Source organism: Molothrus aeneus, chromosome W (genome assembly GCF_037042795.1).
Source record: "Molothrus aeneus isolate 106 chromosome W, BPBGC_Maene_1.0, whole genome shotgun sequence".
In the NCBI taxonomy this organism is placed as follows: domain Eukaryota; kingdom Metazoa; phylum Chordata; class Aves; order Passeriformes; family Icteridae; genus Molothrus; species Molothrus aeneus.
The window spans coordinates 10,476,867-10,548,955 of NC_089679.1; positions in this window are offsets into that span (position 1 = coordinate 10,476,867).

Sequence of the window (72,089 nt, forward strand, 5' to 3'; positions counted from 1 at the left end):
AACGAACTTCTTCCCGCCTCAAAGGCGCTGTTAGGATTTGGAGGAAGAAGTTGATGATGACCAGACAGAATCCTGTATTTGAATGGAATTTATGCATCATGTATGAAGTGTATGAATATGCAACAGGCTATTGTTTTTAAGGGTTAATCCTTTGTTAACGGGTGTCCTTTTTTGGGCTCGTGCTGCCCAGAAAAAGGTACCCGGATGTCCGTAACTCTTTGTCTTTATTGTCTCATATTGTCCTAATTCAGTTTGTCCAAATTATTATTACTCTAATTGTATTACTATTTTTATAGCCATTTTATTACTATTAAACTTTTAAAATTTTGAAAACAAGTGATTGGCATTTTTAACAATACTTTCTCCCCTCATCAGGGTGGGGCATGCCTTTATCCAAGGAGACTATCTTGGGCTGTGTTTTTGCTGATGAAAGGTGTAACTCATTTTAAGCTGCTTTATATAACTGAGGTATGCATAGTGCTTGAGTATTAGAGTGAGGCATAAATACTACATGAGGGGAAAAAAAAGACTATCAGATGTATTGTATTTCTAGGGAGCTTGACTTGTTACTACAAATGAGCATGGCAATGCTAACTTAAGTTGAGCAATGTAAGATGGGACAAGGGCTTGGGGGATGGGGTCCAAAGTGGCAATGCTTGTGCCATTGCTTCCTCACAAGGAGTAGGCCATGCCAACCAGCACAGTGACAGATATTCCTTGGCTGCCTCTCAGGATGAGAATCATAGGGCTAACCACATCAAGGGTGTGTATGGCTGTGGTGAGCCCTCTTGCACCTCTTCTCAGGAACCTGCATGCTTGATTACCTCTCTGAAGTGCCTGTATACAAACACACGCAGCATGGGGAATAAACAGGAAGAATTGGAAATCTCTGTGTGGTCTCAGGGCCATGATCTCATTGCAATTACTGAGACATGGTGGGATAACTCACATGACTGCAGTGTTGTTATGGATGGCTATGTATCGTTTAGAAAAGACAGGTCAGTGAGGCAAGGTGGTGGAGTTGCTCTTTATGTGAGAGAGCAACTGGAATGTATCAAGTTCTACCCAGGGGCAGATGAATCAGTTGAGAGTTTATGGGTGAGAGTTAAGGGACAGGCTGATATGGGTGGCACTGTTGTGGGTGTTTACTATAGACCTCCTGATCAGGAGGAGGAAGTTGATAAGGCTTTCTATGGACAGCTGGAAATAGCCTCATGGTCACAGGCTCCAGTTCTCCTGGGTGTCCTCAACCACCCTGATATTTGTTGGAGAGACAACACAGTTTGGCACACACAGTCCAGGAAGTTCCTGCAGATTATTGATGAAAACTTTTTAAGGCAAGTGATGGAAGAGCCAATGAGGAGAGGTGTGGTGCTGGACCTTGTGCTAACAAACCAGGAAGGACTGGCTGAAGATGTGAAGGTTGGGGGCAGCCTTGGCTGTAGTGACCATGAGATGGTAGAACTCAGGATCCTGCATGGAGGAAGCATAGCAGTAAGCAGGACTAGAACTCTGAACTTCTGGAAAGCTATTTTTGACCTCTTCAAAGACCTACTTAAACGGTATCCCATGGGTTAGGGCCCTAGAAGAGAAGGGGGTCCAAGAGAGCTGGTCAATATTCAAGCATCACTTCCACCAAGCTCAAGACCAGTGTATCCCCATGAACAAGAAATCAGGCAAAGGGGGCGGGAGACCTGCATGGATGAACAGGAAGCTTCTAGCAAATCTCAAATGGAAGAAAGAAATTTATGGGATGTGGAAAAGGGCCTGACCACATGGGAGAACTATAGGAATGTCATCAGAATATGCAAGGATGTGATAAGGCCAAGGCCCACTTGGAATAGAATCTGGCTAGGTATATCAAGGACAACAAGAAGGGCTTCTGCAAGTACATCAGCAGCAAAAGGAAGATTAGGGAAAATGTGGGGCCACTGCTAAATCAGATGGGTGTCCTAGTTATGGAAGACACAGAGAAGGTGTCTTCACTGCTGAGGCTGGCCCTCAGGAATCCCAGACCTTGGAGGTTAGAGAGGAAGGATGGAGAAAGGAAGACTTCCCCTTGGTCCTAGAGGGTTGTGTTAGAGATCAGCTAGGCAGAGTTAACACCCATTAATTCATGGGTCCTGATGGAATGCACCCATGGGTGCTGAGGGAGATGGCAGATGTTGCTAAGCCACTTTGAAAAATCATGGAGAATGGGAGAGGTGCCTGGTGACTGGAGAAAGGCCAGTGTTACTCTCATCTTCAAAAAAAGGGCAAGAAGGAGGACTTGGGAAACTAACAGCCCGTCAGCCTCACCTCCATCCCTGGAAAAGTGATGGAACAGGTTATTCTTGAGGTCCTCACCAAGCATGTAAAAGTAAAGGTCATTGAGAGTAGTCAGCATGGATTCACCAAGGGGAAATCATGCTTGACCAATCCAATAGCCTTCTATGATGGTTTGATGAGGGGAGAGCAGTGGATATTGTCTACCTGGACTTCAGCAAGGCTTTTGACACTATCTCCTATAACATTCTCATTGGTGAGCTCAGGAAATGTGGATTAGATTGAATGGACAGTGAGGTGGATCAAGAACTGGCTGAATGGCAGAGCTCAGAGGGTCATGATCAGAGGAGTAGAATCCAGTTGGAGACCCATAGTCAGTGGCATTCCCCAGGGATCAATACTGGGTCCAGCCTTATTCAACTCTTTTATCAATGACTTGGACAAAGGGATAGAATGTACCCTTAGCCAGTTTTCTGATGATAAGAAACTGTGGGGGAGTGGCTGATACACCTGAAGGCTGTGCTGCCATTCAGCAGGACCTTGATAGGCTGGAGAGTGGGGCAAAGAGAAACCTAATGTGGTTCAACAAGGGCAAGTGTATGTTCCTGCACCTGGGGAGGAATGACCCCAAGTACCAGTACAGATTGGGGGCTGACCTGCTAGAGAACAGCTCTGTGAAGGACCTGGGAGTCTTGGTGGATGACAAGTTGAGCATGAGCTGGCAGTGTGCCCTTGTGGCCAGGAGGGCCAAGTATCCTGGGGTGTATTGGGAAGAGTGTGGCCAGCAGGTCAAGGGAGGTGATCCTCCCCCTCTACTTGGCCCTAGTGAGGCCACATCTGGAGTATTGTGTTCAGTTTTGGGCTCCTCAGTACAAGAAAGACAAGGAGCTACAGGAGAGGGTCCAGCAGAGGCCACAAAGATGATTAGGGTCTGGAGCATCTCTCCATTGGCTCATTGGCTGATGTAGTTGCCAAGGTCATGTCAGTCAGGTGTGACAGACCAAAATGCAACCAAGTAAAAAAGTTTCTAGACAGGTGAAGATAAGCAAACAACCAGAGTTTATTCAGCTAAACCAAATCACTGTGTCCCTGATTATCAATGCAAGGCACCCTTGAGGTGGGAGTAATGTGCTCTGACTCCATGATTTCAGAAGGCTGAACAATTGCTTTATTAAACTAGGTTATATTATACTAATACTATATTAAAAATATACTAAAGAGATACTAAAGAAAAACCCATGACTGTCTCCAAACAGTCACGACACAGCTTTGACCCTATTGGCTAATCAATCCAAACAACCATCACCAGTGTCCAATTAACAAATCACTCTCAGTAAACAATCTTCATAACACATTCCACATGTGCCAAACAACAGGAGCAGCAAGTAGAGATAAGAATTGTTTTCTCTTCTCTAAGCTTCTCACTGCCTTCCCCAGGAAAAATCCTGGAAGAGAGAATTATGTCTCTCTCTGTTCAGGGAATGTGAATACCACACCTGATAACCTGTGACTGATATCTTAAACAAGCTGTTTTCTGGCTAGACAAGGGAAAAGGTGTGTAAGAAGATCCTGTGGAGGTGGGGTAGTCCTTTTTATCATGCCGATTTCCTCCCTCCCAATAAGGCTGACAGTGTAAAACTCTCCCCTCCCCAGTGGGAGGTATTAGGACATTCATTCATAGGCCTAAAGGTATTCATCCCTTCTGATAAGGCATAACTGGCTCAACTACACAGGCATGAGAAACAGCAGTCATGTTTTAGAAGAGGTCACAAACCATCAAAGACCCCCAAAGCACCCCCAGACTCATTTCTTGAGCCTTCTACCAGAGGACTGTACATGATCCACAGTGTTGCATCAGACAGCATAAAACTTCCCCCCCAGGGGAAGTACCTGGGCATTCTCACATAAACCTTAATGTATATTAGCCCATTAAAATCTACGTTTCGTGTGCCCCCACCCCTGATGGATCAAGACTGCGACCATCACTTTAACCAATGAACATAGAAATTACAACAATCACGTCTTGCATCTGGATCCGTGGGTGGTGATATCTTTCCTCTCCACTGTCTAATCTTTCTTTCTTTTTCTTTCTTTCTTTCTTTCTTTCTTTCTTTCTTTCTTTCTTTCTTTCTTTCTTTCTTTCTTTCTTTCTTTCTTTCTTTCTTTCTTTCTTTCTCTTTCTTTTCCATATATATTTTCTTAAGTGATATTTTTATACTTTTATATTCCTATAGATAACCAAAACAGCTACATACCTCTCTTTCACTGCAATTAAATTGAATTATAATAAACAATATACACACACACTTGTCATTCAGTGTCATTTCACTCTAATCCACCCCAAGGGACTGATTAACAAGAATCAGTTACTCTGCCTCAGGGGCAGGTTATAACATCATGTGAAGTTCCCAGTGACTGAAAAAAGGGAAACATTGCACCAATTTTTAAAAAGAGTAGAAAGAAGGACCCTGGAAACTATCATTCTGTCAGCCTCACCTCTGTGCCTGGGAAGATCATGGAACAGATAGATCCTCCTAGAAGATATGCTAAGGCACATGGAGGACAGGGAGGTGATTCGAGGCAGCCAGTATGGCTTCACCAAGGGAAAGTCCTGCCTGACCAACCTGGTGTCCTTCTATGATGAAGTGGCTCAATCAGTGGACAAGGGAAGGTCTACAGATGTCATTTATTTGGACTTCTGTAAAGTCTTTGACATGGTCCTCTACAACGTCCTTCTCTCTAAATTGGAGAGAGATGGATTTGATGGGTGGATGAGGAACTGGTTGGATGGTCACACCTGGAGGGTAGTAGTCAATGGCTTACTGTCCAGATGGAGATTGGTGACAGGTGGTGTCCCTCAGGAGTCCATACTGGGACCAGTACTGTTTAATATCTTCATCAGTGACATAAAAAGTGAGATCAAATGCACCCTCAGAAAGTTTGCAGATGACACCAAGGTGAGTGGTGCAGTTGACATGTCTGAGGGATAGGATGCCATCCAGAGGGACCTAGACGAGCTTGAGAAGTAGGCCCATGGGAACCTCATGAGGCACAGCAAGGCCAAGTGCAAGGTCCTGCACCTGGATCAGAGCAACCGCCAGTATCAATATAGGCTGAGGGACAAGGATTGAGAGCAGCCCTGCTGAGAAGGACTTGGGGGGGGTACTGGTGGATGAAAAGCTGAACATGAGCTGGCAGTGTGTGCTTGCAGCCCTGAAGTACTGTAAAGACATGGACCTGTTGGAGCGGGTCCAGAGGAGGGCCACAAAACAATCAGAGGACTAGGACACCTCTCTTATGAAGAAAGGCATAGAGAGTTGGGGTTGTTCAACCTGGAGAAGAGAAGGCTCTGGAGAGATCTTGTGGATTTTTTAGTACTTAAATTGGGCCTACAAGAAAAATGTGGTCAAACTTTTTAACAGGGCCTGTTGTGATTGGACAAGGGGTGATGGTTTTAAAATAAAAGGGGGTTGATTTAGATTAGGTATAAGGAAGAATTTTTTTACAATTAAAGTGGCAAAACTGGATCAGGTTTTCTAGAGAGGTGGTAGTTGCCCCATCCCTGGAAACATTCGAGGTCACCTTGGATGGGGACCTGAGTAACCTAATCTAGTTGAAGATATCCCTGCTCATTGCATGGAGGGTTGGACTAGATGACCTTTTAAAGGTCCCTTCCAATCCATACTGTTCTATGATTTCACCCCTGGGGAAATGTATTCCAGTTGTACTGGATGACCGTCCAAGTGAAAGCAAACTGTAACCTGCACTCTGATGCCAAAGGAATTGAAAAAAGCACATTGGCAATGCCAATTGCATCATACCACCTGGCTGACTTCTTCTCCAGTTCATATTGGAGTTCTAGCATCTCCAGCAGCACTCAGTGGTGGTGTGACTGTTCAGGCCATGATAGTCTACTGTTAACCTCCATCCTCTGTCAGACTTTTGCACTGACAATATGGGAATCTTAAAATGTAAGTCTTGCTGATCACTTCTTGGCTCTCCAGTTGATGAATCAGCTCATGAATGGGAGCCAGGGACTCACAGTTTGTGCAATATTGCCACCGGTGCACCATCCCAGTAGCAATTGGCATCTGCTGGTCTTCAGTTCATAGCAGTCCCATAACAAAGATCTTCTGACAGGCCAGGCAGGGTGGATAGCTCTGTACCCCTCTGGATCCTTGAAATACCCTCTCCTGAGGTAGTTGATGCCAAGGATACAAAGGGCCTCGGGGCCAGTAACAGTAGGGTGCTTTTGCCACTTGTCCCATGTTAAGCTCCTCTCAGCCTCCAATACAGACAATTGTTGCCATCTCTCTGTTACCAAAAATTGGTAAAAATAAAAACACCAATGTAGCATTAAGAAGGAGGCATTCTTTATTAGGCTGAATGCATGAATGGATATCTCCTCTGAAATATCGGGCATTCTGAGTACAGAAAAAGCTTTTTTTATATACTATATTTTACACACATATTCATAGGTTTTCCCAGAAGAAACATACATATGATAATAATTTCCCAAAGCCATTAGCATATGTTCCCTCCCATCAGTGTATATGTTGTTCTGCCCAAGGGGGTCTCGTTAGTGGTCCCTAGTGGTCGATGACTCCAAAATCATACCTGACTGCCTGGTGAACTGGTAAAGTTGGCATAACTAGGCTGATTGCTTTCCAGTTCTTCCTACAGAATAAGCATTGTGCGGTTCCATAGGCCAGTGTTTTTTGAAGAATAAGCATTGTATTAGCCCATCAGGTGCACATGCTTCTTCATCTGGCAACATTCCTCCCCCTTTGAGGCTTGTGAAGCTAGTCTTCCCTTCAAGCCTTTATAAGCCTCACTTTGCTTATTTATTAACATCACATAAGTTCTTCATGTTGCATTAGCAATCAGGTTTTTTACATAGCTTAAAACAAGTATCAAAATCGCAATTATTAGTACAATTACAATTATGCTCTGCAAAAACTCAACCAGTCAAAGAAAATCCAAGTTCTTTCAATGTTTTATTTCACCATCCATTTTCTAATCATCTTCTTAATTCTCTGCTAGATGCAGCAACTGATTTTATTCTCTCTGATTATTCAATTTAGCAGTCACGTTTGGGACGTGTGCACAAGTATTGTATAAATTCAAGCAACCAGGGTCATTTTAGTTGTGACTTGCAGGTCTTCATTTATTTCAACAAATCCTAATTGAATTGCATTAGCTAAAGTTTCCATTTGTCCATGTGCCCATTGTAAGGAAAAACTTCCTTGTATTCTTGTCCAATTTGCATAGGTGTTATTTCCTTCCCACGTGTTCCCATATTTTTGTTAAATTACTGATTAAGACTCCCTGTAGAACTGGATTTTCTGCTGAGATTGGTATTGGTAAGCAAGCTATTACAGAACTCCAGAACTCTAAGAAAAAAAAAAGTAATCCAGATTCCTCCCATGAGAAATAAAATAGAAACCAGTCTTGTTTTCTTCATATTTTCATGCATAAAGGATTATTGACCAGTTCCCAATGATATGTGATTGCTGGTTTTATCCATGAGTGATGAACCCAGTGCTTGATTCTTCCTACCCTGAGTACAGTGTAGGTTACCATGAGGACTTGATAAGGTTCCTTCCACTTCTTCTGGATTAGTCCAAATTTCTGGGTTCTGATTCACACTGTATCTCCTGGTTGAAAAGGATGTACAGGCAAGTCTAGTCCCAATGATCTGTTGATAATGATGTACTTTTTACGACTTAAGAGTTAGTCCCAGTGTTATTAAATATTAATGTCAGCAAAATTTTTGAGACTTCCCTTGCCTTGTTGGTGTGACATGGGAAAGCTTCTGGCCATCCAGAAAAAGTATCTACCAATACCAAAATGTACCAGTCCCTATTCTACCTGGGCAATCCTGCAAAATCAATTTGCCAAAAATTGCCTGGTGAAGTCCTCTGTTTTACTAGCCCTGGAGGTGGGCTTCTTCCTTTCTTGGAATTATTTTGCAAACAAATCATATATTTTTCAACAAGTGATCTATTAATTTCTGTCATCTTTGGGCTTACTAAATTTCTTTGTAAGCTAATCACCATATTCTCTATTTCCTAATGTGTTTCCTGATGTTTTAGTTCTGTTATCTTATGCATTAATTGTGGAGGTACAATTACCTGCCCACATGACGTTACCAACCACCTGCTGGGATTTTCTGTAACTTCTAATGATGGGGCTAACTGCCTGTCCTGATTACTATTGATTTGAAGAAAAAAAACCTCTACAACTCATAAAAGTTGTGAAGTAGGTATGTATCTTTATTTAGCCCCAGCCGCATGCAAGATCAAAGAGCATGGGCACTCTCTGAGAGTCTAGACCCTCTTTTGTCGTCTAACCTGTTGCATATGCAATAAGTTTCACAATAGGTCTATGCATATTCATTTACTAGCCTCGCTTCGCATTACAATTAGTTCTTATCATTCTTTGTGCAGAGAGCTCCCTGGTTGTCTGTTCATCTTCCCGGTATCTTGGTAGCTTCAGTTTTGGTTTGTTTCTTCTTTCAAGGTCCAAGGGCCCCCTCTTATCTCCCTTTAGCTTGGAAGGTCACATTCTTTTCACCTTGTTTGTGACAGTTTTGCGAGCTACAGGCTTTTTTCGGGCACAGCAAGTTAACAGACTAAACAAAGTTAACACATTTCATCTATTCTAGCAAGCTACAGCCTAAACAATTCAAAACAGCACACTTCATCTAAATCAGAAATTGATTTCTACTCTAAGTTAATTTCTAACCTTATGTCTCACTATGATTTAGATTTTTTTCCAAAACATTCAACTTTTTGCTAGGTATAAGTGCAAGGATACTCTGTTCAGCAACCTCTTTAGCTATTTTGTCAGCTAATTGATTCCCTGTATTAACTGGGGAGTCTCCAAACTGATGGGCTTTACAATGACATCACAGCCACTTTTTTCCAGCTTTTTCACACCCTGTAGTAGTTGACTAATTTCTTCTTTGTATTTAATAGGAGACCTCTGTGCCATTCCCTTTCCTTCCATATGGCTCCACGTGTGTGTATTATTCCAAAAACATATTTTAAAACAGTCCATATGTTCACCCTTTTTCCTTTAATGATTTCTAGCACATGGTGTAAAGTCATTGATTCTGCTTTTTGTACTGATGTGTTAAAAGGTAAGGCCTGGGCTTCTATCACCTGGGTCAAAGTTACCACTGCATACCCAGCTGCCCATCTTCCATTTTGTACCATGCTGCTCCCACTGGTGTACAGGTCCAGTTCCAGGTCCTGGATGGGATTGCTCTTGAGATCTGGTCTGACAGAATACACTTGTTCAATGGTTACCAGGCAGTCATGGTACAAAGGTCTCTGGGCTTCTTTTGAAGCCTGGAGAAACATAGGTGGGTTCAAAGTAGTAGTCACCCTAAGTTCATGCTTGTCCTGCTCCAGTAAGGGAACTTGGTATTTCAGCATTCTGCTGGTGATATCCAATGTCTTCCTTTTTGTTCCAAACCAGCTGTTACCATGTGGGGCTCATTTCAGCTTTTGCGCTTCCTGGATTCAAAGCTCTGCAGCTACCACCACTCTCAAGCATCTAGGTCATCCTTTACCCACACAGTTGAATTGTTTGGAAAAGGGCCTCACAGGCTGCTTCCATGACCCCAAATGCTTTGCCGATACCCCTTGTACCAGGTGCATCTTTTCGTGCACAAATTACTCAAATGGCTTGGTTAAGTGTGGGAGTCCCAGTGCAGGGGTTGCCATTAAAGCTCTTTTTGGGGCTTTAAAGGCTCTCTCAGAAGTCCATATTAAGTATTTTTCAGTGGAGGATCATACAAGGGTTTTGCCACTACCCTATAATTGGCAATCCATAAACGGCACCATCCAGCCATACCTAAGAAGGCTCATAGATCTCTTATAGTCCTTGGCTCCAGTCTGGCAAATGGCTTCTTTTCAGCTGCTTCCCAAGCTTCTTTTTCCCTGTGAGATCTCAAAACCAAGATATATTACTGCTTCTTTGGCTATTTGTGCCATTTTCTTTGACACCCTGTATCCAGATTGTCCCAAGAAATTTAACAGACTTACAATAGCATCAAGGCACTTCCTTTCAGTCTTGGTTGTTGGTATAAGATTATCTACACATTGTAGTAATGTTCTGTCCAGATTTTCTTTTTCCAGCTTTCCAATTTCTTTTGCTAACTGATTGCCACATATAATGGGGCTCTTTTGAAACCCTGGGGTAGCGCAATCCATGTTAGCTGCACCTTCCATCCAGTGTTTGGATTCTCCCACTCAATAGCAAACAATTTCTAACTATCTGGATCAAGAGATATAACAGAAAAAGGCATCCTTAAAATTGAGCACTGTGAACCATTTGTATTCCCCTTTCGGGGCTGTCAAGAGTGTGTATGGATTAGCTACTACTGGATGAATATCAGGTACTATTTTATTAATGGCCCTTAAATCTTGTACTAATCTATATTCCCCACTTTACTTTTTAACTGGTAATATCAGTGTGTTATATTCTGATTCACACTCTTTCAATAACCCATATTCTAAAAAAAAAATTTATAAGCTTCTCCAATGTTTTTCTTGCCTCCTGCTTAATAGGATATTGGTTTTGCCTTACTGGTCTGGCTTCAGGTTTCAGAGTAATCCTCACAGGTTTGGCCACCTTTAATTGTCCAGGCATCTCAGTTGCCTGAGAGGGTTACAACAGGGCTACAGCATTCTCTATCTCCTCTGAGATTTCTTCCACCTCATTTAAATACTGTAACATAAAAGTCTTTGCCTCAACAGCTTTTGATTTGAGTGTTTGAATTTGTATTTCCCTGTTCCAGAAAGTTATCTGAACATCCAGTTTTCCCAAAAAAATCTCTCCCCAGCAACGGGACTGGGTATTCAGGCATATACAAAAATTTATGTGTTCCCCACTGTTTTCTTAATTTAAATGGTAATAGTTGTGAAAAAGGCCTGTTCTCTTTCCTCCCTGTCCCACCCACAGTGCTTACAGGTTCCAAGCTAAGTTTTCCTCTGCAGGTATTCAATACTGAATAGGTTGCTCCTGCATCAATTAAAAAATTTACCTTTTCATTCCCCAACAATAATGTAACCAGGGGTTCAGCTGAGGATGATTTCCCCCATCCCCTTCAGGGGGATTTTTCATCTTCACTTAAGGACGTGAGCTTGATGGCTTGAAGAGCTGGGTTTAGGTTTCCTGTCTGATTTCCCCAGACCTGAGGACACTCCCTTTTCCAATGTCCTCTTTCTTTACAAATTGCCAAAGTATACTTCAACCACCAACTATGACAATACTCGGCCAATTGTTTCTAAGTGACAGGGTCTTCCCCCAATTTTCCCCCAATGCTTTAATATTCATCCTGGGGAGGAGTTTTTCCAGAGCCTCCCCACTTCACTAGATGATCCACTCCACATTTAAACAACATGGTATTCCAAACAAATTACCATTTAGGAGCTCCTAGAAGGGACTCTAACCCTTCCCTGTTCCCACCTTAGGTACCTTTAAACCCAACCCAGCGAAGCTTTCACTTCGCCTTACTGGAAGGTTAACACCTTTAAAGAATGCCTTTATCTTACCAGAGGTCTTCCTCTGATTTCCTTTTGTCTGGGGATTGCAGGTTCTCCCCTAGAATCACTCAGTACCAGCTGAAGGTCCTGTGATCCCTTGGATCCATTGAAATTCAGGAGTAGGTCCCATTTGGGTTGCCAAAACTATTACCAAAAATCAGTAAAAATAAAAACTTCTTAACACCATGTAGTGGGTTGACCCTGGCTGGATGCCAGGCACCCACCAAAGCCACTCTCTCATTCCCCTCCATAGCTGGATGGGGGAGAGAAAATATAGCAAAGGGTTATTGAGTTAAGGACTAGGAGAGATCATTCATCAAATACCACCATGGGCAAAACAGGCTTGAATTAGAGATATTAAGTGAATTTATTGCTAACAAAATCAGAGCAGGATAATGAGAAGTAAAATAAAACCTTAAAAACACCTTCCCCTCAGCCGTCCCTCCTTTCCAGCTCTACCTCCTGCCCCAGCACTGCTAGGAGATATGGAATGGGTGTTATGGTCAGTTCATCACCCATTGTTTCTCCTGTGTCTCAGGGAGAGGAGTACTTCCCCTGCTGCACCATGGGGTCCCTCCCAAGAGAGACAGTTCTCCATTAACTTCTCCAACATGAGTCCATCTCATGAACAACAGATCTCTGCAAACTGCTACAACATGTGTCCATCTCACCAGCAAGTCCTCCTGAAACCGCTTCAGCATGGGTCACTCTTCCAAGGGGTGCAGTCCATCAAGGACAGGCTGCTCCAGCAGGGGCTCCTCTCTCCACGGGCCTCCCACAGGGTCACAGCCTTCTCTCAGGCATCCACCTGCTCCAGCATGGGTCTCCTCCACGGGCTGTGGGTGGATCTCTGCATCCTTGTGGATCTTCATGGTCTGCAGGGGGATAGCCTGCTTCACCATGGTCTTCACCACGGGCTGCAAAGGAATCTTGGCTCCAGTGTCTGGAGCACCTCCTCCCCCTCCTTCTGCACTGACCTTGGTGCCTGCAGAGTTGTTCCTCTAACATATTCTCACCCTACTCTTCTCTGAGCAAAATTATGTCTGCACAGTAACATTTTTTTCCCTCTTCTTAAATTTCTAATTGTGCCACAGCCTTGATCAGCCACACATCTGTCTTTGGAGCCACCAGGGATTGGCTCTGCTGGACATGGAGGAAACTTCTAGAGGCTCCTCACAGAGGCCACCCCTGTAGCCCCCCCTGCTACCAAAGCTTGGCCATACAAACGCAATACAAAGCAATGTAGCATTAAGAAGGAGGCATTCTTTATTCAGCTGGATGCACAATTAGATATCTCCTCTGAAATATCATGCATTCTGAGCACAGAAAAAGCTTCTGCTTATATACTGTATTTCACATACATATTCATAGGTTTTCCCAGAAGAAACATACATATGATAATAATTTCCCTGAAGCCATTAGCATATGTTCCCTCCCACTGACGCATGTGTTCTTCTGTCTCAGAAGTCTCTTTGGTGGTCCCTGGTGGTCAGTGACTCCAAAATCATACCTGACTGCCTGGTGAACTGGTAAAAGTTGGCATAACTGGGCTGGTTGCTTTCCAGTTCTTCTTCCTACAGAATAAGCATTGTGTGGTTCCATAGGCCAGTGTTTTTTGAAGAATAAGCATTGTATTAACCCATCAGGTGCACATGCTTCTTCATCTGGCAACACCTCTGCCAGTCTAAATATCCAGATGGGTGCTGTGCCCCTATACCCTTATTAGGGAAACTTTCCTGTCTGGCCATTCAGTAGCCACTCTGGGAGTAACACTCACACCACCTGAGGCTTTCACTGCTGGAACCAAAGCCCTTTCTCTGCAGGCAGCTCCAGTGGGCTAACAGGTGCTCCATTTGACTCCCTACACACACCACACTCATACAGTCAGACAAGTTTTCCTTCTGAGCTTGACCCTCTGTTTCCCATAGCAGCATCTCAGACATCTGGTTCCTTCAAGTAATTTAATCATGGTGCAGCAACACAATAACAGCTTGAGCTGGGTGTCTCCAGGGAGGGACCCTAAACAAAGGAATCCTTGAGATTTACAGGGATTTTTACTGTTTGTTAAACACTTGGTTTTTATCTCTTACTCTTTTTGAATAGATTAATTCATTTATAATTTTGGACTTTCAATACATTAATGTCGTTATAGAGCATGACACAGCACAAAGTACCATGACTCCATCAGAAGGGTGCAAGAGAGATTTATTATAGCAACATGTTGCTTTTAAACTCTTTCAAGATATTTACATTCACTTAACATACACATTCACTGCTCATTGGTTATAGGAAAGAAACAAAGTTCTCAGTGGGTGATCAGGGAGCCACGTCATTCTGTGAGCCAGCTAGAGTCCGTATCTCCTAACTTTCTCTCCTTCATCACGTCTCCATGGTGACAATCTTGGTGTCTTCCTCAGGAGAGATATGGGACTTTCCTTATCATCAGGAAGCCTTTGCTGGCTCACAAGAACAGCACAGAATATCTTTCCTGAACATTAACTTTGCATAGTTGGTCAGAGATGGAACAGTGTTAGTGCAGGGTCGAGTGTTGGAGACAGGACACACAACACAACACAGGTGGGTCATCAGCAAACAGCATTCAAAACTCCCGGGTCTAGACAGCTCATTGGTCTGATCTTTTACACCCCCCAGATCCTGGACAAGTGATATGCTTGTAGCTTAGGAAGGAACGTAATTAGTTAAGGTTCCTGTCAGTCAACCCAGGGGCCATTTTATGGAGCCAGCTGGGTTTCTTATTTATAGCCAAATTAAGTGCCCTGTACAAGTCAGATTGTACAGTAACGGAACAGTAATAGAGTTCATAATTGATGCAGGAAGTTGAGCAGACTTGTAGATAATTTAAAACTTTTCTGCATGACACATGAAAATCATTCTTTTTTAAGTGTTTTGAGGAAAAGGCTGATTTTGACAGCTAAAGACTGACTTTAAGCTAAAAGATATATTACAGGGTGTCATCATGTCCCACCAGATATTCAGTCTTTAGCAAAACCATGGTATCCAATTTCTGTTATGTTTGGAGTGTTATTTTTCCTTTTTAAGGAAATCATGTTATATTTATTCATATAGGAGGAAGAAAAGCAGACGTGAAATTTTTTTCCCGCTTGTGAAAGTAGCAGTTAAATCATATGTTGGATTTTCTTTACGATGTTTACATTTGTTAAAAGTGTCTTCCTTGGAATGAAATTGGTTCAACATGACTGAAACTGTTTCCTGAAGTCAGCTTCTAGGCTAATTTCTTTCCTGAGGTTTGTTTGTGTCCTTGAAGTAAAAAAGGCTCTTCTGGTTTGCTTTTGACAACTCTTGGTTTTTAAAACCATGTTTCTATGTTTGTGTGTTGTCAGTGATGCATCAAATTTAAGATGTTTTCACTTATGCATGTCTGTTATGCTCCAGTTTCTGTTCTCTATGTGAATTTATTTTTTGTATGGCTGTGCTTTAGGAAGAATGCCCCTTCTGATTCTTTTTTCCAAATGGGTTACTTCATGGATCTGTTAAAGAATGTAATGATGTAATCTGATGAATTGGCACAACTGAAATTGAAAAAAATGAAAACATTTTAAACTGGATCTTCCTCTGACAGGATGAGGAATTATAGTCTAATGGGAGCATGTAACAAATGGAGATTTTTGAGTTCCTTTTGCTATTCGAAGATAGCAAGTCATATTCTAGACTCAGTGGAAAATTCTTTGCTAGTTTTATATCAATATATTGAATATTAGCTTTGCACTTCAAAACATTCTGGATTTTCTGACTTATGGAGTCCTGTAGAAAGTTTCTTTATGTTCTAAAGTAAGTTTGCAAGCTCTGCTCAACAATAACAAAAACGTCTCTATATTATCAACACTGTGTTCATCACAAATCCAAAACTCAGCCCCATACCAGCCACTGGGTACACTTGGGTATGACAAATTTTCAGCCACAAAAAAAAGCGGATGCTGTATTTTTGTTACCATGTTAGTCTGACAGGTTGAGAAGACTGATTATTGACATTTGCCTCTCATTATCCTGTTTCTGGTATTAGAACTTTTGCATGCTTCCTGAAAATAGCATCAACAAGCTAAAATAATACTATCCAGTGCTTTTTCTTTGAGCCAAACACCATAGATTTTTGCAGTCTATACAACTGTCTGCTGAGAAAAACCAAAAATATAATTTTAAAGGATCTTATTAACTAAAAATGACAATTCAAACTCAAGTGTATCATTAGAATGGAGTAGAATCACTAGATGTTTAATAAATAGAAGACAAGTGTTGCAGTGTGTCGCCATTTCCTGTCTCACCTATCCCATCCCCCTCAGGTATGCCAACCTTTCCCCCTCCCCCTTTTCCCTCCTGCCTGGCACCTTCCAGCAAGGCGTCATGTGATTGGCAGATGCCCCCCAGGCCTGGGCTCATTGGTTTGTCCTAGCATCCACACCCCCTGACCCTTCCCCTGCTCACACCTGGTTGGCCCTCACCTGTCCCTCCCCTCCCCCTGTCCCCGGGGCTTAAAAGGACACGAGACCATGCGGCCGGAGCTCTGTCTGTCTGTCTGGAGCTGTTGCCAGGTTCAGAAATCTACCATGCTACAATAAAACTCTGGATCTAAGCTCCTCGGCAGAACCCGCTTCTTTTCTCTTCGCCGTTGCCTGAACCTTTTCCACCAAAGGTAAACTGAGTTCCTATTTTGCCTGGACTTGTTCTGAGCGCCCAGCTGCAGCAACTAGCCAGCCAAAGGCTTCTCTGGGGTGAAAAATGCCACAGCTGCCGCCTTTGGTCCAGCAGCGAGGCCAGACGAAGCCAGGCAGGACACACCCCAAAACATTCGGGGCTTAATATTTAATAGACAAGGTCATACTTGGTTTGTGCTCTGTAAAAGCAGTCTCACTGTACCCTCTTTTTTGTCACTTTCCAAGTTTGACATTCACATAAATAAAAGGAAAAAAATTTTGAAAATAGGAAAGCATTTGAAGAACAAGAATATTTGGCAGTAGTGGGTCAGTAGTTGAAACCATATGCAGTTGAGGTTTTTGGGGTTTGAGGGGTTTTTTATGACTGGTTAACAATTTATGGTTGTAATTTTTTTTTGTGTGTGTGTGTAAATCCTCAAAAGACCAGTGTAAAGATGTGAAATTACAATTGAGATGTGTTACCATGTCTTCCACACAGAAAGACCTCCATTCTTTGACAGCTTTAGATGTGGTGCTCTGGAGGACTAAGTTAATCATTAAGTATTCTTGAAAGAAGGTCAATATCAAGACACAGCCTTTCTTGCTGCTTTCTGATATCTTTGAAGTGTGCGTTGTGTCCTCTGACCCCAGTTTTTCTGGAGAAACTTATGATTTGGACATGTCAGAAGATTCATTTATATATAAAATTAATGAAACTTGTGTTACTGACAACAAAATAAAACTTCTAAATGTTTTTATTTTGCTTGCATGAGATGTTTATCAATGTAATCCCTGTTAACAAAACTTCTTATTGTAATACACATCTCAAACATTGGTAAATTCCACAGTTCTTTAATTCTATTAGACTTTTTACCAACTTTGCTGGCCTTCAGAATAATGTTAATCAGTGGCACAAAAACAAAGCCATTTAAATCTGTAACTCTGTTATGAATATAATTTGACTTGGTAAATCACCATGGACACGTTAAAGACAGACATTGATAGAGAGAGCTTTAAACTAGACTTAGCAGGGGAAGGGGATGTGGTTTTGAGCAACAGAGAAGGGCCAGGGGCTGTTGATGTATTCAGGACCAACAGGGCAGGGAAACATCTGTGAAACACCTCAAAGTAATTGGGTTGTGTTCCTCTAAAAAGATGACAAGGCAAGTAGCCTAGCTGAGCTGCCTCTATACCACTTCATGCAGCATGGGTAACAAAAATAGCGATGAACAGGTTGAGAGGTTGAGTAAAAATTACGGGCCCATGTTTTGCGGAGATAAACAAAACTCCGCAACTTTGTGAAAGTTGTAAAGCTGGTATGTTTATTACAGCGCTGGACGCACGTGGAGATTACTCTCCCTAAAAGACATGCGTACTTCTGGGGACTTCAGGTCCCTTTTTATCCCCCTCTCAAATACATATGCATACAATTTCACAATAGGTTCATGCATATTCATTTTTACAAGTTTCACATGACATTTGCCCTAGTTCTTCTTTATCAGAAAGAATTCCTAGGTCAGGTTGACCTGCTCTCACAGCAGTCTCTGTCTCTATCACACTCTGTCTCCCCCCTCCTTATCTCTGTCCTTCACTGAAGCAGTTTCTCTGAGCCTAGGTTTTTGCAGTCAGGCTAAATAGCTATGTTTCCAAACTAAAGACTCAACTCAAAGCTGTACATTTCACCTAAATCAAAATGGATTTCTACTCTGGAGAGTTTCTACTCTGTCTCACCCAGCCAACAAAAAACCTCGTGGCTGGTGTTTACTACAGGCCACCCGATTAAGGGGAGCTTGTTGATGAAGTGTTCTTCAACTATGTGAAGCATCACGCATGCAGGCTCTGATCCTGCTAGGAGACTTCAGTCACCCTGGCATCTGCTGAAAAAGCAGTACAGCAAGCTGTAAGCGGTCCAAGAGACTTTTGGAGTGCACAGAGGACAATTTCTTAATCAAGGTCTCGCCAAAGGATGTGAAGAATTGTTGCCTTCTTGGGAAGGCCACGGTGACCTGGTTTCAGAGTCCAGCATGACGATCCCCTCCTGGGATCCCTCGGGGCCAATAACGGACGCTAACACCAATGTGGTGGACGGTTAAAGGCGTTTATTGAGGGGTCTCAAGGGTATTTATGGACTAAGGGGTTTCTCTACGTCAGAAAGGGGTTTGGCTATACTTTCTAGGGTTAGTATGGAGTGGAAAGTTACTGGCATCCATAGGTTAGGGGGGCTACATGTTTGGCTACATTCCAAGGGTGATCTTTATCTATGGGGAGAGGGGTAGAAGGATTCCTGTAATTTTCCGTCACAGCCCGAAATCTTCCGAACGCCTGTCCCTATGCCTACCACACTTCCCCCCCCTCTTTCACAAATGAATGAGGTAGTCCTATACATAGGCACTGAAATGAGGTAGGAGGTTGAGATCTGACTAGGGAAAAGGGTCTTGGGAAACCTGAGTAAGTTTCTGCCAGGCAAGTCTCTCGTCACTGGCAGTGTTCCCTGTTGAATTCACAGTAAGTGTTGCTGTCCCACGAACAGGATGCTAGCCCGTTCTAGGCGGGCCTGAACGAATGAGACTAGCTTGTTCAGCAGGCATGGCCCGAAGGTAATAGCTAAAAGCAGCATTGCCAATGGACCTATTAGGGTAGAAATTAGGGTGGTTAGCCATGGTGATCGATTGAACCAGGATTCGAACCAGCCCTGTTGGGCTTCCCTGTCTTTCTGTCTCTGAGCCAGTCTGTTTCGGAGTTCCGCCATGGAGTCTCTAACGACTCCTGTGTGGTCAGCGTAGAAACAACATTCCTCTTTCAAGGCAGCACACAGGCCTCCTTGCTGCATGAACAGGAGATCCAGTCCTCGCCTGTTCTGCAGGACCACTTCTGAGAGCGAGGAGACTGACTTTTCTAGAAAGGAAATGGATTTCTCGATCCTCTGCAGGTCCTCATCGATGGTCATCTGCAGCTGGGACAGTCCTTGGTGTTGAGTTGCTAGGGCTGAGACACCTGTTGCCGTTCCAGCCGCCCCTAGGCCGAGCAGCATTGCGATAGTTATACCTGTTAATATTTCTCTCTTGTGGAGCCGGCTGTTTTCTTCGAAAAGGTGGTACACCTCTTCGTCTGAGTGGTACAGGACTCTAGGGACGATCAGAACTTGAACACAAAAGTCATTAGAGTTATCGAATTTGGCAAGAAACACGCAGGGACTCACTCCAGATCTCTGGCAAACCCACATCCCAGATGCGGATGGGACTACCCACTTATTATCCTTCCTGTCGGGCTCAACTACTTCGGTGCAGACGTCGCCTTTCCGCTTAGCTAGGGTTGCATTGCCAAAGCATCTGCCCTGACCTGTGACTTGACTCAGGTTAATTCCTTTGCGGGGTGTGTCCCATCTGCACTGGCGAGGGGCATCGGCTGTGGAATAGCTGAAGGGGGTATCTAAAGCGACTCCTTCGTAAAAGGGGGGTTTGACATCGTAGCAAAGCCAGCAGGAGTCGGTTAGGTTAGGGTTAGATTCATTCAGGGATAGAAAGGTAGCTTCTAACATGCGAAGGATTGGGTCCGAGCCTGACCTGGCTGAGCGGCCTATCTGGAAGGCTTCCTCATCACCAGTCGGGACGTCGGTGACCCTTGTGGGCAAGGGTTTGGGGTAGGTCATGTTTCTCCCTTTCTGTGTGCTTTTGCCTGTGGGAGCATAGGGTATGAAGATCCCCTGCCCCACTATGGGTTGGCATAGATAGGCCGTCTCGCATCCATAGCGGGAGGGGGCTGAATCCCGCACGTCCCCTCCCTCTCAAAAAGCATACGGCTTATTTGCACTATATCAAAAGGGAGTAAATCATCATTGCTAAAAAGACCATCCACGAGAGTGGAAACCACCCCTGAGTTAATTCCTTTTTCTGAAATAGCTTTTACTATTGTCTGAATGTCTTTGGAATTAATGGGAGTATACGTTCTTTGCTGGTTCCCCTGGGGTCCTGTAATTCTCACCGGGAAGGCATGCACCGACGCTGCGGGCGCCCATCCCGTGCATTCGATTTTGATTTTACCCCAATCGGTGAGTTCGTATTGGGGCTGGTTCCCGACCGTGTTAAAAGTTTTATTTGGTTTCGTCCGAAACCGCATTGATTCTGTTTTCTCTGCTTCCGAGTCGCTGCTGGACTCGGTCGGCTCCACAGGGCGGTCTGGGGAGATGTGATTCCCTTCAGAGTCGGAAGTCGACTGCCAATAAACTTCCGGTTTCCCCTGCCGTTTTGTTCGGCTTCGGCCCCGCTCCTCCCCTCGGGGGCGGTGCCGCTCCCGCCCCCTGGGCTCGCCCTGCCTCCCGCAGGGAGGGATCTCTCCCATATATGGTGGCATCAGTGGGCGCGGCTCTTGAGCGAGTGCCCGCCCTCTGTCGCACCCCCACGCATGCGTGTCTGCTGGGATCCACGGCTCCCGGCTGGGCATGGGCTCAGCGCTGTTTTCCCGCGCATGCGTGTCCGCGGCTGGCCGCGTTTCCGGGTTCTTCCCCTCGCGGGCCGACGGGCTCCTCCCGGCCACCCGCGCCATATTCGAACGGGAAAGGCGGCGGATACCCTCAGCCGCCCGCCCGCGTGCTTGCCTTCTCGATATTTTGGGCTTCTGCCGCCAATCCCTCCCAAAAGGACCGCGCGCGTCCCTCCGCTTCTTGCGCTAAGTCGGCTATCGGCGGGGAAGGGATGGGCGAGGGGCCCGCGGGCACCCCGGGGGGCTCTAGAGGGGGTCTGGGCCCCGGCGGGTCCCCCGAAAGGGTCAGGGGGTCCCCCGGGGGCTCCGGGGGCTCTGGGCTCGGGGAGGGATGGGATGCGCCCGGCCCCCGCGTTTCCCCGCTTTCAATCGGGTCGCCACCAGGAGGGGTTCGCGTTATCGCCCCCTCCCCCAGCTGTGGCGTGATAAACAGACAGGAACGCGCAGCGTTCCACGTCTCCCGTTCTTCTAATGCTTTGCGTAGGGCTGCTTCTGCCTTCCCCCACGCTTTCAGGCTTTTGCTGCTGCCCGTGGCTTTTGTGTCCTCTGCTAACGCGACAGTGCATTTCTGCCACGCCTCAGAATGCAATATATCTATGGGTCGGTCAATGACCCCGAGCTCGAGGAGTCTCGTTAAAGTGAGATTAAAGTTCCTGAGTTCACATTTGATTCCCCATTGCATATGTATCAAACTTACGACCTTCGCTATCGCTTCCATACGAATCGCGGGTCCCGGGGCATCCCCCTGCTTCGCTATAGTCGTTCCAGCGCTGTGGACGCTGTCCCCTGGCCAGGAGTACCCCCGTCGCCCGGACTTGTCGTCCCGGGTTTCGGCACCACTATGTTGCCTTCTTGGGAAGGCCGCGGTGACCTGGTTTCAGAGTCCAGCATGACGATCCCCTCCTGGGATCCCTCGGGGCCAATAACGGACGCTAACACCAATGTGGTGGACGGTTAAAGGCGTTTATTGAGGGGTCTCAAGGGTATTTATGGACTAAGGGGTTTCTCTACGTCAGAAAGGGGTTTGGCTATACTTTCTAGGGTTAGTATGGAGTGGAAAGTTACTGGCATCCATAGGTTAGGGGGGCTACATGTTTGGCTACATTCCAAGGGTGATCTTTATCTATGGGAGAGGGGCAGAAGGAGTCCTGTAATTTTCCGTCACAGCCCGAAATCTTCCGAACGCCTGTCCCTTTCCTACCACAAAGAATAAAAAGAATAGTTTCTACATCTACATTGTCTAGAAAAGGCAGACAAAAGAAATTGTACCCCCCTGATAACTAGGACAGGGGATCTGGTGACAGCTGACATGGAGAAGGCAGAGGTACTCAATAAATTTTTTGCCTGATTTCAATGAAAATCTTGCTTCTCACATCTCTCAAGTCCCTGAATACCTGAATTTAAGACCTGCCATTCCTAAACCCATGCTGACTGGGACTGATCACCTGGTTGTCCAGTACATAACATGTGATGGCACTCAAGATGATCTGCTCCATAATCTTTCCTGGCACCAAGGTGAGGCTGAAAGGTGTCTAGTTCCCTGGATCTCCCTTCTGGCCTTCCTTCCAAGTGGCCTGCCCCTTTTTCCAGAGGTGATGCACTTTCTTTTTTTCCCCCAAGTTCCAGACGAAGCTCTCTGTTCAGCCAGGCCAGTCATCTTCCCTTCCAGCTCATCTTTCAGCATGTAGGGACAACCTGCTCCTGCGCCTTTAAGATTTTCTTCTTTAAGAATGTCCAGCCTTCCTGGACTCCTTTGCCTTCAGGACTGCCTCCCAAAGGACTTCTTCAACCAGTCTCCTAAACTGGCCAAAGTCTGTTCTCTGGAAGTCCAAGGTGGCCGTTCTGCTGTCACCCCTCCTTCCTTCTCCAGTAATGGAAAACTATATAATTTCTTGTTCACTATGCCCAAGACAGTCTCCCGCCATCACATCACCCACCAGTCATTTTCTGTTCACAAACAGCAGGGCACCTTCCTGAGTTGGTTCACTCACCAGCTGTGTCAGGGAGTTCTCTTGCTGGGAACCGGGATCAGCCCACCACACCCCTTTTTGGCATCCAACATGGGGCACAAGTTAATAACAGTTTTAATCTGAGCATGTTATAGCTGTTGTAGTTGTTAATTGGCAGGGTTTTGTGCTGGTCACAGAGCTTGTTCACTCTATTGTATAACAGCATTTAGGGCTTGTTAGTGGCTGCTTCTGACTCTTGCTATTTGCTGTACTGCTTTTCTCTCTATTTTGCTGTGCCTGAGAACATTTTGATAAAAGCCATGTACTTGGGCTGGCATTGATGTCATTCCTGTGCTGGGTGAGCCATCTTGTGGGGAGAATGAGGAATTACATCTCCGTTTTCTATGGAATTGATGCAGTTGGCTCTGTTGCACGGGCTCCTGAGGTTCTTGCACATCCGTATGTAAGCTGTTTGATTCTGTTATCTAACAAACATCGTTGGCTTTTTGTCAAGTATGTAGGACCTAATTTCATCCTGGCATAAGAGGAAACAACTTGTCAGTGAGGCCATAGAGAAACATAGAATAGTTTGGATTGGAAGGGACCTTTAAAGGTCATCTAGTTCAACCCCCCCTGCAATGGAGGTTGACATGCCCTGAGGCAGTAGGATGTGTGGGAGGATTTAGGCAGATGCCTAAGGTGGTTATCACCTCTGACAGCCTGGGGTTTTATGCCTGGACAGGCATGTAATACCATTGAATTGATGTGCTACTTGACAGAAGGGTACCTTGCCTACCCCAAGGAGACTCAGCAGTGTTGGGGCATGACCTGTGCCTATTGAGCCTCTGTTCAGCACCATTAGAGGATCAGAGGAAGGAGGGCCTCTACATCTGAGGACACAGTAGCTGAGACAAGGACCCAAACCCCAACTACAGTAATCACCCCAGAAGTCAAAAAGAAACCCTTGATGTGCAGGTTGACAGGTACATACCATTGATAACTAAGGGAGGAGGAGGAAGAGGAGGAAGAGGAAGGGTCTGATCAAGAAGCTGGTTCTTTGACAAAGAAACGGGAGGAGGAAGTGGCAGACTATCCAAGAGGCAAAAACCATGTGAGAAATGACCGCTCACTTTTAAAATTTTATAGGTTTATTAAACCTTAACAACAAATTACAACAAAGGACTGAATAAGGAAAAATCACAGTGCTGGAAGCTCCCCCCTGTGGCTACTAGCCATGTGGCTCATTCACAAAATGGCTGCTCCCCTTTTTATACCTTTTGGGGTTGCATCAGGTAACTTTAGCCCTTCCCAAAGTCTGTCAGTTAACTCTTCATCGCCGTCTATTGGTGGAGACTGCTTTCTTGCAACTTGATTGGAGGTCAGGTGTTGCCATGCCGTGCCCCTTAGTAACAAGCCTGCCCTCCCCCCAAAATGCTCCAACTACCAAGGCTATTACAAGGGGAGGGGAAAGAGGACTATGGGGGACATATTACAATAACATCACTACATATCTTAACATACACATAATATCTATTTCTTAATTGTGAGAGACAACGTTTACATTACTTATCTATAACAACCACATGGTTCCTAACCCTGAGTAAGTGAACTTCAAGATCTGTGGAAAGATTACAGGCTTCAACCGGCAAGTGAATTGCCTGATTGCTCTGATGCAGGGATATTGGGGGCCAACAGTCAGGAATTAGAGGGTAATGTGAGAAACCACGTTCACTTTTAAAATTTCATAGGTTTATTAAACCTTAACAAAATACAACAGGAGACTGAATAAAGAAAAATTGCAGCGCTGAGAGCATGGAACCAAACTGCCACATTCTCATCTACAAAATGGATGCTCTGCTTTTTATATCCTTGGCCCCTCCCAAAGTCTTGTCAGTCAACTCCTTCTCTGCCATCCATTGGTGGAGATCACTTTCTTACAACTCGATTGGAGGTCAGGTGTTGCCATGTTGCCCCTCTTAGTAACAAGCCTGCCCTCCCTTAAATGCCCCGATTAGTGACAACAATACAGGGGGGAAGGGAAAGAGGACTATAGGGAGAACATACCAAAATAACATAACTATATATCTATAAAACTTCTCTTAACATACACATAATGTTCATCTCTTAATTGTGAGACCCAACCATCACATTACCCATCTATAACAGTAAGGAAGTCCAGCAGCTGGTATCCTTATCTTGGGACTGGCAAATTGACAAAGAAATCAGAAGAGAGGCAACAATTCTGTCTCTGGAGGTGGTTCCTGTTGAGTGTGAAGGTGAGATATCTCCTCAAGGATGATCTTGTAAATTACTGAGGGAAGTGGACCATTACTGAGGAAGGCATCCGGTATCTGAGAGAATTAATGGTGGTGAAAGTTGTCTACAGTGACCTGGACAGCAACCAAGTCTCCAAAGGTATGAATAACATGCAGTGTACATGGGCCATGTAGAGGAGGTTTGTCTGGAATGCACCAGTATTGTACTCCTACACCATGTCAATGATGAACTGGACAGACGTCAATATGCCAACTGTGGAGAGACTGTCCCACCAGCTCCAGCATTCCAAATATAATCTCTTCATCCTCCTCATTCCTGTGGGCCAGCATCTCAGCTGTCAGGGGTGCCCCACAGAGCCAGCGTCTCCCAGCCAGAGGTAAAGGGAGCCCCAGGATCATCCTATGTGACCAGAAGGAGGGCATGAGGAAGTGGGATGGTGAGCCCACCTCAAAACTAGAAGCCCATATATGTGACTTGTGGAGGAGGACAGCTGCTAAGAAGAGGTCATGCAAGAAGGCTTTTGTTCCAGGTGCTGTTGAGATGGTAAAAGGCAAGTGGCAACCAGCAATCCCCCAGATGCAGAAGAAGGGCTGAGTGCACCTCTCCTCTTGATTTTGGTGAAAGGACTTCTGGTCTGACACCGCAGGGGTCAGATAATGAATACTCCAATGAGGAATAGAGGGTCCCTGCCTTCAGCCAGGCAGTGGAAGGGGATGACTGAGTGTACTGGACTGCATGGGTTCTATGGCCTAGCACATTAGACCCTGGGGATTATAAGACTCTAGGTAGACACTAGTGCACAGTGTACCGTAATGCCATTTGGGTACAAGGGGGTGGAACGCATTTGGATTTCTGGACTGACAGGGGGATCCCAATTGCCATCTGTGCTGGAGGCTGAGGTGAGCCTAATGAAACAAGTGGTGAAAGTACCCCATTGTAACTGGCCTGGGGTCTCTGTGCATCCTTGGCATAAACTACCTTAGGAGAGGGTACTACAAGGACACAAAAGGATACCAGTGGGTCTTTGTTGTAGCTGCTGTGGATACAGAGAAGACTAAACAACTGCCTACCTTGCCCAGACGTTCAGAGGATCCCTCTGTTGCGGGGTTGCAGTGAGTCAAAGAACAGCAGATGTCAATTGCTACTATGACGGTGCACCAGCAGCAATATTGCATCATCCAAGACTCCCGGTTTCCCATCCACAAGTTGATTTGTTGACTGGAGAGCAAATGGGTGATCAGAAAGACTTGCTTGCCTTTTAGTAGTTCCATATGGCCAGTGCAAAGCTCTGACAGAGGGTGCAAGTTAACAGTGGACTATTGTGACCTGAACAAAGTCACACTGCCATTGAGGGACATGCTAGTACTCTTATATGAACTGGAGTTGAAGGCAGCCAAATGGCATGCCACAACTGACATTGTCAATGTGATTTTCTCGATCCCTTTGGTAGTAGAATGCGGATCACAGTTTGCTTTCACATGGAGGAGTGTCCAGTACACCTGGAATCAAGTGCCCCAGGGGTGGAAGCACAGCCCTACCATTTGTCACAGACTGATCCAGACTACACCAGAACAGGGTGAAGCCCCTGAGCACCTGCAATACATTGATGACATCATTGTGTGGGGTAATACAGCAAAAGAAGTGTTTGAGAAAGGGGACAGAATAACCCAGATTCTTCCAAAAGCTGGTTTTGCCATAAGACAAAGCAAGGTCAAGGGACCTGCACAAGACATCCAGTTTTGGGGAATAAAATGGCAAAATGTAACTTTTCAGAGACCCAAGAGGTGCGATCAATAAGATTCCATACACTTCAAAAGTTGTTGGTACAGAAGCACGGCTCCTCTTGGCACTGTGATTGCCTGTGCTACATTGGATGTTAAAAGGAAATGTCTGCTCTACACATCACGCAACTGACGCTATGTGGAGTAAGTGGGGAGCATTAATCATGCAATGGGCTCAAGTGGGGAACCCCAACCACCCAGGAATCCTGGAAGAGATTGGGGACTGGCCAGAAGGCAGAGATTTTGGAGCATCACATGAGGAGGTGGCTTGTGCCCAAGAGGAGCCAACATAAAATGAATTATTAGAAGGTGAATGGCAATATGCTCTGTTTACCGACAGATCCTGTTGTGTTGTAGGAAACCATTGACAGTGGAAAGCAACAACACATGAAGTTCTTGAAGCTGCCAAAGGAGAAGGCAAGTTTAGTCAGTTTGCAGAAGTGAAAGCCATCCAGCTGGCCCTACAGATTGCTGAATGAGAACAGTGGCCAGTACTCTATTTCTATACAGACTCATGGATGGTGGCAAATGCCCTGTGAGAGTGGCTACAGCAATGGAAACAGATCAACTGGCCGTGTGGAGGTAAACCCATCTGGGCTGCTGTATTGTGTCAAGACATTGCTGCCCAGGTAGAAAAACTTGCTGTAAAGGCACATCATGTAGATGCACACATGCCCAAGAACTATGTCCCTGAAGAACATCAAAACAACAAGCAGGTAGACCAGGCTAACAGAATTGGAGTGTCTCAGGTGGACCTGGACTGGGAAAGTAAGGGTGATATATTCATAACTTGGAGGGCCCATGGCACATCAGGACATCTAGGGAGAGATGCAATGTACAGATGAGCTTGTGGTCGAGGGGTGGAGCTGACTATTGAGGCCATCACACGGGTCACTCATGAATGCAAAATGCACTGCAATGAAGCGAGCCACACGACTAAAGTGTATCTGGAATAGTGGGTGATGACTGGGATATTGATATGGCGAGGCATGGTATATTGACTATATTGCCACAAACTTGTCAAGGCAAGTGCTATGTGGAAGCAACTTACTGGGTAGCTAGAAACATACTCTGTAAACCTTTTCACCACTTGAAACACCATCCTGGGCCATGAAAGGCCAGTTCTGTGGCAACAGGACACCCCAGAAAGAGTCAAGTCAGACAATGGGACTCATTCCTGAAACAACTTCATAGACTCCTGGGCCAAGAGTGTATCACATCCCCTATCACCCACAAACCTCTGGAAAGATGTTGAGGGCACTGGGCACTGAGAAATAGAAACACTGGGATGTAAAATTAGCAGAAGCCACTTGGCTGGTTAACACCAGAGGGTCTCATAACTGATCTGGTCCTGCCCAAACACAGCTTCATTAAGATTTAAAGAATAACATAAGTTGGAAGACAATCAGTACTTGAGGGGCTCTACTTTGTTATAGAAAAGCTACAATAAGGTGTGGTTTCCTGAAGTACACATACTATACTAAAGTTAATGTTACAAGGGGCTCATAACCAGTAAGGCTACATTCTCATAGCCAGCTACTGCAAGTAAACAGCTATACCCACAACATAGTACCACTTTCTCCAGTATACCCTTCCCTCTGCAATTAAGATAATGCTTTCTGGTCCGTCCCAACTTTCCAAGTTGTTCTAAAGAAATGTCAGATATAGAAAATTCAGGATATAGCCCCAGGTCTATAAATGAACAGACAAGGACAATCTGTGCACATTCAAAGGAAATTAATACAATAGACCCTTTAAATCCTTACTGAACACAGTATTACTTATAAAAAAAGTTGTTTTTTCCCAGTAGTCAGCTCCTACATCACCAGAAATCATGAAAGCATTACTGAAATGGGTCACAGATAATCCCTTGGACAACCTAAAAGAATGGCAATTTTCATCAAAATAAGTACTGCAATTTGTCTCTTAAATGAAGCTTCAGGAAATGGGTGAACAGCAAGTCTCCTGATAAGCTTGATAGGACATTCAATCCAACAACAGTTTATATAGCAGATTGAGAAAAGCTTTGCTCAAAGGCAACTCCTCTAAATTAAGGTGGCTAGGCAATGCACTAAAATAAAAGATATACATTTGCTAAGCAATCTTAAATAATATTTTTAAGAACATTCATCATCAGTACATAATTTACATTTATGAAGTTGATAGGCAAATAACTAGTCAAGCTGTATTTCATATATGTCATTAATGACTCTCTAAAAAGATATTAGAATATATACTAAAGCAAGAATAACTTGCCTTAGAGCAGGAATAACAGATTTTTTTCATTCCACTAGCTCTTCTAAATCAAGTAATTTAGAAAACAGTCAGGTTCCCTTAGTAAAATTCACTTCTATTTTTTCTTCCTGTTCAGCATACTTCTGAAACTTAGGGCCTCATTAGCATATTTTAATTGATGCACCACCAATAAACAGCTATACTTGGTGCATCTGTCATCACTCTTTCAGTATACTGCGCATCTACAAGTACAAGAAAAAAATTACATCTTTCAAACACATAGAAATTCCTAGCCTTTACAAAGCATGCAATGATTTTGTTATTTAGTTGCTCGTTAAGGAGCACAGCATCCCAGAGCACTGCAAAAAGAGATGCGGCCACTAGCAGGGGTAGTTTGTGGTGCAGGGCACCTGGGATGCTGCAGAGACTACTCTCAGTTTGCACAGCAGATTGCACATAGAAAGGTTGACTCCTGATTAGGGAGGATCCACCTCACAGAGAGAAGCAGATAGTGATGTGGTAGTTGCTGCAGCAGTTATTAGCACGACTGTAGTATGGAGGGAACAGGCACTTATGCTGAGGACTGTGTGAGGCTGCTTGGAGATGGTGCAGTGATGGTCTCAACATGAAGCAGGGCACACTTCCCAGCACTGACTGGCGATAATGCCCTTGGGACACTGGAGACCCCAATCCAAACAGTTGAGGCAGGGTGGGAGGATGGCATTTCCCAGGTCTCGGGCTGCAGAGAGTGCCTGAGGCCTCTCTGGGACTGCGGGCAGTGGTGGCATCTCCTGTGAGAGATGTGCTCTGGTCAAGGTGTTGAATCGCCAGGGTGAAGGAGATGCAGGAAGAAGTGTGCAGGCTGCAAATCATCAGGGAAGTCTATGAGGAGATTGACACGATCTTTGCAGAAACTCTGCAGAGACAATGGCCTGAGCCACACATAGCAAGGAAGGAAGGAAGGAAGGACAGCTAAAGACCATGGTCAAACAGGGAGCTGAGGGTGGCTGTCAAGATGGAGAAGGCTGGAAACATGACTTCTGGCAAATGGAAGAAAGTCTCCTGCTCTACCTGCAAACCTGCAACTGCCCTGGGTATAGTGTCCTGGGCACCGATGAGGACAAACAAGACCCTTCAGGGTATGCATCAGAGCCAACCGAGCCCAAACCTTGTGTCTGCACAAAGGGAAAAAGGAAAGTGACAGTGATTGGAGATCCCCTCCCATGATGGACAGGAGACACCTATCTGCTGACCCAAGCTGATGTCTCTGGAGGTTTTTTGCTTGCCAGGGGCCAGGATCCATGATGTTGCACAGGGACTGCCAAGGCTTGTCTGGCTCTCAGACTATTCCCCCTTCCTGCACTTCCACGTGGGCACCAATGTTACTGCCAGGGGTAACCTGGAGTATTTCACAAGTGACTACAGAACTCGGGGTGAGGGTGAAGGGCATGGGGACCCAGGTGGTATTCTCAATACTGCCAGTGAGGAGGAAAGGCTCAGGTAGAAGTAGACTCATCTAGTGGGTCATGACCTGGCTGTGTGGCTGGTGTCACAGGCAGAGCTTTGGCTCCTATGGCCATGGGACCCTTTTTGAGTAGCGAGGGCTACCGAGCAAGGGTGGGATACATCTGATGAAGTGGGACAAGAGTGTTTTTGCAAACAGGCTTGCTAACTGAGTGAGGTGGGCTTTAAAGTAGGTATGCCAGGGGAGGGTTACTGTAACCTGAAGAGAAATGAAGGCACAAGGGGAAGAACAAACATATCTGGGGGACAGCACGACAGGAGAGGCTCTCACACCCTGTAAAACCAGCATGACTCAGGGCCCATCTCAAAAGCCTGAACAGAGATGCATATAGCATGGGGAACAAGCAGGAGGAATTAGAAGTCTGTACACAGCTGCAGAGCTATCACCTCATTTGGATTATGGAGACATGGTGGGATAGCTTTCCTGACTGAAGTGCTCCAATGGACTGATGAAGGCTCTTCAGGAAAGATAGGGTGGAGAGGCGAGGAGGAGGGGTTAAGCTCTACACAAAGGGGCGGCTCAAATGCATGGATCTTTACCTTAGGACAGGTGACAAAGCAGCTGAAAGCTTGTGAGAAAGGATTAGAAGACAGACCATCACAGGTGATGCTGTACTAGGTGTCTGCTACAGATCTCCTGATCCAGAAGTAGAGGTAGATGAAATCTTCTTTAGGCAGCTGGAGAAAGCTTCACAGTCACATGCCCTTGTACTCATTTAAGCATGCCAGTATCTGCTGGAAGGGCAATACAGCAGGAGGCAAACAATCCAGGAGACTTGTGGAGTGTATAGAAGACTATTTCTTGATGCGAGTGAACAGTGAACTGGCTAGTGAAAATGCACTGTTGGATCTGCTACTCACAAAAAAGGAAGGACAACATTTTATGATCTTATTAAGAACTGGTTGATGGTGTGAAGGTCAAGGGCAGCCTTGGCTGCAGTGACCATGAGACTGTGGAGTTTAAGATCCTGAGAGGCGTGATCAAGATAAACAGCGGAATTACAACCCTGGACTTCAGAAGAGCAGGGTTTGGCCTATTCAGAGACCAGCTTGGCAGGATCCCACGGGAAATTGCCCTGGAGGGTAAGGGTGCTCTCTCTCTTGGAGAGCAGGTTGATCATCAAGGACAAACTCCTCAGAGCACAAGAACATTTGCAATGTACAGGAATTCAAGCAAGTGTGGCAGAAATCCAGCATGGATGAACAGGAAACTCCTGACTGAGCTCAGAAACAACAAAAAAAAAAAGGAAGTATACAGGAGGTAGAAAGGTAGAAGCAGGGGCATGCTACTTGGGAGGAATATAAAGACTGTGTGCACAAGTAGAAATGCAGTCAGGAAAGCCAAAGCTCAGCTGGAATTGAACCTAGCAAGGGAGGTGAAGGGCAACAAGAAAGGTTTTTCTAAGTACATTAGTAGCAAAATGAAGACTAAGGAGAGCATGAGCTCATTGTTCAGTGGGGCAGGGGACCTTGTGACAAGCAATAGGGAAAAGGCTGAGGTACTCAATGCCTTTTTTTGCCTTTTTTGCCTCAGTTTTCACTGGTAAGGTCTTCCCTCAGGCCTCCCAGGTCCCTGAGCATCCTAGCAGAGTCTGGGGGAGTGAAGCAGTAGCTACAGTAGAGGAAGAAAGAGTTAGGAACCACTTAACCCACTTGGACATACACAAGCTCATGGGATTAGATGGCATGCATGGGCTCAGAGTTGTGATCAGTGGTGCCAAGTCCAGCTGGGGCCCAGTAACTAGTGGGGTCCCTTAGGGATCAGTACTAGAACCAATACTCTTTAATGTCTTCATTAACAACCTGGATGAGGGAACAAGTATACTCTTGGGAAATCTGCAGATGACACCAAAATTGGCAGGGGAGCAATCAATGTGCTGGAAGGTAGGGCTGGCTTTCAGAGGGCTCTGGACAGTCTGGAGAAACATGCTGACAGGATGCCATGGTTTGACACTGGCACAATGCCAGTGCCCCCATGAGGATACCCTCTCCCTGGTTTCTGCTGTGACATGTGACCAGGAATAAGCAAAGCAGGCTCCCACTTAGGAAAGAAAAGAAAACAAAACTTTATTAACTACACTACAACTATATATAAAAAGGAACACACACAGGGAAAATGAAAACCTTACAAATACATTTCCTCCTCCCCCCACCAAATTTCCAATACAATACATCTATTCCCCAAATCACCAACTCTTGGTCCAGTACCACCCTTCAGACAATCAGTCCTCAGTTCATCAAGAGGAGAGGAGTCCTTCTTGTACCATGGGCTTCCCCTGGAAACACAGTTGAAGCCTCGTGTGTTTCCGTGTCACTCGTGGCACTGCCCGGAGTACATCTGCCGTCGTGACCTCTTCCTTTCATGTCCAGTGCTCTCACCACTGAACATGGACCAGAGCTGCTTCTAGGGTTGTCTTTTTAAGGATGCTTTGTCCCGATCCAAAAAGGGCACAGTCTCTCCTTTGGGACACCTGTCCCCCCCATATTTTTCACCCCCTGGGGCCGAGGGGTACCAACACTGAACCCTCTTGGTTCTGAGGCATTGCCTCCCCCTAGATGCAGTCTCTGTATCACAAGGAACATGGTTCTGTCCATGACTATACAAAAAGAGTCTAGCAAAAGCCACTCCATCATCTCTTCCCACTAAGATTCTTCTCCCTTCTTCCACCATCTCTCACTTGCCCAGACCTCTCTCACACTTGCCCATTTCCTTCTTCATCTTCCCCTCTATCTCTCTTCTAGGAAAGGTCAATGTTCTGTAAAGTTTTCATTGTCCAAAAAGGGGTTAAAAGCTCCTACAAGCCGCCAGCTGCACCCCCCCCCCCCCCCCCCCCCCCCCCCCCCCCCGCCTTCTCCTTCTCAGCCTTGCTGCCGGCACAGGCACATGTTTATCAAGTTTCAAGGTAACAGTCTCCGGCACCGGCTTCTCTCTCTCTCTCTGTCTCCCGGGGGGGGCTGCCCAATGGCTCCCGGTGTCTCTCTCTCTTCCACCCTTCCACCCCCGGGGTCAGGCCTACCTCTCCCGGCCACATGGCTTTTCCCCTCCCCCCGCCCAGCCAGCAGCTGGGCCGGGGGAGAGACCCGAACTCTTTCCCGCCGGAAACCCAAGAGAGCCTCCCAGGGGAGAGCTCTGCTTTTAACCCCGTGTTCTCAGAGGCGGGTCCAATGTCCTAGTGGCCAGGTTAGATGCCAATATTAAAGTCTGAACATCCATTGGCCTGACCACAGCATCCCAGAAAACACATTTCCTGTCAAACCACCACACAGGAACCTCATGAAGTTCAACAAAAACAAATGCCAAATCTTGAACCTGGGCTGGGCTAACCCTGTGCAACAGTACAGGCTGGAGGCTGACTGCATAGGAAGCAGCTCTGCTTCACTGAGGTGAGTTTTACCAGTCTTTATGTCCTTGAATTCTTCTTCTTGAAGATAGGTGTGATGTTTGCCTCTTTCCAGTCATCAGGAACCCTCAGGGTCATCTCATCTGGTTCCACGGACTTGTGTATGTCCAGCTGGCTGAAGCGCTCCCTAACTCAGTCTTCCTCTACAGTGAGTAATGCTTCCTTGCCCCAGAGTCTGCCACTAGGTTCAGGAATCTGGGAGACCTGAGGGCCAACCTTACCTGTAAAAAACCGAGGCAAGGAAGGCACCGAGTTCCTTAGTCTATTTTATGTCCTTAGCTATTAGATTCCATACTCCAGTGAGCAGTGGGCACATGTTTTCCTTAGCCTTTCTTTTGCTGATGTGGTACTTATAATAGCCCTTCTTGTTGCCATTCGCATTTCTTGCTAGTTTCAACTCCAGCTAAGCTTTGGCTAAACTAAATCCTTGCATATACCTCCATATTCCTCCTGGGGAGCCATTCCCTGCTCCCACCTTCTGTGTACTTCCTTTTTGTCTTTGAGCTCAGCCAGGAATCCCCTGTTCATGGCCTTCTGCCATGCTTGGTCAACTTCCTGCATATCTGAGTGGATTATTCTTGTGCTTTGAGGAAGTTGTCTTTTGAGGATCAACCAGCCCTCCTGAGCTCTTTTCCCTTTAGGACAGTCTATCATAGTATCCTGCCAAGCAAGTCCTTTAACAAGCCAAAATCTGGTCTCCTGAAATCCAGAGTTGAAATTTTGCGATGTATATCTTGCTCACTTCTTTGAGGATCTTCAACTTCATCCTCATTGTGGCTGTTGCCATAGGTGCCATTGACTTTTATGTCCCCAACCTGTTCTTTGTTTGTGGGTGACAGGTCAAACATTTTTCCCTAATTGGCTCATTATCTCCATCAAGAGTTTGTATTCAACACACTCCAAAAACTTCCACAATTGTTTTTTGTCCTTTCATGTTGCCTCTTCATCAGATACTGGTGTGGTCAAAGTCCCTTGTGAATACCAGGGCCTGAGATCATGTGGATTTTTCCCAGTAGTGTAAAGAAGGTTTCCTCTACCTCCTCTTGATCAGGTGGTCTACAACAGACATCTCCCCAGTGTCGTGGTTTAACCCTGGCTAGCAACTAGGCACCACAGAGCTGCTCACTTGCTCCCCACCCAGTGGGATGGGGAGAGAATTGGAAGGGTAAAAGTGAGAAAACTCGTGTGCTGAGATGAAGACAGTTTAAGAGGAAAAGCAAAAACTGTGCACGCAAGCAGAAAGCAAAATAAGGAATTCACTCAGTACTTCATGTGGGCAGGCAGGTGTTCAGCCATTTCCAGGAAAGCAGGGCTCCATCACACGTAACAGTTAGTTGGGAAGATATACCCCATAACTCCAAATGTCCCCCAATTCCTCCTTCTTCCCCCAGCTTTTATTGCTGAGCATGACATCATATGGTCTGGGATATCCCTTTGGTCAGTTGGGGTCAGCGAAGGAATTTTTCAGAAAATGTGAATGTGACAGTTTCCCCTGAAAGGGAATCTCCCTAGAGAAATTCAAAATAGGATGAGAAGGTAAATGATATGCTATTTGACATGTAAAAGAAGATAAGGCAGATTGCAACTCATGATTGTTTTGAAAACACCACTCAAAATACCACTGTTGTACAGGTGTGACAATAGTTACAGGATCACAGCCTAAAATTTCATGGCAGCGTCTGCGACCTTTGATGATGATGGCTGAAAAAAGCTCATAGAGACCTGGAGCTATTTTTTGGGACCCAAAAGATAGAAATATCCATTCCAAAATATGCAATTTGTCTTCCCATTTATCATTCCATTGACACAACAATCCACATGGTATTCCATTGTCTTGGTTTGGAAAGACAGGAGTCTGCTAAGGAAGGCAGGAGCCTCCCCTGAAATGGAGAATGTAAACCCTCCTCACCCCTCCGAATTGCTATAAATTTTAAAATAAGGGGCTCTCAGGCAAAAATATGGGAGCAGGAAATAACAGTTCTTTAATAGGGAAAAAAAAAAGGATAAAATAAACAATGCAGTACACTAGAACAACACTGACAGAGTCAGAACCCAACCTGACACCCTGTGGGTCAGGGTGTTGGTGGCAGTCCAATTGGAAATGTGGCTGCAGTCCTCCTGAAGTATCAGGTGTGGTTCTGTTGGAGCAAGGGGGTCCTGTAGACAAGGATGTATTCTTCCTCTGAAGATCCAGTGGAAGAAGAGAAAGCCATCCTGGTGTCTCAAAAACTTCTGGATTATATCTGGGTAGCAATGCTTGGCTCCTCCCTCTGGGCGGAGCATCTCACAATGGGATGTTATAGTTCTTATCAGTCATGCAGTGACATTCAATAGTCTGTTATCAGCAGATGTCCCCTCCAGGGGGAGGTGTGGATATGGTCACTCAAAGAGAGAGATAAGGCAACTGCCCACTTGACAAAGATAATCTGCCATACAGATGGTAATTGAAAACATCTTGCATTGCAATCTTCAACATCCATCATCTCTCAAAATGAATAATTGTACATCAACAGAAACATCTATCCTGATAACAAATTTAGATGTCAAGGCCAATTCAACTTCTTCTACAGCCTTTTTTGCTGCAGCGGTCAAACGTCTCTCATTGGTAGAGGAAGTAATCCCTGATAATAAGTCAAAAAAAGGTTGCAGTTTATGATTAGTTATCCCCAAGTATGGCCTAAGCCAACTTATTGCACCAACCAATTTCTGTACATCAACAACAGTTTTAACTTCAATGTCCAATGTTACAGGTTGAGGCACAATTTGCGTATTGGTGGTTATCAACCCCAAATATTTCCAAGGCATCTGTTTCTGAACTTTCTCTGGGGCAATAACCAAACCAAAGGCTTTTAAATTTGTCACAGCACATTGTTCAAGAGCCAATAATTGTTGTTTATTTTCCAACGCCAACAAGATATCATCCATATAATGTTAGCAATAAAAATTGAGAAATTGCTCTCGGACATTAGATAAGGCCTGTGCCACAAACTAATGACAAATAGTTGGAGAATTTCTCATTCCTTGAGGCAGAACTGTCCACTGATATCTTTGTCCTGGTTCATCATGATTTAAAGAAGGCACAGTAAAGGCAAATTTTTCCTTCTCCTGATCAGCCAATGGAATTGTAAAAAAGCAATCTTTCAAATCAATGATAATTATTTCCCATCCTTGTGGAGTCATTGTAGGCGTTGGGAGACCTGATTGTAAAGCACCCATTGCGGCCATCACAGCGTTTATCCGCCGCAAATCGTGCAAAAGTCTCCATTTACCCGATTTCATTTTTATTACAAACACAGGTGTATTCCATGGGCTAGATGAGTTTTCAATATGTCCAGCTTGCAATTGTTCTGCTACTAAGCCTCGCAGGGCAAGAAGCTTTTCAGTAGACAGGGGCCACTGATCAATCCAGACAGGCTTATCTGTCAACCATATCAAGGATACAACTGGACGTTTAAAGCCCTGCATCCCGGTGGCCCCCACTACAAATCTGTGGTAATTTTAACACCCCATTGGGTTAAGCAATCACATCCCCATAAGTTAGGTTGAGCATTAGTAACATAAGGTCTGATGTTAGCTTGTTGGCCTACAAGATGTGTTACAGTGATCGCAACAGCAGCTAAAGCACCAACAGTTGACCCACCTAACCCAACAGCTCCAAAGTTTGATTGAGTGAGGGGCCATGTTGGAGGCCAAAGAAACTGTGAAATTATAGTTGCATCTGCTCCCGTGTCAAGTTAACCTGATATTATTGTGGTTTCTGGATGACATCCCTTAGCGGTGACCAAACATTGTATTACCAGACACTCATCTGTCACCTTTTGAGTCCAAAAACCCTGAGGTGATCCTGTAGATCCAAAACCTCCAGGGCCACGACTCTGGTCCACCAGAGTTGGAACAGAACTCATAAAAGGAACAAGTTGAGCAATACAAGTGCCTTTTTGAATAACAACAGGAGGTTCACTAACAGACACCATAGCATAATCAGAATCAATAATACCTAAATGCACATTAATACCTTGAATAGTGCTACTAGATCTTCCCATTAGAAAAGCACTCAAATCTCGGCCTATAGGACCATGGGCATCAAGAGGCACTTTACATATACATCTTGTCAAAATAGTTACTGTGTCAGCTGTCGGTATATCAATCCCTGAGGAGCCTCTCGTGTCCCCTGTGTATCGTCCAAGAAACAGCAGGCCTGAATCTGCTACAAGGTCTAACAGAAACAGATCCCTGCGTCGTTTTAGATGTACTTATCATTGGCAGTTCATCGTCAGAACTATTGCTAGGCAAAGAAGGACACAATGTTAAAGATTGCATTTGTTTAGCTGGTTCAGAAGGGAGAGGGGGGGCAGACAGCTAAGCAGGGGGTGGAGCAGAGGCAGATGACTCAAAGGGGGGCAAAGGAGGGGTGGATGGCTCAAGAGAATGTGGAGAGGAGGCAGACAGCTCAAGGGAAAGCAGGGGTGGGCAGCAACTGAACCACGGGAGGGCGGGGGAGGAGCAGCTGACCCACAGGATAGGGGGGGGGGGGGGGGGGGGGGGCAAAGAGCCCAGGGAGAGATAGAAGGGCCGATGACCCAGCCTGTTCTTCACTTTGCTTCTTCTGTAACTTCATTTTGGCTAATTGCTGTGCAGGCATAAGGTACTTTGATTTAGTACTCAGTTCAACTAACTGCTGGGCAGGCAAAGTATACACAAGTTTAATATAGTCTTTTAGAGATAAATACTGAGGAACAGTCTTAGCCTGATGTTTGCTTCTCACGATAGCAAACCCTGGGGGAGCCTCCACAGCAACTGCAGCAGACTCCTCTGGGGGAGATACATCAACAGGCTCAGCGCCATCTTCCTCCTGTTCCTCTACTTCAGTTTCTTGCTCTAATTCCTCTTCCTCCAATTCATCCCCTCTATCTTGTTCTGCTTTCCATTCCTTCGACACCTCATTCAACAGTCTCCAGGTAGTAGCCGAAACGACAACTGTCTTATCCCCCTTAGATATCACATCCCATAGTCTCTTCCCAACATTTTTCCATGCCCGTACACTAAAGGCAGTGTAGGCATCAGCTTCAAAGTCCTGTGATTTACACCCTATCAGTAAACTACAAAGGGTATAATCAGAAGCTTGAACATTTTTCCTTTTCAATAAGGCTTTCCAGGTGGACAAAACAGTCTTTTCCTCATTTGATAAATTATTTCCCATTATTTTTTCCCCAGTCGCTCACCTCGAATCAGATGTCTGAATTAGGTCTGGACCTCCACAGCCTCCTTGCTGCCTTCACTCATTAGGGTACCCTTCAACTTTTTTCTCTCTTATTGTTTTTCCTTTTTTACAGCCCAGTTGTAATCATGGCGGACGGTCACCAGATGTCGCTATAGAGCCCCACACAGAGCAAAGCACCAGGGCTCAGTCAGAAGGGTGTGTAGACTTATTTATGAAAGCAGCATGTTGTTTTTATAGTTTTAGAAGATGTTTACATTAACATAATGAACACATACACTGCCCATTGGTCAAAAAGAAAAACCAAAACTTTCAGTGGGTGAAAGGAGCCATGCCACTGTGTAATCCAACCAAAGTCCAGATCTTATTGCTTATACTTTTTTTTTCCTCTCATTCCCTCGAGTTGTCATGGTGATAGCCTTGGTAAATTCCTTGAGAGAGATATGAGGCCATCCTTATCTTCAGGAAGCCTTCTCTGACTCACAAGAACAACACAGAAATCTCTTTCTCACACCCAGGCATCACCTGTGTTGTTCTGTCCTCTGACTTGTACTCACATTCTCTTGATTGGCTCCTCCCCTGCTCCAAGGAAAAGCTGTGTGTTTGAGCTACTCCTTTGCACAGAGCACAACTTCTCCCTGCCTATTGTTCAACCTGTCTTTTTTGAAGAGTTTCATCCATCTACAGCTGCACTTCATTTATGTGACCTATTCCCCATGAGAACAGAGCCCTGATAGCATGCCCAGAATATTGACTTCTCTTGGTTTTGTTGTGTGTGTCCTCCCTCCATGCTGCATACTTTTATGTGTAGGCACTTGACATGGACTCCCACTTGTGCTGCTTTCACAGGGAAAGTGAGGGCCTACCTGTCCCCTGGGGGCTTTCTCCATGCCTCTGTTCCTTTATTTCTCTTCAGATGTTGGTCATCATGACCTGTCAGACCTAGTTCAAAATCCTTCTCCCCCAGTTAGCAAATATGCCCCACTTTGTCAGGTGTCTCTTGTTCTTTCTCAACAGTCCTCATCAATCGATTAGGATCCCATGGACACTAGCTGTGCAGCCAGGTGTTGACCTATAGGATGCATCTGCTCCTACTGGAGCTTTTTCCCTTCACCTGCAGTATTGAGAAAAACACCTGGGCTCCCATGTACTTCACCCTTGTTCCCAGACCTCTGTTTGTCACTTGTGATTTGGTCTAGGTCAGTCTCTTTTTTGCAGTGTTAGCATCATCCACACAAATGAGCAGTAAGGGGTGACAGGTCAAAGGACTGGATGAGCCTTGGCAGCCTCTCTGTAGTATCCTGTATCTGGGCCTCCAGCAAGCAACAAACCTCCTGTGATATATTCTCTCCTACAAGAAGACAGAACCAGGCTCTTCATGGTGGTGCATGATGGGAAGATGAGAGGCAATGGGCATAAGCTGAAACAAGAGAGGCTCTGACTGAATATGAGGAGAAACCTTTTTCACAATGAAGTCAATCAAGCAGTAGAGCAGGCTGCCCAAAGGGGTTATGCAATCTCTGGTTTTGGATGTTTTCAAGATCTGACTGGATAAAGCCCTGAGCAACCTGGCCTGAATCCATCCTGCTTTGAGCAGGATGTTGGACTAGAACCCTTCTGAGATCCCTTCCAACCTGAATTATTCTATGATCCTATGTCTGGTCAGCAGATGGGTCCCCTGCAGAAGGGAGAGTCCAACTGCAGTTGTCCAATGTTCCCTCTTGGTGCTAATGCACAGTTCTATTGGGTGTATGCACAGTTCTATTGGGTGTACCAGGGCAAGGTTTTGGTAGCCAGGAGTAGGACTGCAGGGGTGGCTTCTGTGAGAAGAGACCAGGGGCTGCCCTGTGCCAGACACAGTAAATTCCAGCCAGCTCCACAACAAACCCACTGCAGGCTAGAGCTGACAATCAGTGAAGCTGGTGGCACCTCTATGAAAGCATATTTAAGAAAGGGAAAAACGACACATGGTGGAGAAGAGTGAGGGAAGAAAGTGTGAGAAACATCCCTGTGAACACCAAGGACAAGAGAAGGAGGGGGAGGAGGTGCTCCAGGTGCCAGAGCAGATATTCCACTGTGGGCCATGGAAAAGACCACAGTGGAGCAGGTATTTCCATGCAGCCTGTGGGTGGGACCCTGTGCTGGAGCAGGGGAAAAGTGTGAGAAGGAAGGAGTAGCAACATATTATTAACTGACTGCAACCCCCAAATCCCCATATCCCTGCACTGCTCAGGATGGGGGAGGGGGGAAAGTGGGTGTAGAGGAGTCATGAATGAGCCTGAATGGGGTAGGGGAAAGATGTTGTTTTAATTTTTGCTTTTGTTTCTCACCATCCAACTCTCTTGTAATTGACAAGAAAATTAAATTTAATTTTTTCCCAAGTCAAGTCTGTTTTGCCTGTGATGGCAATTGGTAAGTGATCTCCCTATCTTTATCTTGACCGATGAGCTTTTTCATCTTATTTTCTCCCCATGTCCTGCTCAGGAGGAGGAGTGAGAGACCAGCTGGGTAGGCATCTGGCAGCCAGCCAAGGTCAACCTACCACAACAGTTTGGGCCCAGCTGGGTCTGAAGTCTCCCTCAGAACTGGTTTTTCCTCTTTGACTACCAAGGTACTCTATTGGTTCTGTAAATTCAGATCTGCAGGTAGGGAAGGAGCCTTTCTTCTGCTGGCAGAAGTCACACGCTTCCAGCTCCACACCCATACACATACACACACACACACACACACACCTGGGCATGTCCATCCTGCTCTTGTTAAAGCATAACCACTAGCCATCCCTCCTTCTTTGCGTCATGTGGCTCAGGCTCTCACCTCAATAGAGTCTCTGTGAAGACCCTGTCAGCCTTCAGAAGAGAAGGTGCCAGGAGCCATTATTTCTGTCTGTAACTACCTGACCAGAGGATACAGATAAAACAGAGCCAGACTCTTCTCAGAGGTGCACAATAATAGGATGAGAAGTAAAGGACACATGTTGGAACATGGGAAATTCTGTTTAGATATAAGGAGTTTGCTTGTTTGTTTTTATTAACCATGAGGGTGTTCAAATACTGGAGCAGGATCCCAGACAAGATCCTTTGATCTTCTGAACCCCCCTGCCATGCACGTACACACATGCACTCTCTACTATAATACCTGCATCTAAGATGAAACTACATAGAGAGTGTAGTAGAGGGGGGGTTGTTTGGTTTTAAACTTGAGAAGAATAGGTGATGGCAAATCTTAATCTGCCCAGGCTTTATGTGCTCCCTAAAATAGAGTTCTTGGACAGAAAAGACATAAGGATAGATTAAAGTCGAATAAGAAAACTTTGGTTAAGGGTCCTTTGCAGAAGTTGTCCACACTAAACCCATCATAAAGAATGTTATTTTGAATAAAGGAACCTAGAATTCCCTATTGGGTGTCCACATAAGTGAAGTTCAGTGGAGATTTTGGAATTTCTACTATACTCAGTCTCATGATTTATGTACAGAACTGGCTCTTCCTGTCATGCAAGAAGTTTGTTGGGATTATCACTTCTATCTAACCTTTTCCAGAAGTTAAGGAGTTCAGGATTTTTGATTCCTTGAGCACACAGCAGGAGAGTTCCCTGTTGAATATACTCAATGAAGGCTTTCCTCCGGTCAAAAGTTGCATCAAGTAACTGTCTCATTCCAGAAATATAGCACTTGGCCAAAGCATTTACCTGGCCAAGAGCTATATTTTTCTCTTGCTTTCAAGGGTGCTTCAGAGAAGCCTTAGAGTAACAGAGCTGCAATAAAGAATATCACCAGAAAACCAAATCAAAAAGTTGTCAGTATCCACATATAGTATATAAACAGAGCATGATCCCAACATCAGTTTGAGCACCACAGGTCTAGTCACCCAGACTATGTATTTGGACATACCTCCAAACAGCTTTACAACTCAGAAAGTTAAGTGAAAATTTTAAACCAGCTTTTATGAATGTAACAATCATTCTTGGAAGAAAAAAGCACCCTGTTACGTTATATGATAAAAAAAGCTTGTCTCCAGAGGAACAATGGCAAGTGGAGGAACCTGAAGAGTAATCTGCCCAGGCCTATTGCAGGAGAACCATCAGCCCATTGAAGGTTCATCTCCACACACACCCAGGAGGGTGCACAGAGGCACAATGGTGGGCAGGGGAACTCTGATAGCACTGAGTAAGGGACACCCTGCTCCAGCTCCTCTCCTGTCCCAGGAGAGCTTCAGTCCCATTGTCATTGTCCAGGGATGACACCCATCAAAGATGGTGCCAAGATGATGATGGTTGGACTTGATGATCTTAAGGGTCTTTTCCAATCTAAATGAGTCTATGATTCTATGAGCCAATGGGAGAGGCTCTCTGGATCACCTGTGGACTGGGGTGGGGATGGGGAGGTACTGCCTAGGGAATATGGGACACATTATGGGATGTAAGGTAAGAGCATTTGAGGATCACACAAGACTTATAGGATGCTTAGGGGAGGAAGAAAAGGCAGGGGGAGGCATCTATGTAGTTTGGGGAAAAACAAGCACGGGAAAACAGAGGGATAAAAAGGGCCGGTCACGGGTATGCAGATGGTCGGTCAGTATGCTTGTCTGTCCATACCCTGTACCTGATTGGCACAGTCTGTCCTGTCTTCTCATTAAAATCCATTTTACCTCTTTTCCTGGGTGAAGGAACTCTGTTCTGTGTATACATGTGTGCACGGAGGTCTAAATGCTAGCAACTAGAGTCAGACTGTGGTGTTACATTTTAGTTAAATGGTATGCTCTGTCTCACCCCTCGAAAATGTACGGTTTACTCCAAGCCTGTGATCCTCCCCTGGAGTATCATGTATCTGTAATCCCATTGGCCCAAGTCTTATTCCACACCCACTTTGAATCTCCGTGTTAAGCTGTGCAAGAGAGACCAGGTTCTCTCTTGGCCCTTTTCTCCCTAGGTTCTCCCTCTCTCCCCCTCCCTCCCCCTTCCCCCCTTCTCCCTCAGAAACCATGCTGCTCCCGGGGGTGGGACCCCCAATTAACCCTCATCTAATTAGCACCCTCAGAAGCCGTGTGGAGTCTCTTTGCCTGCCTGCTGCTACCAGCAAACATACAGCTTAGGGGGCCCCAGGGACCAAATACAGCAACTTCAGACCACAGGTCATAAGGGCCCATGTGTCTGGGGTGCCAGCAACTGGAATGAGTGAAGTTACGCATGTTGGTGCGTGACCACCTAATTAGCTGGAGAGCGGGTTAAGTGGTTTGGGAGCCAGGTGCACATGTGTGCCCCTGGGGATGTAACAACCGGAGAAGTTGACACATGGAGGGACCAGGGTGTTCAGGCCAACTGCTGGAGGGACCAACGAGAGAGTCTGGGGGTTGACTAAGAGACTCCTTTATACATGTCTGTGCACGAGGCAACTGGGGAGAGCAAGGATGCAGCTACTGGATGGACAGAATGTGTATGCCCAATTATTGGAGATCCAAGGCACACATATATGTGTTGGTGTGTTGTCAAGGGAGGTCTGTATGAGCAACTGGGGAGACCAGGGATCCAGAGGCCAGCTACTGTGTAGACTGTCTAATCCCAGCTACTGGAGGGAACCATGTGGCATATACATATATATTTCCTACTAACAGACCTTCATCCTGATCAATCAGAGGAGGAGAACAGGATGAGGCCATTGGTGTTGGTTGGGTTTATGTGAACACTGAGTGTTTCTGCTGTGTGGCCAGCTGTGTGTGCATGTATGCATATTGTATATGTGTGAGACCTACTGGAAATACAGGCTCAGTCTCGCTACTGGTTGGGCCTGGGGGTATGGAACTGTGTCCATAATCTAAATGGGTAAACAGTTTTTGCTTATGCTTTCAACACTGAAGGGCACCTGACCTTGGTGCTGGGAAAGGTTATGGAGCAGATCATCTTGACTGCCATCAAACAGCATGTACAGGACAACAAGGTGATCAGGCCCAGTCAACATGGGTTTAGGAAAGGCAGGTCCTGCTTGACTAACCTGATCTCCTTCTATGACAAGGTGACCATCTTAGTGGATGAGGGAAAGGCTGTGGATGTTGTCTACCTGGACTTCAGTAGAGCGTTTGACACTCTCCCATAGCATTCACCTGGAGAAACTGGCTGCTCATAGCTTGGACTGTTTGCTGGGCAAAACACTGGCTGCATGGTTGGGCCCAAAGAGCAGTGGTGAACAGTGTTACATTCATTTGGTGGCTGGTCACAAGTGGTGTTCCCCAGGGCTCAGTATTGGGGCTAGTCCTGTTTAATATCTTTATTGATGATCTGGATGAGGGGATTGAATGCACCCTCTGTAAATTTGTAGATGACACCAAGTTGGGCTGGAGTCTTGATGTGCTGGAGGGTAGAAAGGTTTGACAAAGGGATCTGGACAGGCTGGAATAATGGGCTGAGGACAATCATATGAGATTCAACAAGGGTTGTATCAGATATAGTATGGCCAGCAGGACTAGGGAAGCGATCATCCCCCTGTACTCAGCATTGGTGAGGCCACACCTTGAATACTGTGTTCAGTTTTGAACCCCTTAATACAAGACAGACATTGAGGTCCTGGAGTGTGTCTGTGAAAAATGTGTATTTTGATTGGCTTTTCACAAATATTAAAATGAATATTATATGTGTTGTGTTAGAAAGTTATGTTGTATTAATTTTCTTAAGTAGTGTGTTAAATATAGTTTTAGGTTATAACATAATGTTAAAATAGAAACTATGCTATATAAGATACTTTTTTTAAAGAGAGAACTTGTACTAGATAGCAGCAACAGGACACCTAAATCTTTCAGAGAAGAATTTATTGCTCTCTTTTCAGAAGAAACTAACTTCTTCCCGCCTCGCTCAGCCCTGAAGACACCATCAGGATTAAGAGGAAGAAGTTGACACTGACCAGACAGAATCCTTTGTTTGAATGGAATTTATGCATCATGTATGAAGTGTATGAATATGCAGCAGGCTATTGTTTTTAAGGGTTAATCCTCTGTTAACGTGTGTCCTTTTTCAGGCTTATGCTGCCCAGAAAAGGGTACCCGGACTGTCTGTAACTCTTTGTTTTTTATTGTCTCATATTGTCCCAAATCCTAATTGTCCAAATTATTATTACTCTAATTATATTACTATTTTTATAACGATTTTATTACTATTAAACTTTTAAAATTTTAAAACAAGTGATTGGCGTTTTTCACAATTATGGTAGCAGAGGATGGTTAACACCTCGCTGGCAGTGCTTTAGGAGAGTCAGGGTGAGGAAGGCACACCCTTCCTCATTTGGCAGCCTTACTGTTTCCCCTGGTGTGACCGACAGAGGCAGGTTATGATCGATGGACAAAAGGAGGCAATAAAACAAAGAGAAGGGAAAAAGGCTCCCTACAACTGCGATAATTGGCCTTCTAAGAGTAGTAGTGTGCACGAAGAGCCCGGAAAGGAAAAAGGATTGGTAAGTACTTTTTGTGGGGGCAGGTACATGGGGATGAATATGTGTGTGAATGAGAGGCAGGCTGGTTATCCCAGACCTGTTACCTGAGTGAGGAGTCTCCCATGCTGTGTTTTCATCTTTTCGCAAGAAAAGCGTCCAGTAAAGAGACAAAGCAAGAGATAAAAGGAGAGAATCCCCCGGTGTAACTGGGACTGGGCCTCAGGGAGGGGTTGGACCCCTCGGAGGAAGGGAGCACAGGAGTTTCCTAGCCCAATCCACTACGAAACAGGACACAAAGGGCCCCTAAACATTCTGCTGGATTGAGGGATAAGAGTGCCAAAGAGCATCCAGAATTAAAACCTGCTGGGTTGAGGGAGTAACATTCCAAGAGCATCCAGGTTTGAGCAAAATTCTGCTGGATTGAGGATATGCCCAAGAGCATCCGGGGTTGGACAACACAGCTGGATTGAGGAATAAAAAAATGCCCAGGAGCATCTGGGGTTAGACAACACAGCCAAAAAAAAAAAAAAAATGCCCAAGAGCATCTGTGGTTGGACCACACAGCTGGATTGAGGGATAAAAAAAATGCCCAAGAGCATCTGGGGTTGGGCAACACAGCTGGATTGAGGGATATCCAAGAGCACCGGGACTGACCAGTAACACCTAAAAGCGTAATAGGTGATTTGAAAGTAAAAGGTACCTTATTGTTGTCTTGTGTGTGTGAAAGTGAGTCAAACACAAGATCAGCCTCAACTTCCTGGGTGGGTAGGAAGGGGGGGACTGTGGAAAGAGGTGTATGTGACCCACAAACAAGCCATTGTTCCCCTGGGCATGTGGAGAGAGCCGTGGAAAAAGAGTATGAGTGACACGCAGACAGCCTCACAGGTGAACTGGCACCAGAGGCGACCAGAATCAGGGCCCTCCCAGGACACCCATCGATAATGAAATCCGGAGGCCAACCCCAAGGCGAGGGGGGGGGCCACAGGGACCCACGATTCTCTGGCGACAGGGGTCTGCTTTGTGTCCTGAGGGTGTGAAAGAATGTGTGAAAGTGAATGAGAAATAAAAGTGAGTGAATGTAGACAAATGAAAGTATATGTAATGTAGATTGTGTATTTTAAGCTTCACTATATCTCCTTGTATTGTATTGAAATGTAGTGTGAGAAAAAGCTTTTTTATTTTTCTGTGTGTGTAGTTGAAAGAAAAGTGGTATTTAGGTTGTTAGTGAAAGTTAAAAACAGAGGCAGGATGAATAGATAAGATTTTGAAAAATGGGACAGAAAACCAGTAAGTTGGATACAGGAGGAAAAAAAAAGGGGGGAATAAAAGCGTCCTAGCAAAGATACCCCAAAATAGCCCTTTGGGAGTTATGTTAGCTAACAGAGATAGAACTCCTTGCAAAATGAGAAAATACAGGGTATGCAGTAGTTGATGGGAAAAACATGCAAACTATGGGAAAAGGGAAATTAACCTTAAACTAGTAAGCTCAAACTTGTGAATTATATACTTTAAAAAGAGCACTAGAATATTTAACACAAAATATACTGATTCATGGTATGCGTTAAGAGTAGTACATGCCTTTAAAAAATTTGTAAAGAAAGAAGATTACTTACTTCAAGAGGAGAGGGATTAGTACATGAGGAACTTATTTTAGAGGCATTAAAATTACCTAAAAGAGATAGCTATAGTACATATTAAGGGACACCAAAAGGTAAAGACCCCAGAAATAAGACGAAATAATTTGGCAGACCAGGTAGCTAAGGATGCAGCAGAAAATGGAGCTGAAAGAGTTATGTTAATATTAACTCCAAATGAGGAAAAACTGGGAATTCCAAAGTTTAGGGAAGCAGAGAAAAAAGAATTAAACAAGATAGGAGGTGAACAAGATGAATCAGGAACATGGAAACTTCCTGATGGAAGACAATTACTTAATAAAATGCTTACTAGGGAAATATTAGAAGACATGCATCAGAAAACCCACTGGGGCACTCAGGCTTTGTGTGATCATTGTTTTAAGGAACTATGGGTGCATTGGGATTTTTGGAGTCGCAAAGCAAGTAACTGAAAGATGTGTAATTTGCCAAAGGAGAAATAAAAAGGTGACGAGAAAAACAACATTAGGAGGTCGTGAGTTAGCTCGTCGACCATTTCAAAGTATCCAAGCAGAAGTTTGGATTTGTTAGGCTCCGAATTTATTTGAAAAAAAAAAAGTTTAATCCAGAAGAAAAAGAATACACTGAATATACTGCATGCTGGGGGTGGGGGGGGGGGGGGAATCGTAAGAAAATAACATCTTTAAAATATCAAACCCCCCCGAGACAAAACAAGAAAAGAAAACGGGGAAAGGAAAGGGAGGGGAACAAGAGGAAGAAACAGAAAAAGAGTGAGATCCTTTGCAGGTCTTGTGCCCTCCGTTCGCGGCCGAGGCGCCTGTCCCGGGTCCCGGCTCGCTGCCCGCCTCAGCTCCGCCTGTCCCTGTCCCGGTCCCGGGTCCCGGCTCGCTGCCCACGGCAGCTCCGCCTGCCTCCGCCCACACCCCAGCACCGGCCCCGTCGGTGAATTTGTCTGCCCCGGTCCCTGCCACCTGACCCGCAGCCTCTCTGCCTGCCATGCTGGGGGGGGAGGGGCTGTCCTGCTGCGTGGTCCTAGGTCACCGCACCGACAGCACCGAGGGGGAGTCCTGGCTGTCCCATCCCTGGCTGCCCTGCCCGTGCCGGCTGTGCTGGGCACCGCCGCTGCTGCCGGGGTCTCCCGCCTTCTTTGTCTCTGCCGGGAGCTGCCGGATCAGCCGCCATAAGCTACGTGAAGGCTACCCACGCTCCAGCTCGGTCTCCACCGGAAGATCCCCCTTTGGCGATACCGGCACCAGACCCCGCCCATGCTCCGCCTTTGGAGGACCGAGCCTCGGAGGGATACCCTCCCCTCACCCCCCCGTCCTGCCCTGAGCTCTGTTTACTTGGTAACCGCAGCTCCGTCTCAGAGGAACTCTCTGGAGGAGGCACCGTACCGAAACACTAAAAGTTCGGTTAAAAGACAGCCCTCTCCTGATTCTTCTTCAAAACACAGGAGAAAGGCTATAGAGGATAAAACCCAAAAAGAATGGGATAAAGAGATTGGTCTATTTCCACTAAGAGAGGTCCCAATGGGAGGGGGTGGAACAGGGTTTGTAAATGCCCCTTTGACTTCTGAGGTCAGAAATTTTAAGAAATAAATCAAAGGGATTTTGGAGGATCCCATAGGCACAGCTGAACAATTAGACCAATTTTTAGGTCTGAACATTTATACTTGGGAAGAGATGCAGTCTATAATGGAAATAATATTTTCTCAGGAAGAAAAGCAATTAATCAGAGCAGCTGGAATAAAAGCTTGGAAAAAAGATAATCTGCAGGGGCCCTCCGGAGAAGACAAAATGCCAATTGTACCTCCTGAGTGGGGTCAAAACACTGAGGAGGGGAAGAATCACACAAATAAATATCGTAATTTAATAATCAAGGGAATAAATGAGGCAGCATATCAAAGGCGAAATGCAAAAAAAGGTTTTTAAGGGACAGCTTTTAAGAGAGAAAGAAGAAACTCCAACTCAATAATTAGACAGACTTAGGACATTATAAAAGAAATTGCACTAATCAAGTAAAAGATCTAAAAAAAAATAAATCTTCTGAGAGATGGGCACAAAAGAAGAATAGAAGAGTCATAAGCTCTATATTTTAAAAGATGGATACCATCTAGAGTCTGTGATAACTTAAAAAAGTCAGTCCCCAAGAAGAAAAATTAGAATTTGTGGCAGACACAGGGGCAGAAAGAACATGCCTCTTAAATATTCCAAAAAGTTATAGTGTAAGCAAAGACACTGTAAAAGTAACAGGAACAAAAGGAAAGTTTCACAGTTCCTGTCATTAAAAGATGTGATAATTGAAGGAGAAACTAAAATTTAGATGGAAGATGTCTTATTAGTGCCTGGGGCAGATAACAGCTTATTGGGAAGAGATTTACAAGTGAAATTAGGAATAGGGGTTATACCAAAAGGCAAGAAAATGACAGCTATAGTTTTAAAATTAGGCCAAGAGGATGAAGAAAAGTTAACAAGGAAGTTTGGGCTGGGGAAGGAAATAGGGGAGGATTAAGTATTCACCCCATAAGGGTTACAATTGAGAGAGAATATTGTCCCATACATGTATGTCAGTACCCCATATCTTTAGAAGGACAAGAAAATTTGAAGCCAGTAATAAAAGAACTTATAAAAGACGAGACATTAGAACTTTATATGTCTCCTCATAATACTCCTATTCTCCCAGTAGAGAAGCCCAATATAAACTATCTTTTATTATTTGGAGAAACCGAAGTTAGAGAAGCTGCTATATAACTTTTGAATTTTGTGGGGGAAAAAGGATTAAAGGTACCAAAAGGGAAACTGCAATTTGTAGAACCAGAGGTAAAATATCTTAGACAATAAATAACGGTAGCTGGAAATTCAACCATGAGAAAATTGCAGGAATTTTATCCCTTCCCCTTCCCTCTTCAAAGAGGGAAATCAGAAAACTACTCAGATTATTGGAATATTGCAGATTATGGATTGGCAAGTACACACAAGCAATAAAATTTTTATATGGAAAATTACCAAAGGAAAATGATTTTAAGTTAGAAGACTTGAAGTTAAAACTAGTCTAAGTACCAGCTTTAAGCTTACCCTCATTAGAAAAACCCTTTTCATTTGTACATAAATGTAGAAAATGGAGTAGCTCATAAAATTTTAATTCAGGAGTCTGGAGGAATGAAGAGATAGTAGCTTATTTATCAAAGATGTTAGACCCAGTAAGCCGCAGCTGGCCAGTATGTATTCAAGCTATAACAGCTATTGCAATCCTAGTAAAAGAAAGTTGTAAGCTTACTTTTGGAAGTAAACTAGTTGTGTGTATACCTCATACAGTCCGAGGTGTGTTGAATCAAAGAAAAGAGAAAAATATAGGGAAAAGAAAAGAAAGTAAGAAGAGAAGAAAGAGAGAAGTTGAAGAAGGGGGAGGGGTGGTTAGCAGACTCTGGGATGTTGGAATGTGGAGTGATGATGTCTTGGTGCTAGAAGAGAACAGAAGTGTGAATGCAGTTTCTGTATTCAAGGCAGGGAAGTGTCTTAACACATGGTTTTTAGGAGGTTATTCAATGCCAAACTGGAGTCTGGAAAAGGTTTAGCAGAACGGGCCCTCCTTGAAGGTAAAAGAGGATATGTTGACTAAGGAAAAAAGAATGTCAGGAGCACCTGGGTACGCCAAGTTTGGGGTTGTCAAGGTTGGGAGGTGTTTGACCGCTCCCTACAAGCGGCGAGGTCTTGAGGGCTGCGGCAGGGGCAGATTCATGGAGGGGACCCGGCGGCAGTGCTGGGAGCAGATTACACAGGTTTGCTGGTCAGGAGCAGGCTGGCTCAGTGGTGGCTCCCAGGCTATCGGGGTCCTGAGTCCAGGATGGCAGTGTCGGCCCCAGCAAGTAGGTTGAAAGAGAGAGAAAGAAAGAGAGAGAGAGAGAGAGAAAGAGGGGACAAAAGGGACCCAAGGCATGTCCCCAGGGTCCCCATACCCTCGGCTGTCTGTAAGCTTTTCCCTGCTCCCGCTAGGGCAGGATCTGCCCTGGCCGGGACCCTGCGGTAAAGTGGCAGCAGTAGAGAAAGGGCAAAAAAGAGCGTTTAAAGAAATGCGGTGAAAAAAAGAAAGAGGAGGATTTTGTTCTGAGCAATGGGTCTGTAAGGCTAAAACAGGTAAATGTTGCCCAAAAAGTAAAAAGGAATAGATGTGATTCATCTCCTGTTAAAATCGGCCTGGCCTTTCTTGTTAACTGTTTGTAGCTCATGAAATAAACACGGGCAGGAGATTTTTCTCCTTTTTAATGCCTTTATTAAAAGCCATCAGCTCTGGGGGGGAGAACCAACAGGTCCACGCTCACGCCGCTGCTGCTCCCAGTGGTGACTTGGACGAGGAGGAAGAGTGCAGCTTTGTCCACTGGTCTGTGGGCAGAGCTGGGGATTCTGTCCTCATGAGAGCATCGGGAAAAATCCCTTGTTCACTTTTTCAGTTTGACTCCCAGGGTCCTGCCTCTAGCCGAGGTCCTTCCTTGGCTAGGGCAAGGGGCAAAAAAGGGTCTCAGCGTCTCTGCAGGTTCTGGGCTTTTTTCCTCACATCCAGACATCACTTTGATCTCTTAATTCTGTGTTGGCTTGTTGTTTTTGGGGTCTTTTGGTAAGTTTGGTGGAGTGGCTTTCCCATGGCATGCTGGCTCCGAGGTCATTTGCATGCCCTCCGATGTCCCCTCCTTTCACTGTCCGAGAAGGGTCATCCACCTGGCAGCAGGCAGGGTAGTACTGACAAAAGGAGGGATTCTTAACCATCAACGACAGGTAGTTAACGAAAACGACTGGTGATTACAATAACAAACAGTTAGAACTCCACCCTGGCAGCAACTGGTCCAACCTGTTCACTCTGCAACCTCTTAAAAAAAAAAAGGCAGCTTTTTCTACTTGTAACAGCTCACAGAAAGAAGAATTTGCCTCTGCAGCTATTAGCACAGCTGGATACAAGAAGAAGAGGCTGCTGTGGAGAAAGCTTTTAGCTAAACCCAGAAAGTTTTGAAGAAAGCTAATGGTAAAAGTTAATGCAGTATTGTCTTTCTTTTACCACTGTGCTATTAAGAAGTCCTTTCCAGGTACTACTGAAACAGCAATCCAAACCACAGAAAGAGGGTGAATTCAGAATTCATGCCAGCAAAATCAAAGGACTTGTGAAGGAATCTGAGGAATGGACTATCACATCTAAACCGGGTGATATCAAATTGACTTTCAAACAGGGACTGGGTGGTAATGGTTTGGGAAAACCCAAATGATCCAAGAAAGGTACAAAGAATAACACCTAATTAAGAAATAAGGCAAAGGTTACATCACTGGTTTCAAGCACTGCCTGAATAAAACATCTCCTTGGGTAGGAATACTTCAGACAGAAAGATCAGAACTGTTTTGGTCAAAGAGTTCTTATATTCTGACCTTAGCCTGTGAATTGTACAAGGGAGAGAGGGAATTACCATCTCCATCAGTACCATACTGTAAACTCTATTTGCTTCATCCCAATACTGGACATGCTAGCTGGGTTATAGGTAAATGTTTGAATTGTGGGAATAATTGGTATTGTAGTTCACAAAATCTATGCTTTTGTTGCAAGAAATGTCGAAGTAATAACTTTGTTTCGTGGATGGAAATTATTAATGCCTGTTGAATGAGAGATACCTGAGGTACAGTGGGAACAGGTCTCTTCCCAAAAGAGGAATCAAACACTCTGGTGAGTTATTCATCTTTTGCTGAATTTAGAATTAATAAGGTTAAAGAATGCTTATTTCTCTGCTTTCCCTGTTGCACCACCACCATTTACAGTTTCTTAGCCTGATTTTCTTTGGTTCATATTTACCTCCAGTGCCTATTAAAAGTTAATTTTCTATTTTATCTTTTCCCAGCTGTATTGTAACCAGGGGTTCAGGTGGGGTTCCACCCTGTAGTATATGGTAGAGATAATTCATGCTATTAATGTATAAAATATTGTAAGATCCAAGCTATGTCTTTTGACCACCCCTGCCGGGAGCAGAGTCTTATTCTTATTCAACTAGTTCCCGGATGATGTAAGGATATCGGGTCTTTTAACGTAAGAATGGAACCTTCCTGAGCGATGATCACTGACTTCCCTGGAATGCCAGGGCCACTCAAGAGTGATTTCGCACCTCGAAGATTGCATCTACTACGGGTGATCACCGACCCCACCCTGTTACATGTGAATGCCGAGTTCTCTGGAGTGCTCTGACAACATCTAGACACCTGGACTGGACTTTTGTCTAACCCTGCACATGTATGGCCCCGGTTCTGCATGTGAAGGGACACAAAGGAACATTTGGTCATCTGTGCCTCAGGCGGAATAAACTGTATAAGAACTCGCTGCGCAAAGCAGCCGGTGTGAACAGGGGGAGACTCTGACTTTCGGGTGTCAGATCCATGTGTTCACCCAGCGCCGATCCCAGGGTCGACGCTGCCCTTGGCTGTGGTGTTTGTTTTTTTTTTTTGATTGAAATTCTGTTTTGCTGACAATCTAATAAATCACTGCTAAATTTTCTTATAAATTTGGCTCTCAATTTGATCATTTATAACACACCCCCAGTTCCCATCAGTCTTGATGTAAGAGTAGCTTTGTTACCTCCACCCCCTTCAACTTCCAGGGACCTTGGTGCTCAATACCCTAACAATATGCACACTGATTCGGCTTCAATCCTCCCTGGGCAGGTCCTCTCCCTGCCCTGCAATTAGATTAGCATAGCAAGTCTACGTCTTTCTCTCCCTTTCCAGCTCCCATTTTCTTTCTCTTTGTCGTGGATTGAAACCAGCTGGATACCAGGTGTTATGAGTAAAAAAAAGGTTACCCATTTTTTTTTAAGAGGTTGCAGAGTGAACAGGTTGGACCAGTTGCTGCCAGGGTGGAGTTCTAACTGTTTGTTATTGTAATCACCAGTCGTTTTCGTTAACTACCTGTCGTTGATGGTTAAGAATCCCTCCTTTTGTCAGTACTACCCTGCCTGCTGCCAGGTGGATGACCCTTCTCGGACAGTGAAAGGAGGGGACATCGGAGGGCATGCAAATGACCTCGGAGCCAGCATGCCATGGGAAAGCCACTCCACCAAACTTACCAAAAGACCCCAAAAACAACAAGCCAACACAGAATTAAGAGATCAAAGTGATGTCTGGATGTGAGGAAAAAAGCCCAGAACCTGCAGAGACGCTGAGACCCTTTTTTGCCCCTTGCCCTAGCCAAGGAAGGACCTCGGCTAGAGGCAGGACCCTGGGAGTCAAACTGAAAAAGTGAACAAGGGATTTTTCCCGATGCTCTCATGAGGACAGAATCCCCAGCTCTGCCCACAGACCAGTGGACAAAGCTGTACTCTTCCTCCTCGTCCAAGTCACCACTGGGAGCAGCAGCGGCGTGAGCGTGGACCTGTTGGTTCTCCCCCCCAGAGCTGATGGCTTTTAATAAAGGCATTAAAAAGGAGAAAAATCTCCTGCCCGTGTTTATTTCACCAGGCACCCATGAAAAGCCACTCACTCCCTCCCCTCTGCAGCTGGAAAGAGGAGAGGAAATTTAACAAGGGTTTATGGGTTGAGATAAAGACTGTGAGAGATCGCTCACTAAATACCATCAAGGGAAAAACAGGCTCAACTTAGACATATAAAGGGAATTTATTGCCAACAAAATCAGAGCAGGATATTAAGAAGTAAAACAAGCCCTTAAAAACACCTTACCCCCACCTCTCCCTCCTTCCCAGCTCTACCACCTATCCCAGTGGCGCAAGGAGACAGGGAACGGTGGTTATGGTCAGTTCATCACCCATGGCTTCTCCTGCTGCTCAGAGAAAGGAGACGTTCCCCTGCTGCACTGTGGAGTCCCTCCCACAGGAGACAGTTCTCCATGATCTTCTCCGATGTGGCTCCATCTCTTGAGCAACAGCTCCCTGAGAACTGCTGCAACATGAATCCATCCCACAGGCAATAGTCCTCCCAAAACTGCTGCAGTGTGGGTCACTCTTCCAATGGGTGCAGTCTTTCAAGGACAGGCTACTCCAGCATGGGAGCAGGGCCCCTCTCTCCACAGGTCTCCCACAGGTTCACAGCCTCCTCTCTGGCGTGAGTCCCCTCCATGGGATGCAGGTGGATCTCTGCATTCCCCTGGACCTCCATAGGCTGCAGGGGGGCAGCCTGCTTCACCATGGTCCTCACCACAGGCTGCAGAGGAATCTCAGCTCTCATGCCTGGACTACCTCCTCCCCCTTCTTCTTCACTGAACTTGGTGTCTGCGTAGTTGCTTATCTCACATACTCTCACCTTGCTCTTCGCTGGCTGGAATTAAACCTGCACCACAACTTTTGTTTTGATTTTCTTCTTAAATCTGTTATCACAGAGGCATTACCATCATCTCTAATTGGCCCAGCCATGGCCAGCAGCATGTCCATCTTTAGAGCCACCAGGGATTGACTCTGCCAGACATGATGGAAACTTATAGTATCTTCTCACAGGAGCCACCTCTGTGGCCCACCCCACCAAAAACTAGGCCATGCAAATCCAATACACTCTTTCCTCCCTTTCTTTTTCTTTCTCCTTGATAGCTATCACGTCTTGTTTTCCCATCCCCTGATCATTCTCTTCCTAGTTTTTTTTCACTTCCTGCTTACCCTTTTCCTACTTTCCTGTTCATTCTCTTCCTGCTTTCACACTTTCTGTGGAATCTAATAGGTTATCCAGCAGAAAATGGTTTCAAATACTTTAGTTACTCTCGCACACCCAGACATACAGTGTACACACACAAACAACAAGAGACACACAGTGCACAGAGACATAGGGAGAAAGACACAGACACAATGCACTGACACAATGCACTGAGAGCACACACTGTGTACACAAAGATCGTACAGTTATGAGTAGAAAAATTGTCCATTTTTTTTAAAGTTTGCAGAGTTAACAGGTTAAACCAATTGCTGCTAAGTGGGAGTTTTAACTATTTGTTGTTAATAATTTCATGTTGTAATCACCTGTTGTTAATAGTTTTTCTTTAATTACCTGTTGTTGATGGTTAGAAATCCCTCTTTGTTGAGTATCACCCTGCTGCTTCCTGGAAAATGGCACCTGGGACTGTGAGGAGGAGGTGACATCGGGACTGGTATGCAAATGAGGAAACACCTCACCAAATCTAGCAGGAAAAACCCCTAAAACAACGAGTCACCATGGAATTAAGAGATCTAAGTGATGTCTAGAGGTGAGGAATGGAATCCAGTGTCTGCTAAGACCCTTTTTACCTTTCACCCTAACCTAAAAAGATGTTGGCTAGAAAGAGGACCTCGAATGTCAAGCTGAAAAACAGGGAATCTCCTGGTGCTCTCATGAGGATGGAAGCCCCAGCTCTGCCTGCATACCAGCGGACATAGCTGCACTCTTCCTCCTCCTCTGTGCCACTCCTGGGAGCAGCGGTGGCCTGTGCGCGACCTGTCGGTTCTCCCCACCCAAGTTGATTTTTAATAAAGGCATTAAAAAGGAGAAAGATCTCCTGCCCTATTTATTTCAGTACAATACACCATCAGATGTAAAATGGTGCTACAATCCAAGTCACTGCCCCCTCGGCCACCTAACCCAACTGTACAGTCCACACACTGGTCACAACACTGGACCCAAGTCTCCTCCCATCCTTTTTCCAGTTTTATTTCTTTCTTTTCTTTCTTCACTTCCTCTTCTCCTCTATTATTAACAACTATCCAGGCCACTTCTAAAAGTTTCCCTAGGTCACAAGAGTCTGGTTCTTCCAGTTCTTCTAACTTTCTTTTAATATCTGGTGCTGAGTTCCCTATGGATATGGAAGCCAGCTGTACAGCTTCCCCACGTTTCTCCAGATTGATATTGGTGTATCTCCTGGCAGCTACCTTAAGGTGTTCCTCAAATTCACTCAGTCTCATGCAGTTCTTGTTTTACCTCATAAAGTTTAGACCAATTTATTACCTTTAGCACTGCGTATTTAAAGCCAAATAATATCCATCTTTGATATTGTTCAAGTAAAACCTTCCTTTGTGTTGGGGTTCCAATGGAGGTCCTGGGAGGGAAAATGCTTTTCAGCAGTTCCTGGTAAACTCCCCGCTATGTCTATCCTGTCCACCTCCCTCTTAGCAGCCCTAACCTCTCTCTTTCTATAGAATCTAATAGATTATCTAGCAGAACTTGGATCTCACCCCAGTTTGGATTCTGGGTCTTGAGGATGGTTTCAAATACTTTAGCTACCCTCTCTGGATCTTCTCTATAGAGTCCTGCCAGTCTCACCCATGCCTCAAGGTGAATGGGGGAGAAAGGTACATTTACCACAACTGGGCCATGAGATCCCACCCCTTCCCAGAGCAATCACCTCCTGTTTACCCATCTCCTGTTTATCCCCCTCCTTCTTACCCAGAGTTATCCCCTTCACCAGGCTTGTAATTAACTCCTGCTTCCCCCCTGACTGCTCACCCCATCCTTGCATTTCCCCATTATCAGACACAACCAGATTCTCTATCCCTGTATCTCTCACATCTGGTGCCCCCATCATTTCTACATCATCCTCCTCTCGTCGACCATGACATTTCAAACAATGTTGTCTGATACTGCAGGAGGAACAACATCACTTAATTCTCCTATCCTTTGCCCTTTCCTTCTCTAAAGCTAACATGAGAGGATCTAAAGGGGCAGGTAGGCACCCCTTTTGCAGTTCTGGATGATTTCTCAAATTAAAGAACAAATCCACATAAGGCACTTAATTCCACTTCCCCTATCTTCTACAAAACAACATCACCTGTAAAAGAGTATTATAATCTAAGGTACCATTCTCCAGCCACCTAGCCTGGCAGTTTAACTTATATGCTGGCCACCACTGATTACAATATCAAATTAGTTTAGGTTTACTTAGTGGGCCTCTTCCTATCTTTTTCCAGTGGTTCAATATACATTTCAATGGACAATTTGGAATATCATCTTCCCCTTTAGTTTTAGAGGAAACTGCCTCCATATTCAATAATTACAAGTACACAGGCTCTTACCTTAGAACTTTTGGGTTTGTAACAATGGGGGGGAAGGGGAACGGCCAACCCCCAATCTCTAAAACCGACACAAGAGGGCGCTCCAAGTCCACAAATGCAATCTCAATCACAGAACTTCAGCGACCTTCGATAAAACACTAAAATCCCAGCAATCACACTGCAACACTCTCAGAAAGCAGATTTTTTTATATCATGGGCGTCCCCGGGTTCATATGCCGGCAGACTCAAATTAGCACACCACTCTCATACAAGTATACTCCCAGAGATCAAGAAAATGCAAAGAATGCAAAAGAATTGAACAAACTTCACCGCACTCCAGGCAAAGCTGGGGCCAGGCTCCGGTTGTAAACTGAGACTGGGTTTTGTTTGTTTTTTTTTTTCTTTCTTCGCCTGAGTCAAGATGGCAACGGTGCACTACGAGATGACAAAATCAAGAGCTCGAGCTGATGATGCCTCCCAGGGACTACCTCTGACATATATTACTCCTTCCCTTTTTCCTTCTCCAGGGGATTTGAACCCCTGATACTTCAAGGACTACAAACACGGAAGGGGGAGAAACTCCTGAGAGGGAAACCTCAATTTCTCCCCTCCTCCTTTTTGGTAAGCTTACCCAGGGGCTCAAACCCTATGAACCTGTGAACCCCTTACTTGAACTCAAACCCCCTTTCCAGTAACTCCAATCATAGCCCTTGTCAATAAACCCTAAATAATTAATTTAAATGATGGTTTTACTCACCCAGGGATCCTGACTGAGCCCCAGGCAACAATCAGAAGTCAAAACTGGAGGAGCAGTGTTTGCATGCCTGGTTTATTTGCTAAAAGTTTCACAGGCACAGTAAAAATTGAATTAACCCTTTTGGTATCACAAACAGCTGACTGTACTGGAAGATGAAGTGATCCTGACTGGGAAAGAATGGCAAAAACACCCCATTGTGATGGGCTCAGAGGCCCTGTGGATCCTTGGCATAGATTACCTCAGGAGAGCATATTTCAAGTACTTAAAAAGGCATTGTTGGGCTTTTGGGATAGCTGCCGTGGAGACAGAGGGAAGTAGACAGCTGAATACCTTGTCCGGTCTCTCAGAGGACCCTTCTGGTGTGTGATTCCTGAGGGTCAAAGAATAACAGATACTGATTGCTACAACAACAGTTCACTGTGGACAACACTGCACCAACTGTGAAGTCATGACCCCCATCCATGAGATGGTTCATGGATTGGAGACAGGCAAGACTCACTTCCCCTTTTATAGCCCTATATGGCCAGTGCGTAAATCCAATGGAGAGTGGAGACTGACTGTGGACAATCATGGCCTGAACCAAGTCATGCCATCACTGAAGGCTGCCATGCCAGACATGCTGGAGTTTCAGTATGCTTCAGTATGAACTGGAGTTAAAGGCAGCAGTCGTGCCACCCTCAACATTGATAATGCTTTACTCCATTCCTTTAGCAGCAGAGTGCAGGCCACAGTTTGCTTTCATCTTGAGGGACATGCAGCACACCTGGAACCAACTGCCCCACTATTTGCCATGGACTGATCTAGATTGCATTCAAAAAGGGTGAGGCTCCAGAACACTTGAAATACATTGATGACACCATTGTATGGGGCAACATAGCAGAGGAGTTTTTTGAGAAAGGGGAGAAGATACTCTAGACCCTCCTGAAGGCTGGTTTTGCCATAGAACACAGTAAGGTCAAGGGACCTGCCCAGGAAGTTCATTTTTTAGGAGTAAAATGCCAAGATGGACGTCATCAGATTCCAAGGAATGTGGTCAACAAAACAGCAGCTATGTCCCCACTGACCCACAAGAAGAAAACACAGGCTTTCCTAGGTGCTGTGGGTTTTTGGAGGATGCATATTCCAGATTACAGTCAGATTGTAAACCCTCTCTATCTTGTGACCTGGAAGAAGAATGATTTTAAGTGCCATTCTGAACAACAAGCTTTCGAACAAATTAAACAGAAGATTGTTTATGCAGTAGCACTTTGGCCAGTCAGGACAGGTCAAGATTTGAAAAATGTGCTCTACACTGCAACCGGGAAGAAGTTGGCTGTAAAAACACATCATGTAGTTGCACATGTACCCAAGAGTCGGACTACTGAAGAGAATTACAACAACGGACAGGTGGATTGAGCTGCCAAGACTGAAGTGTCTTAGGTAGATCTGGGCTGGCAACACAAGGGTGAATTGCTCCTGGTCAGTGGGCCCATGATGCCTCAGGTCATCAAGGAAGAGATGCAATATGAAAATGGGCTCATGACTGAGGAGTGAACTTAACCATGGACACCATCTCCCAGGTTATCCATGACTGTGAAATGGGCTGCAATCAAGCTGGACAAGTGGGTAAAGCCTCTGGGGTATAGGGGATGATGGTTGAAATATAAATATGGGAAGGCCTGGCTGATAGATTACATGACAGTCCTGCAAACCCACCAAGGAAAGTGCTATGTGCTTACCCCCCTGTGCCTCATGCCACTGCCAGGAACACCATCTTGGGCCTTGAAAAGTAAGTCCTGTAGTGACATGGCACCCCAGAAAGAACTGAGTTGGACATTTCAAAAATAGCCTCATAGACACCTGGGCCAGAGACCATAGTATTGAGTGGGTATATCATATTCCCTATCATGCACCAGCTGCTGGGGAAGTTGAACAGTGCAATGGACTGTTAAAAACCACATTGAAAGCAATGAGTGGTGAGACCTTCAAACATTGGGATCTACATTTAGCGAAGGCCACCTGTTAACACTAGAAGCTCTACCAATTGAACTGGCCCTGCTCAATCAAAACCTCCACATACTGTAGAAGGGGATAAAGTCCCCGTGCTGCAGATGAGAAATGTGTTAGGGAAGACAGTTTGGATTTGTCGTGCCTCAAACAAAGGCAAACCTACCCATGGGATTGTTTTTGATCAAGGACCTGGGTGCACTTGGTGGGTAATGCAGAGGGATGAGGTGTGGTATTCACATGTCCTCTGAACAGAGAGAGATTTAGCTTTCTCAGGTTCTCCTGAGAAAGGCAGTGAGAAAACCTCAGAGAAGAAGGGAAAACAATTCTTGTCTCTGCTTGCTGCGCCTGTTGTTTTGCACATGTGGAATGTGTTGGAAGATTATTTACCTGAAGGAATTTGGTAATTGGATTCTGCTGACGATTGTTTTGTTTCCTTGGCCAATCACTCAAAGCTGTGTCCTGACTGTTGGGGGACAGTCACGAGTTTTCATTAGTATTCTTTAGTATTCTTTGTAGTATAGATATAGTATAGTATAATGTAATAGAATATAGTTTTAACAAAGCGAGTGTTCAGCATTCCGAAGCCTTGGAGTCAGATGCCAATCATTTCCTTCATCGGGGGCGCCCTGAATTACTATAATGGGGAAATACAATGTGTATCTCAATGGGATTTGATTTTTGGGTGAGAACAGTCGGTAATGTTGAATTGTATAATATTGGTTGCTGCTTGACCCTGCCACTGTATGCCATAACTACCATGGCCAACGAGGATGGAGTGCTCCAGATACACCAGTTGTGAGCACCTGAAGCAGCAATCAACTGACAGTATGCCAGTCCTCCTGCCCTGGAAGATATCTAGGATGGATAGAACCCACAGTCATGGAATAAATGAACTCAACAGACATTTTAGAGGGATGGCCAGTAACTGGCACATACACATGCACAAGTATCATTTCCATAGTTACTGGCCATCCCTCTAAAATGTCTGTTGAGTTCATTTATTCAGAATATTCTGTGATTCTGTGAAATATAAAATATACATTACACAGAGAGCAGCAAGCACATGTATATATTACATATATATGTATATTTTGTATTTCACAGAATCACAGAATATTCTGAGTTAGAAGGGACCCACAAGGATCATGGAGTCCAGTTCTTATGTGAATAGCCCAGGTGGGAATTGAACTCACTACCTTGGCATTATTAACACCATTCTCTAACCAAGTGAGGTAGTTTCAGTGGCTGTTGGATGGTGTAGGATCTGGGCATGACATAGATGTTATAGAATAAAGGGTGGATAATGTCCTGGTTCTGTGGTTCTGGCCAGGAAGGAGTTTTTTTGGGTTTTTTTTTAGCAACTGTGTAGGCATGGCTGTGGGTATGTCTAGGAGGTTATTCAATACCACCTAATGTCATTGCCAGGGATGGGAGAAAGGGACTCTCTCTTGCTTCCAAAAAGAAGGACATTCTGACTGGTAGGAGAAAGCATGGCAGGTGAAACTGTCCAGTACTGTTTTATGTGTAAATAGTTTCTTTGTCTTATATCTTTTGTTCTAAATATTGTTGCTGTTATTGTTCATTTTCTTATTGTCAAAGTCCGGCTCACTGCGACCCTGAGCCTGGTCCAGCTGGGGAGAGTGTGGTAAAAATAGATGGATGGGGATGATGGAGTTTTCCAAAGAATAAAGAACTTTAATAGCAAAGTAACAAACGTAGAAACCGCACAATCTGAGGGGTAAGATCCAAAGACGAAGGGGTGTGGTGAATGTAACAATAGATAGGGGTATTCTGAGGGCAGTGGTCCAATTATAAACACGAACTAGAAACATAACCTCATATGTGACAGGTCACGAACCAACTGAGAACAAGAAACAGAAACATGACCTATTATAGAATAGTTCCATTAACATGCCATTAACATACCAACTTGTGGAGGCCCTGGAGGGGCTTTTCCTAAGTTACACCCCATTGGCTCTTTCCCCTGTTCCTATGCCTGAACATAGGTGTTCCTGAGGCTCTCCCTCCCTTTTCCCTGATTGGGCCTCACCTTGATACTGCCCGGAGACCAAGGTCAGCCAGGAGGCCCCTGGGGGAGAGAGTTGGACGCTCTGGGGGGGAGTGGGTGTCTGAGAACATCTCACCGCACGGCTGAACTAAACATCTATGGATATTATGCAAAAGCCTTTTTTGCTTCTTTACCTTGCACTTTACTAGCAGCAATTCAAACTGCAACAAATGGCGCCCTGAACGTGGGGCCTCTGGATTAGTCTGAGACCTCTTCTGAAAAATATCTGCACTAGACCACCCTGAGAATTTTCTTATCCCAGTGTGGTGAGTTTGAAATTTTAGTTCCTTCCTCCTTGTACTCTCGGGTGTTGGGAAGAGACTGGGCTAAGATGGAGACAACACTCACCCACGCACAACAAGAAGTTTATCTCTACCTTAAAAAGTGTTTTCTTCAAGAAAATTTTTGCTTTTCAGAGGAGGAGTTGAAGTATTTTGTACAGTGGTTATTTAAGCATTTTCCTTATATTTTGCGGAACTTAGTCCTAACCGATGAATTCTTGGAGGTACTTTGGGAAAGGTCAAAAACTAACACAGAAATCCGTCCTTTATTTAGTATGATGATAAAATGAGCTGTGAATCTTGAGGATGAACACCAGCTGAAAACCCCTCCTCCGTGTTCCCCTCTTCGTGCCCCTGCACCTCCCCTGTCCAAAGGAAAGACTCCCCCAAGTTCTCCCGTCCTTACTCCTGCTGCCCAAGATGGTGGAGAACGCATGGCAGGGACCGCGGGGTCTCCCCTTCTGCCCTCTGCTCCCCACGCCTCCTCCAACGGTCATGTTTACCTCGGTTGCTATAGCACCGTGAGACGTGGCGGGGGTGGCAAGAGGCGTCCCCCCTCGCACAGGGCTGCTGCCGCTCTGTGCCCCACTGTGGCTCTCCCCTCCGCGGAAAACCCGCAGCCACCCCAACGGTGCTCAGCAAGGCCAGTGCGAGCCGGCCGATACTCACTGTCCAGCCTGCCCCGCGGCAGCCTGCTGTATGAGGGCCGAGGGTGGGCAGGCAAGACCGGCGGGCCCAGGGCGCCACTGTCACGGGGCAGGCAGACAGCCCTGCCGAGGGATGGCTCAGAGCCGCAGTCCTAGCAGCGAAACCGCCGCCCCCTGCCCACCCATCGCTGCCCTGAGAGCCTCGCACTGGCAGTGCCCACAGGCACCAGCTGAGACAGATCCCCAGGAGGGGGCCGGGCCTGACCGCGGCCGCCAGCGCCAGGAGCGGAACGCACTTCACACGGCAGCGCACCAGCAACACTTCCAGAAACACCAACACAAACCCACTGGCAAATTTAAAAAAGTCCTTGCCATGAAAGTTTTGGGGACAGTAAAATGGTTCAATGTAAAAACAAATACGGTTTCATAACCCACAATGATAACAAAGAAGATGTGTTTGTTCATCCGACTGCTATAAAAAAGAATAATCCCAAGAAACACCTCCACAGTCTAAGAGATGGAGAAATTGTGGAATTTAATATAATACAAGGAAGAAAAGGCCCCCAAGCAGCCAATGTGACAGGACCTGGTGGAGTTCCAGTGCAAGGTAGTAAACGTGCACCAGACTACAAACCTGCAAAATATTATCCACATCATAGAAGTCCTCCACACACCTACCAAGGAAATAGAACCCAAAACCAACAATCATCAAGCCCCTGCAATAGCCTAAAAGCAAGAAGAGCACAGAACACTGGCAAGCTGTCCTACATCCAAAAGCCCATGTCGATAATGAAAGAAACTTCCAGTCTGATAAGTCCCACTTCTAATACCCTTCCCCAATTCCTGTGGTCTTCCTGCCCCTCTCCCACTTTCCCCTTTTCATTTCCATTGTCCTATTACCCCTTTTTTATGTTGCCACAAATTCCTACCACCCTTTCCCCTCTCCCATGGTCTCCCTCCACTAATCCCTTTCCCCAGAGTTCCTTCATAATACCAGAGGGAGCGTGATTAGGAGGGAAAGAAAGGAAAGTTTCCCTAAAGTAACCATCTTTTTCTTAAAGTAATGATTTTTATTTGGAGTTTCCAACAGCCACACCACCACCTACACTGCCTTGTGCAGAGTCTATCACAGCTGACCACTTTACCACAGGAGACAGAGAAACAGCCCCTGCCGAAGAAACCTTTTCCTGACTCAGTTTCCTGAAAAACCATGCTAAGAAAACGCCGCATCCATCCTGCCAGCTCTAAGACACTCCAGAAAATCTGTTTGGACATTGGAGACTCAGAATTGTTTGCATTTTGAAAATTGTCTTATAGGCGCTTTTGATTGTTTTTGTCATTTTCTGTTAATTCAGTTGATCCTTCAGAAAAGCTTTCTTAATAATATAAAAAATGGGAAGTTGTGGAGGCCCTGGAGGGGCTTCTCCTAAGTTACACCCCATTGGCTCCTTCCCCTGTTCCTATGCCTGAACACAGGTGTTCCTGAGGCTCTCCCTCCCTTTTCCCTGATTGGGCCTCACCTTGATACTGCCTGGAGACCAAGGTCAGCCAGGAGGCCCCTGGGGGAGAGAGTTGGACGCTCTGGGGGGGAGTGGGTGTCCGAGAAGAGAACATCTCACCGTATGGCTGAACTAAACATCTATGGATATTATGCAAAAGCCTTTTTTGCTTCTTTACCTTGCACTTTACTAGCAGCAATTCAAGCTGCAACAAATGGCTCCCATGACTACGCTCTTCTCGCCATGACCTGACCAGATATCTCCCTTTCAGTATCCCACTTCCCATGGTCTCAGGTTGATGCCTCCTGTATATGCCACCAAGGCTAAACCACTATTCATCCCAGATGGTTCCATTCCCACATCTCATTGCTGTTTCCAATAAATTGTTATTATCTCAACCCGTGATCTTTGCCCTTTGTGCTTTCACTTGGAGGGGGGGGGTGGCGAGAGTGAATGGCTTTAGTGGGACTACAAAATTGGAGAATACCCTTCCCAAATCACAACATCATCTTTAAAAAATGTAGAAAGGAGGACCCTGGGAACCACCAACCTGTCAGCCTCACCTCTGTGCCTGGGAAGATCCTGGAACAGATCCTCCTAGAAGCAGTGCTAAGGCACTTGGACCACAGGGAGATGATTCAGTATAGCCAGCACAGTTTCATCAAAGGCAACTCCTGCCTGACCCACCTAGAAGCCTTCTATGATGGTGTGTCTACATCAGTGGACAAGGGAAGAGCTACACATCACCTCTTGGGACTGCTGTAAGGCCTTTGACATGGTCCCCCACAATATACTTCTCTTTAAATTGGAGAGATATGGATTTATTGGGTGGACTATTTGGTGGATAAGGAATTGGTTGGATGATTGCATCCAGAGGGTCATGGTCAACAACTCAATGTCCCGATGGACATTGGTGACAAGTGGTGTCCCTCAGAGGTCCATATTGGCACCATCACTGTTTAATATCTTAATCAATGACATCGTGGGATCAAGTACACCCTCCACAAGTTTGCAGATTACACAAAGCTGAGTGGTGTGGTCGACACACCTTGTAGGACAGGATGCTATACAGGGGGACCTTGACAAGCTTGAAAGGTAGTCTGATTCGAACCTCATGAGGTTCAAGAAGGCCAAATGCAAGACTTGGAGGTGCTGGTGGACAAGAAGATCAGTATGACTCAGCAATACACACTTGCAGCCCAGAAGGACAACTGTATCCTGGGCTGCATCAAAAGAAGAGGGGCCAGTAGGTCAAGGGATGTGATTCTGTCCCTTTACCCTGCTCTTGTGAGCCCCCACTTGGAGTACTGCATCCAGCTCTGGGGCCTTTTGGTTTAAGCCCACCTGGAAAGTAAGCACCATGCAGCTGCTTGCTCAAATGGCCTCTCTCCCTCTCACCCCAGTGGAATGGGGAAGAGAATGAAAAATAAAACTTGTAGTTTGAGATAAGAAGAGGTTAGTAATTGAAAATAAAGTCAAATACAAGAATAAGAGTAAATAATATTAATAATAAAAATGATTATAAAAAGGAAAAGGAAAAAAACCAAACAAGTGATGCACAATGCAATTGCTCACCATGTGCTGACCAACGCCAGACCCCTCTTCCTGAACCCAGATCATCTCTCCTTCTGGTAGCTCCCCCAGTTTATATACCGGGCATGATGTTCTATGGTGTGGAATATCCCTTTGGCCAGTTCAAATCACTTATCTTGGCTATGTTCCCTCACAGTTTCTTTTGTGACCCTCCTCACTGGCAGAGCATGAGTCACAATCCAAAAAAGAGTTGTTACTTAGGATAAACACAACTTATCTGAGTTGTTAAAACCAAAGATCACGGACAAAGACTCTCTAACTAGTTAAAGTTAGAAAGTGGTGTCTTTATTACACCAGAGGGTGGCATGGGAGTCATCCCTGAAAGGCGTGACCGCACTGTACAAGGTTCTTTACCCTTTATTTATTTTCCAAGATCTTACATACAATACATATGCATAACCTCAGCACCTCCCATCCCCACTCTGTATTAAAATGAGGTTATTAGTCCTTCACACAAGCACAATTCTTCTTTTGAATTGGGTCGCTGGTCTCAAATTGGGTCAGTGGTCTTGAAGGATGAAGTCAGGAGAGTCTTCATCAGGTCTCCGTGACCCCCTGGCACAATTCAAGGCCCCCTGCTTTGTAATTGTTTGATGTAAAGCCCAGGTACTAACCATTGTTTCACTGTTTTCAACATGTTCTTATAACAGTTCACTTACTCCACTCCCTTCTGTAAGCAAGCTCATAATGGTACAATCAGCTTTAGTGTAGGCATCTAACAATCATTAACCTATTGGCTACCTATGTCCTGATCAATGTAGATTGTTTTTATCCCTCAGCTAAAATCTTAATTTTTTAAAATCATGACTCATATCAACAACTGAAACATCAGTATGTGTATTGGTTTGCACAGCCTGGTTTCTGGTAGCAGGGGGGCCACTAAGATTGTTCCTGTGAAAAGCTGCTGGAAGCCTCCCACCATGTCCAGCAGAGCTGATGGGTCTGAAGATGGACATGCTGCTGGCCAAAACTGGGCCAATGAGAGAGGTTGGTAACACCTCTGTGATGACTTATTTAAGAAGAAAATCAAAACAAAGTCACACAGTTTTGCTTTTAGTCAGAGAAGAGGAGGAGGTGAGAACATGTGAGGGAAAACAACATGGTGACACCAAGGTCGGTGCAGAAGGAGGGGGAGGAAGTGCTCCAGGCACCAGAGCCGAGATTCCTCTGCAGGCCGTGGTGAAGACCATGGTGAAGCAGGCTGTCCCCCTGCGGCCCATGGGTCCATGGGGGATGCACAGACCGAGCTGTAGCCCATGGGCGAGGTGCCCATGCCGGAGCAGGTGGATGCTTAGAGGAAGCTGTCATCCAGTGGAAGACCTGGAGGAGAGAGGAGGCCCCTGCTTCCAGGCCAGAGCAGCCTGTCCTTGGAGAACTGTAGCCTGTGGAGGAGTGACCCACGTTGCAGCAGTTTTGGGAGGACTGTCTGCCCATTGTGGGGGTTCACATTGCAGCAGGTGTGGTATGGCTGCTGCTCATGCGAGTGGACCCACGTCAGAGAAGTTCGTGGAGAACTGTCTCACATGGGAGGGACCCCCATGGTCTCAGAGGGGAAGGACTCCTTTCTCAGAGCAGAGGAAGAAAATCTCGGTGATGAACTGATGAAGAATGAATTGTGGCAAGGAGCAAGAAAAAGGCAATGATGAACAGGGATAGTGCCAGTGCCCAACCATCAACCATCAAGCATACTATTTCTCCTGTCCTGACCCCACATCCTGCTGGAATGGAGACCACCTGGAGGGATGTGAAAGGACAGGCGATAGTTGTCACAGACATATTTTATGAAAAGTCCTTTTGCCAGGATTTTTTCTCCTGAGAAGCTGAGAGGCTTCAGAAATTAAATGTAAACAATAATTATCTGCTGCTGTGGAATGCAACAGGTGCATCTTTGATTGGTCTCGTGAATTGTTTCTACTTGATGACCAATCACAGGTCCAGCTGTGTCGGGACTCTGGTCAGTCACAAGATTTTATTATCATTCCTTTCTTTGCTAGCCTTCTGATGTCTCCTTTCTCTTTCTTTAGTAGAGTTTTAATATATAATTTTCTTTTAATATAATATATATCATAAAATAATAAATCAGCCTTCTGAAACATGGAGTCAAAATTCTCATCTCTTCCCTCATCCTGGGGACCTGCAAACACCACCACAGATAATGGTTAATAAAATGTATGTTTGGTATAGGGAAGGCTTAAGCATTCTAGTAATGAGTCTATATAGATTATATGGGATCCAAACATGATGCAAATTGTATGGAATAAGGGGTGGAAATTGTATTGGGTCTGACCGAGGTAAAGTTCACAGCCCTTATAGTGCTGTGCTTTGCATTGGTAGCTGGATGGGTGTTGCTAACAGACCAGTGTTTTGGCTACTGCTGAGCAGCACTGTCCCTTTGACATTCCTTCCCCCACCAAAGGGGATGGGAGTGGGCAAAGTCTTGGGAGGGGACACAACCAGGCCAGCTGATCCAAATTAGCCAAAGGGATATTCCATACCATAGGACATAAGCTCAGATATAAAAGCTAAGATAGAGAGGAGGAAGGGGGGGGGGGGGGGGGTATTAGCAAGTTGTCAGTGTTTGACTTCTGGTGGAACTGTTATGCATGCTGAAGCCCTGCTTCACAGGGAGTGTCCAAACATCGCTGCTGATGGTGAAATAGAGACTGAATTTTTTTCTCTATAGCTGTTGTGCATGCAGGTCTCCGCTTATTTCTTTCTGTTACTGTAATAAAACTGCCTTATCTCACCCTGCTGGTTGTTCTCCATCTTACTCTATCCCCTGTCCCAGTGGGAAAGGGAGTGATCGAGTGACTGAGTGGGCACCAGGCACCCAACCAGGGTCAACCCACTACAGTATGTTATAAACATTATTCTCATTCTGAATCCAAAATACAGCACTGTATTAGCTACTGAGAAGAAATTAATTCTATCCCAGCTGAAACCAGGACAGGTCTGGAACAGAAGAAAGATTTGGACCTGTTGGAGCAAGTCCAACGGAGGGATGTGAAAATGATCAGGGTTTGCATGGCCTCGTTTTTGGTAGTGGGGGGAAGCTACAGGGGTGTCTTCTGTGAGAAACTGCTAGAAGCTTCCTCAGTGTCTGGCAGAGTCAATCCCTTGGTCACTTTCACCAGGCAGTAACTGACAGAACAAGAGGACACAGTCTCAAGCTGTGTCAAGGGAAATATAGGTTGGATATTAGGAAAAAGTTTTTCATGGAAAGAGTCATAAAGTTCTGGAATGGCCTGCCCAGGGAGATGGTGGAGTCACCATCCCTGGATGTGTTTAAAAAAAGACTGGATATTATAGTAGAAACAGGCAATCCCCCAGCTGGGGAATAATGTGCTCTGACTCCATGATTCAGAAGGCTGAACAATTGCTTTATTAAGCTATACTATATTACACTAATACTATATTAAATTACATACTAAAGAGATACTATACTACTAAAGAATACTGAAGAAAAACCTGTGACTGTCTCCAGACAGTCACGACACACGTGGATCCAATTGGTCAAGGAATCAAAACAACCTTCACCGGTGTCCAATTAACAAATCACTGTAGTAAACCCCATAGATTTAGGAAAAGCACCATGGAGGATATGAACAATAGGAATGCTGAAACAGCAAAAGAAAATTCCTGTTTTCTTGTCCTCCACCCCTTAACCTACCTCTGTAACCCTATAAGGCAATGTCATGTTAACCCCTTACCCATTGGTCAAGCTTGGATCCTTTCCAACCCTATAAAAGAAGCATACTGTACCCCATTAGTTGAGAAAGAAGAAGAGCAGAGACCCTTCACGGACCTCCCCAAATAAAGCCATCTTCGTGGAACAGCCTGCGCCTTCTCCTTCTCCTCTCTCTCCGTCTGCTGCAGCCTCAAGCCCAGGGCAC